Raw genomic sequence first — 72,089 nt, forward strand, 5'->3', positions numbered from 1 at the left:
CACCAACAATAATCCTACAGTGTGTATTCATTTCAAGCCAAACTTTGTGATGAAATATTTATAATCAAATGACAGAAAGAACACAATAACAGAATGAAGTCATTTAAAGACTAAGCTATGAGTGTGTATGATCTGTTCATGAGTTGACTGTTTCTCTACGACTATCCTCAGTACATCATGTCAGAGCCAGAGGAGATCACCACCACATCAGGACAGGAGCTGCAGATGTCAGTGGACTAGAGAGGAGAGGGCTGTATTGGTTAGAACATTTCTCCTCTCCCAAAATCAGGGAAAGGATTTTTTTTCTAGAATGCAAATAGGGCAAGCCTATGACCCTCCACATCTCTCAAGACGTCTCCACTTTTAAATAGCACCTGGGCCAGCACAGGTGAAACACCTTCCCACTAACGACTAATAACCTGACATGGCTCCTTGCTGTCCCCAGTCCACCTGGCCGTGCTGCTGCTCCAGTTTCAACTGTTCTGCCTTATTACTATTGGACCATGCTGGTCATTTATGAACATTTGAACATCTTGGCCATGTTCTGTTATAATCTCCACCCGGCACAGCCAGAAGAGGACTGGCCACCCCACATAACCTAGAGAGGAACCAGGCTTCGGCCTTTCTAGGGAGTTTTTCCCCTAGCCACCGTGCTTCTACACCTGCATTGCTTGCTGTTTGGGGTTTTAGGCTGGGTTTCTGTACAGCACTTTGAGATATCAGCTGATGTATGAAGGGCTATATAAATACATTTGATTTGAGGTGTAACACATACTGACTAACGAGGTGACACCAGTTGGTGCGCAAAACATGGTAAAATCCAACCTCAAAACATAAATGGGAAAACCAAAGCCTGTAACACCTTCCCACTTAAGACAAATATCCTATACTGAAAAATATTATTGCAACAATTTCAAAGATTTTACTAAGTCACAGTTGAGAAAATCTGTCAATTAAAATACATTGAGCCATAATCTGTAGATTTCACATGACTAGGAATACAGATGTGCATCTGTTGGTCACAGATGGGCCTCACAATGGACCTCAGGATATCGTCACGGTATTTCTGTGCATTCAAATAGCCAAAATGCAATTGTGTTTGTAGTCCGTAGCTTATGCCTGCCCATACCATAACCCCACCATGGGGCACTCTTTTCACAACAGCAAACCACTCGCCCACACAATGCTATACGTGGTCTGCAGTTGTGAGGCCAGTTGGATGTACTGCCAAAGTCTTTAAAACAATGTTGGACGCTTATGGTACAGAAATGAACATTCAATATTCCAGCGACCACGCTAGTGGACATTCCTGCAGTCAGCATGCCAATTGCACACTCAAAACTTGACATCTGTGGCATTGTTTTGTGTGACAAAACTGCACATTTTAGAGTGGCCTTTTGTCCCCAGCACAAGTCGCACCTGTGCTGGATCATGCTGTTTAATCAGTTTCTTTTTATGCCACACCTGTCAGGTGGATGGATTATTTTGGCAATGGAGAAATGCTCACTAAAGGATGAAAATAATTTGAGAGAAATAAGCTTTTTGTGCATATGGAACATTTCTGGAATCCTTTATTTCAGCTCATGAAACATGGGTCCAACACTCTGCATTCTATATTTGAGTATATTGTTGGACAAGTTTGCGCACCAACAGAAAACTTCCATCTCACAACTTAAATGTATCACCTTCGCCAATGTAAACATGGCATCTACTGGCACTCAATGAAATAAAAAAGACACCCACTTTTTGGTAAATATAGTCACTTTATTTTCTTATAGCTGCTGAAAACTCATAAGTTAATAATGTATGTTTCTAAAACTCATCCCCCTGGAAAGAGCGCAACCACAGCATTGAAAAGTGCTAACATGCTCCAACAGATTTGTTGCCCTGCAACAACCTCTCAGTATTCTCAAAGTACCTTTGACATGATGTCCAAACACAAGATCATTCGGACTAAAATTGAGATATTCCTGAACAACCACCCGCGCTGTAAACAGCACAAGACCCCTTCATCCCAGTCTCTCAAACGCAAAGCAGTAAGCTCTCAACATAGACTTCAAAGTCTGATAAAATCTCAAGAGCACCTTGAAACTCTGGGTGGTAGGCACTAGAGGGGCAGTGGGTAACACCCAACTATTGTAGCACTTGCTGGAAGATTTGCATTTAAATTTAAACCTTGGTCCGACTGCACTACCTGCGGAAGTCAAAACGTTCAAAATAATTTCACCATAGCCTTAATGTTGGAAGCTGTGATTTTCCTCAGGGAAACAAGTGGCAGTGCACATAATGGTCAAGAGATACTAATTATCACTCTGTTTTGGGCAAAGGAACAATACAATCCAGCAGAACACTGCTGAAAGGTTTGTCAAGAGCAGGATTAGGCTGCAACGGTGCAACCGGTACAGCGTGGTTTGGTTTAACCTTCCGCTGGCAAACGCAGCAGGATTTACAGTAAGACATCCTGTTTCAGACCAGAATAAGTTATGCAAGAAACGGTCATACGTCTCGACCCCAAGAAGGACTGCCTATCACATTGTTTAAAATGTTTGGAGACAGCCGCAGGAATACGTAATAGGGGGTTTTAATACTCCACCCAATATATAACATGACATGAAAAGGCACGGGGACGAAGCCCAAAACAAACATGTATACGAAAACACAGGGATGTAACCCAAACAAAAGAGTGAGGTTAAACCGCTAATAAATACAAGGAACCCGTAATAACAATACACAGGACGAGACCCGTAATAACAATTGCACAACAATACACAGGACGAGACCCGTAATAACAATTGCACAACAATACACGGGACGAGACCCGTAATAACAATTGCACAACAATACACGGGACGAGACCCGTAATAACGTGTAAACAATACACGCAAGCCAAAACAACAACGCACAGGTACTCACAAGACCAACAGATATGGGAACAATAACCAACAAAACAATGGTGAACAGAGGGCACATATACAATTACTAATCAGGGGAAAATAGGAACCAGGTGTGCGTAATTAGACAAGCCAGTCCGGGGTTGGTGGAAAATGAACCAGTTCAGTGACACCTAGAATTTGAGATACACTGGGCCAATCGTCTTCCTAAGAAGTGGGGCGAGAACACCATTTCCTCATTAGAACACCATCTCTGTCAAAGTAACCCACACAAATGTATCTCAGCAAAAAGAAGGGGAAGGGAAACGGCTTTACTCTGTTCTGCAATCAGCTGCTTCTTAGACATTGAAGCGTCAGCTGTAAGGACGCTCTCTTCCTTCAGCGGTCCTACAAACTCGCTCACCTTTGGTGAACTCAGGAGGTTTAGGATCACCTATAAACGTCTCAGAAGGATTGACCATGGTGGGATCGCTGACATCCTCAATGCTTGCTCCCGGGGACTTTCTTAGACATAGCACGTGTAACGGCACATGCTGAGAACACACAAGGGTACTTTTCTGATAACCCATCAGGTTCCTCCACTGTGGGTTCCTTACAAAGTACAGGATTTGGCAAGACCTTCCCTCCAGCCAAATCGTTTCCCAAAAGAAATGAGACCACCTTCACCGGTAGACTTTACTCCAACGACAACAGAACCAAAAATAAGATCAGACTCTAGTTCCACATTATACAAAGGAACTTCCATGCAACCCATCTCCACGCCTTGTACTGACACACTGTAACTACAGTGCCTTGCGAAAGTATTCGGCCCCCTTGAACTTTGCGACCTTTTGCCACATTTCAGGCTTCAAACATAAAGATATAAAACTCTATTTTTTTGTGAAGAATCAACAACAAGTGGGACACAATCATGAAGTGGAACGACATTTATTGGATATTTCAAACTTTTTTAACAAATCAAAAACTGAAAAATTGGGCGTGCAAAATTATTCAGCCCCCTTAAGTTAATACTTTGTAGCGCCACCTTTTGCTGCGATTACAGCTGTAAGTCGCTTGGGGTATGTCTCTATCAGTTTTGCACATCGAGAGACTGAACATTTTTCCCATTCCTCCTTGCAAAACAGCTCGAGCTCAGTGAGGTTGGATGGAGAGCATTTGTGAACAGCAGTTTTCAGTTCTTTCCACAGATTCTCGATTGGATTCAGGTCTGGACTTTGACTTGGCCATTCTAACACCTGGATATGTTTATTTTTGAACCATTCCATTGTTGATTTTGCTTTATGTTTTGGATCATTGTCTTGTTGGAAGACAAATCTCCGTCCCAGTCTCAGGTCTTTTGCAGACTCCATCAGGTTTTCTTCCAGAATGGTCCTGTATTTGGCTCCATCCATCTTCCCATCAATTTTAACCATCTTCCCTGTCCCTGCTGAAGAAAAGCAGGCCCAAACCATGATGCTGCCACCACCATGTTTGACAGTGGGGATGGTGTGTTCAGCTGTGTTGCTTTTACGCCAAACATAACGTTTTGCATTGTTGCCAAAAAGTTCAATTTTGGTTTCATCTGACCAGAGCACCTTCTTCCACATGTTTGGTGTGTCTCCCAGGTAGCTTGTGGCAAACTTTAAACGACACTTTTTATGGATATCTTTAAGAAATGGCTTTCTTCTTGCCACTCTTCCATAAAGGCCAGATTTGTGCAATATATGACTGATTGTTGTCCTATGGACAGAGTCTCCCACCTCAGCTGTAGATCTCTGCAGTTCATCCAGAGTGATCATGGGCCTCTTGGCTGCATCTCTGATCAGTCTTCTCCTTGTATGAGCTGAAAGTTTAGAGGGACGGCCAGGTCTTGGTAGATTTGCAGTGGTCTGATACTCCTTCCATTTCAATATTATCGCTTGCACAGTGCTCCTTGGGATGTTTAAAGCTTGGGAAATCCTTTTGTATCCAAATCCGGCTTTAAACTTCTTCACAACAGTATCTCGGACCTGCCTGGTGTGTTCCTTGTTCTTGATGATGCTCTCTGCGCTTTTGACGGACCTCTGAGACTATCACAGTGCAGGTGCATTTATACGGAGACTTGATTACACACAGGTGGATTGTATTTATCATCATTAGTCATTTAGGTCAACATTGGATCATTCAGAGATCCTCACTGAACTTCTGGAGAGAGTTTGCTGCACTGAAAGTAAAGGGGCTGAATAATTTTGCACGCCCGATTTTTCAGTTTTTGATTTGTTAAAAAAGTTTGAAATATCCAATAAATGTCGTTCCACTTCATGATTGTGTCCCACTTGTTGTTGATTCTTCACAAAAAAATAAATGTTATATCTTTATGTTTGAAGCCTGAAATGTGGCAAAAGGTCGCAAAGTTCAAGGGGGCCGAATACTTTCGCAAGGCACTGTAGTTGCTGAAGTGTCAGACAAAGGCGAAACACCCTCCAAAACATTTTTGTCATGTAGGAGCCGCTCTTATCCAGAGCGATTTACAGGAGCCTTGCTCAGGGGCACATCGACACATTTTTCACCTTAACCGCTAGGCTACCTGCACCAGTCTTAATGGGCTCCCACAAGAAGAAACAGACATTTCTCTCATTTTCTGTTTCAACTTAGGACACTCAGAGATAATGTGTCCTTTCCCACGGCAGTAATGACAAACTGTAGGATACGAAAAACCAGTTCTCTGCGGCTCTATATCTTTGGGCGCTGTAGAAATGGACTGAAACCTTGGCAGTAGGAGGTGACTTCTCTGGATAGATTTTTGCGTAGGGATAACTTTCCTGGAGACAGTTCTTAAACTGCTCAGGATGAATGAATGTATTTAAATCATTGACATCTTGAGAACCATACCACCAATCAGAAAGACATGTTTGTGAACTCAACATGGCGTTGTGATTCTGTCTTTTGTAATTTAATGAAACTGTCTGTATGCCTCTGGGACCAACTCGTAAGCCCGAAGGAGAGCAGCTTTAATAGTTTCAAAATCTGAACTCTGGTCAAGAGATAAAGTGGCGTACACTTTCTGAGATTTTCCCACAAGATCACTTTGGAGGAGCAGCAACCACTTATGTTACGGACATTTTAGGGATGTGGGTATCCTCTTAAACAGAGTAAAATATACAGTACCAGTCAAATTTTGGACACAAACCAAATGGGATGGCGATAATGAACTCATCCTCTGGTTTTTGCGACTGCACTTGAAGAAACTTTCAAAGTTCTTAACATTTTCCGGATTGACTGACCTTCATGTCTTAAAATAATGATGGATTGCAGTGCTTATTTGAGCTGTTCTTGCCATAAAATGGACTTCATATTTTAGCCCTACCCACAACACAACTGATTGGCTCAAGAAGGAAGGAAAGATATTCCACACCTGTTAATTGAAATGCATTCCAGGAGACTACCTCATGAAGCTGGTTGAGAGAATACCAAGAGTGTGCAAAGCTGTCATCAAGGCAAAGGGTGGCTACTTTCAATAATCTAAATATAACATATATTTAGATTTGTTTAACACTTTTTTGGTTACTACATGATTCTGTATGTGTTATTTCATAGTTTTGATGTCTTCACTATTACTCGACAATGTAGATAATAGTACAAATAAAGAAAAACCCTTGAATGAGTAGGTGTGTCCACTGGTACTATATATTCACTATAACCCCTGAGGACTACCTGCCTGTGGCATGGTACAAGTGAATCACACATCCAATATGGAGGCTTATGGGGCATTCTTTCATCCAGATCAAAGATGTGTGAGACCATAAAATAATCACAAACAAATTCAGAAATATCAGAGGGAAGTACAATGGAGAAGTACAATGTAAACACGATTAAAGCATAACACGTCAGTGAGATAACGTCGCTAGCAGATCACAATGAAACAAAGAAAATGCCACAGACAATGTTCATTAGTGTCACGGCCTGACCATAGAGAGCCTTTGGTTCTCTATGGTGTAGTAGGTCAGGGCGTGACTAGGGGGTGATCTAGTATATCTATTTCTATGTTGGTGCTAAAAATTAGGTAAGGAAGTTTTGGACTTGGGAGGACATGAGGACACGAGACCCTTCCTTGGCGGGAGTCGCCAAGTAGCATGGAAGGCCAGCGACGACGCCGGGGACCACGGCCACAAAAACCCCAAGATTGGAGCTGGAGGTGGAGCTGGAGGTGGAACAGCGGAGAGTGCCAGAGCCTGTCTGGGAGTTGGAGGAGGAATTTTATGAAAGATTCCGGATAGGGGTGGTAGCGATGAGAATGATTTTGTGCTGAAGAGCGTGACACCAGTCCGGTGCCATCTGCACCAGTCCTACTCCATGGCCGGAGCCTTCTTCTGCGCCGGTGCCCAGTCCAGCCCAACCCAGCTCCATGGCCGGAGCCCTCCTTTGCACCGATGCCCACGGCGTTCAGCCCGGTGCGATGGCCGGATCCGGGGTCTGGGCGGGGACTACGACCTGCACCGGAGCCGCCACCGACACTAATCACCCCCCCCTACCCTCCCCATTTGGTTTCAGGTTTTGCGGCCGGAGTCCGCACCTTTTGGGGGGGGGGGGTACTGTCACGCCCTGACCATAGAGCCCTTGGTTCTCTATGGTGTAATAGATCAGGGCGTAACTAGGGGGTGATCTGATATATCTATTTCTATGTTGGTGCTAATATGGTTCCCAATTAGAGGCAGCTGTTTATCTTTGCCTCTGATTGGGGATCATATTTAGGTAGCTATTTCCCCACCTGTGTTTTGTGGGATATTGATTGTTTGTTAGTGTTTGGGCACTATGTCCTCACGGTCGTTGTACGTTTTGTTATTTTGTTAGTAATTTTCACTTAAATAAATATGTGGAACTATACTCACGCTGCGCCTTGGTCTGCTCATTTCCAAGATCGTGACAATTAGCTTATGCACTGTGTGGGGAAAGATAGAATAGGGTTGTGATCAGAAGACACAAAACAAGAACATAACAAAAACAATGGAGGTTCTTGTCCAATAAGGAATGTTCAGGAGGGGGGTTCCGTAGCAAAAAATGTTGCTACTGTGTGCCCTAATATAGGTTTCCCCAAACTCGGTCCTGGGGCCCCTGCTGACTGCACGTTTTGGTTTTTGTCCTAGCACTTCACAGCTGACTCAAGCTGTGATTATTTGAATCGGCTGTGTAGTGCTAGGACATAAACCAAAACGTGCACCCAGGGGGGCCCCAGGCCCGAATTTGTGAAACCCTGCCCTAATGAACACGACCCAGGGCAGGTCAACTCAGGTTCTCATTAGATCCTATTGTCGTCTTCAATATACCGCACGGGTCGAAGCCATGAGGGTATGGAACCAGAGCATTGTTACCACTGCTACAGTAGTTGAAGTATAGGGAGTGCTCTGTAGTGTTCTTAGCAAATATTCACATCACAACATAATATGGTACAATCTATACAGAACATTCTAGAACTGTTTGTCAATCTTTCATAGATTAAACCATGTTGATTTATAATTTTTGTTCAGAAGAAAATGGCTTTTCATTGCTCAATAGGTTTAATTTTAGCCCTGTGGGTACTTTCAACTGAATTCCCATTTTCAACTGAAGCTGCTCTCCAACTCCATATAATATGTTATATAACTGTCAGCCCACATATTCTGTCCTACAAGTCCTGCTTGTTCTACTTTGCGGTCTGCCCTTCAGTGCTGACTGAGTGAGCATCATCTCCCACTCTGTCCTCTCCTCCTCCTCTAGTCTCTCTTACTCCCTTTTTCTCATTTGTGTTAGGAGCCCTCTATCTATCTCCCTCCCTCCTCAACTCCCCTTTCCTCTCTCTCTCTCCCTCACTCTCTCCCCTCCCTCCCTCTCTCCTTTCCACTTCCCCTTCCTCCTTTCCTCTCACTCTCTTCCGTCCCTCCCTCACTCCCCTTTCCTCTAACCCTCTCTCCTTTCCTTTCCTCTCCTCCACCCTCTCTCCTTTCCTCTCCTCCGCCCTCTCTCCCTTCCTCTCCTCCGCCCTCTCTCCTCCGCCCTCTCCCCCTTCCACTCTCCCATCCTCTCTCTCTCCCTCCTTTCCTCTCACTCACTCTCTCCCGTCCCTTCTTCCCCCCTCTCTCTCTGTCTCCATCTCTCTCAGCACTCTGTCTCCTTGCTGTTGATGCAGGCCTGTCTCTGTAGTCTGAAGGGTAGGGCTTTGTCGCTGTGTCGGACTGAGGTCCCGTGCTCCGTCAGGTCCTCAAAGGATTGTGGATCTGAACTCCCATGGGAAAGTCCCCATCCAGGGCCTCCTCATCAAAGATGTAGTCCTCCGGATAGTGGCCATGCGTGGGCTCTCCAAGGGGGGCAGGGGGCTCTGGCTGGGAATGGGGGTGGAGGTTGGGACTGAGGCCTCAGGGGTTGGGGCTGGAGCTGCGGCTTGGATCCGGGGAGTACTGGTCTGCTGGGGGCCAGTGTCCTGGAAGTGCAAGACTGAGACTGCTCATAAACTCTGCATTCTGGATAAACACACAGGGTCAAAGTCAAGGGTGAGCTAACCAAAATAACTACAGTGCCTTCGGAAAGTATTCAGACCCCTTGACTTTTTCAACATTTTGTTAAGTTACAGCCTTATTATAAAATGCATTCAATATATAAAAATCCTCAGCAATCTACACACAATACCCCATAATGACAAAGCGAAAACAGGTTTTCAGAATTGTTTGCAAAAGTATTCAAAATAAAAAACTGAAATACCTTATTTACATAAGTATTCAGACCCTTTGCTATGACACTAGAAATTGAGCTCAGGTGCAGCCTGTTTCCATTGATCATCCTTGAGATGTTGCTACAACTTGATTGGAGTCCACTTGTGGTAAATTAAATTGATTGGACATTATTTGAAAAGGCACACACCTGTCTATATAAGGTCCCACAGTTGACAGTGCATGTCAGAGCAAAAACCAAGCCATGAGACCGAAGGAATTGTCCGTAGCGTTCTGAGACAGGATTGTGTCGAAGCACAGATCTGGGGAAGGTGCCAAAAAATTTCTGCAGCATTAAAGGTCCTCAAGAACACAGTGGCCTCCATCATTCTTAAATGGAAGAAGTTTGGAAGCACCAAGACTCTTCCTAGAGCTGGCCACCCGGCCAAACTGAGCAACTGGGGGACAAGGGCCTTGGTCAGGAAGGTGACCAAGAACCCGATGGTCCCTCTGACAGAGCTCCAGAGTTCCTCTGTGGAGATGGGAGAACCTTCCAGAAGGACAACCATCTCTGCAGCACTCCACCAATCAGGCCTTTATGGTAGAGTGGCCAGACAGAGGACAGTCCTGGGTAAAAGGCACATTGCCAGAAGGCACCTAAAGACTCTCAGACCATGAGAAACAAGATTCTCTGGTCTGATGAAACCAAAATGCAACTATTTGGCCTGAATGCCAAGTGTCACGTCTGGAGCAAACCTGGCACCATCCCTACGGTGAAGCATTGTGATGGCAGCATCATGCTGTCAGGATGTTTTTCAGCAGCAGGGACAGGGAGACTAGTCAGAATCGAGGCAAAGATGAATGGAGCAAAGTACAGAGAGATCCTTGATGAAGTCCTGAGCGCATTGGAGCAGGTTCTCTGACTGGGGTGAAGGTTCACCTTCCAACTGGACAATGACCCTAAGCACACAACCAAGACAATGCAGGAGTGGCTTCGGAACAAGTCTCTGAATGTCCATGAGTGGCCAAGCCAGAGCCTGGACTTGAACCCAATTGAACATCTCTGGAGAGGCCTGAAAATAGCTGTGCAGCGACGCTCCCCATCCAACCTGACAGAGCTCGAGAGGATCTGCACAGAAGAATGGGAGAAACTCCCCAAATACAGGTGTGCCAAGCTTGTAGCGTCATACCCAAGAAGACTCGAGGCTGTAATCTCTGTCAAAGGTGCTTCAACAAAGTACTGAGTAAAGGGTCTGAATAGTTATGTAAATGTGATATTTAAGCATTTTACTGTAAGGTCATTTTACCTGTTGCATTCTGTGACAAATACAATTTGATTTGATCATTTACGTTTTTATTTTTGATAAATTAGTAAAAATAAATTAAACAACTGTTTTTGCTTTGTCATTATGGGGTATTGTGTGTATTTTTTTTTATTTCACATTTATTTAACCAGGTAGGCCAGTTGAGAACTGCGCCCTGGCCAGGATAAAGCATAGCAGTGGGACAAAAACAACAGATTGATGCGGGAGAAAGATTGATGCAGGGGAAAAAAACAGAATAAGGCTGTAAGGTAACAAAATGTGGAAAAAGTCAAGGGGTCTGAATACTTTCTGAATATTTTTTTTATTTAACTTTTATTTAACTAGGCAAGTCAGTTAAGAACAAATTCTTATTTACAATTACGGCCTACACCGACCAAACCCGGACGACGCTGGGCTAATTGCGCGCCGCCCTTTGGGACTCCCAATCACGGCCGGTTGTGATACAGCCTGGATTCAAACCAGGCTGTATCAGTGAAGCCTCTAACACTGAGATGCAGTGCCTAGACCGCTGCGCCACTCAGGAGCCCGAATGCACTGTATATACAAAAATATATGGACTCCCCTTCAAATGAGTGGTTTTGGCTATTTCAGCCAAACCCATTGCTGACAGGTATATAAATCACACAGCAATACAATCTCCATAGACAAACATTGGCAGTAGAATGTGATTACTTAAGAGCTCAGTGACTTTCAACGTGGCACCGCCTTGGGATGCCACCTTTACAAAAAGTAACTTAGTCAAATTTCTTCCTGCTAGAGCTGCCCCTGTCAACTGTAAGTGCTGTTATTGTGAAGTGGAAACATCTAGGAGCAACAACGGCACAGCCGCGAATCAGTAGGGCACACAAGCTCACAGAACGGGACCGCCGAGTGCTTAAGAGCGTAGAAAACGTCTGTCTTTGGTTGCAACACTCACTACCGAGTTCCAAACTGCCCCTGGAAACAACGTCAGCACAATAACTGTTGGGAGCTTCATGAAATGGGTTTCCATGGCTGAGCAATCGCACACAAGCCTAAGATCACTATGTGCAATGCCAAGTGTTGGCTGGAGTGGCGTAAAGCTCGCAGCCATTGGACTCTGGAGCAGTGGAAATGCGTTCTCTGGAGTGATGAATCACGGATTCACCATCTGACAGTCTGACGGACTAATCTGGGTTTGGAGGATGCCAGGAAACGCTACCTGCCTGAATGCATAGTGCCAACTGTTAAGTTTGGTGGAGGAGGACTAATGGTCTGGGGCTGTTTTTCATGGTTCGGGCTAAGCCCCTTAGTTCCAGTGAAAATAAATCTTAACGCTACAGCATTCTCCACCAAATACAGACGATTCTGTGCTTCCAACTTTGTGGCAACAGTTTTGGGAAGGCCATTTCCTGTTTCAGCATGACAATTCCCCCTTCCATACAGAAAAGTTTTGTCGAGATTGGTGTGGAAGAACTTGACTGGCCTGCACAGAGCCCTGACCCATCGAACACCTTTGGAATGAATTTTAGCCGTGACTGTGAGCCTGGCCAATTGCCCAACATCAGTGCCTGACCTCACTAATGCTCTTGTGACTGAATGGAAGTCCCTGCAGCAATGTTCCAACGTCTAGTGGATGTTAGTGGATGTAGCCTTCCCAGAAGAGTAAAGGTTGTTATAGCAGCAAAGGGGGGACCAACTCCATATTTTGGAATGAGATGTTCGACGAGTAGGTGTCCACATACTTTTGGTCATGTAGTGTATAATAGGGGGGAGATTATGTGTGTATTGTTTTGTATTGCTAGATATTACTGCATTGTTGCAGCTAGAAACATAAACATTTTGCTGCACCTGCGATAACATCTGCAAATCTGTGTACACGACCAATAAACTTTGATTTGATTAATCTACATTACAAACGGTCAAATTAAGTGAAAATACGGAAGGAGAACAAGATTCCATTTTCCTTAAGAAAAAAGGGGGAAAAGACAATGATCATCGGAGAGGTTATAGTGGAACATCTCCTGGTTCATCAGCCTGTTGCAGCTAGCTTCCTGTTGGATCTGAACATATCCTGGTTCATCGGCTTGTTGCAGCTAGCTCCCGTTGGATCTAAACACTGTATCCTTTATAGTCCCACCACGTCATCCTATAGATGTCAATCAGGTCAATCTGCCTGACCAATCACATCAGGGAGAATGTAAACTGTGTTTTTCACAAGCAACCATCAAGCCAAAGACTACTCCACACGGCATCGTCTGCATCACAAATGGCACCCTATTCCCTATAGTGCAGTTATTTTGATCAGAGCCATGTGGGCCCTGGTCAAAGTAGTGCAGCCACATGGGCCCTGGTCAAAAGTAGTGCACTACATAGCGAATAGGGTGCCATTTACAATGACAGCCTACCCTGGCCAAACCCTAACAACGCTAGGACAATTGTGCGCGGCCCTATGAGACTCACAATCACGTCTGGTTGTGATTGGAGCGGCAGGTAGCCTAGTGGTTAGAGTGTTTGGTCAGTAACCGAAAGGTTGCTAGATCAAATCCCTGAGTTGACAAAGTAAAAATCTGTAGTTCTGCCCCTGAACAAGGCAGTTAACCCACTATTCCTAGGCCGTCATTGTAAATACAGTGCCTTGCGAAAGTATTCGGCCCCCTTGAACTTTGCGACCTTTTGCCACATTTCAGGCTTCAAACATAAAGATATAAAACTGTATTTTTTTGTGAAGAATCAACAACAAGTGGGACACAATCATGAAGTGGAACGACATTTATTGGATATTTTTGCACGCCCAATTTTTCAGTTTTTGATTTGTTAAAAAAGTTTGAAATATCCAATAAATGTCGTTCCACTTCATGATTGTGTCCCACTTGTTGTTGATTCTTCACAAAAAAATACAGTTTTATATCTTTATGTTTGAAGCCTGAAATGTGGCAAAAGGTCGCAAAGTTCAAGGGGGCCGAATCCTTTCGCAAGGCACTGTAACTTGCCTAGTTAAATAAAAATAAAATGATACAGCCTGGAATCAAACCAGGGTCTGTAATGATGCCTCTAGCACTGAGATGCAGTGCCTTAGACTGCTGCGCCACTCGGGAGTCAAATGTAGTCTACATGTGGTTTGGAATGAAGAGTTATGAGGGACAGGATTCATTTGGGAAAGAACAGGGGAGGTTGGTTTGAGGTCAGTTTCCTCCTCCCTAACTCACCCTCTTCCTGCAGTCTAGCTGACCTCACACTCTCAGGCAGTAGGTCATTATAGTCAGTTTTCACGTAGCCACAGACTTTGGGCGAGACCAGTCGGCTGATGTCCTCAGAGCGGTATACCAACAGATGGCCATCGGGGGGCGCCGCCGTAAACCTCCATAGGGGCTGAGGAGGGAAAGAGATTTGATTTAATTTGATTTGTTAGGTTTGATAAGGATAACGAGTGTGTGTGTCTCAAATGATACACTATTCACTATGCACTACTTTTAACCAGGGCCCATAGGACTAAAAGTAGTGCATTATATAGGGGAAAGTGTACTACTTTTGACCAGTGCCTCGTGGGCAATTTGGAAGGTAACCTATAAACTCCAGTTGTTTATGTGCAGTATGTCCACAACAGGCATTTCAGATGATTGTCATATTGGTTTCGTATCATAATCTGTCGTTGAAATAGTACAATATGATACCTCTATGTTGTACTCTGCTTTGTCAGTGAGGATGTGTGCCGAGAAGTTGTTGTCATCGATGTGCGCCTGTACTCTGGAGTTCTCCTCTCCTTCAAATGGACAACACTGAGTAAACAATGTTGCTGAGAAAGAGCACAAAATATAAACATGGGACAAAGCCAAAGCAAATTCATGAGGCTCTAAAAGATGTTAAAGTGATAGTTCACTCCAAAATTAGATGTTCGCCAGATGTTTTCAGACCTCAAAAGTAGTGTAAAGTTGATGAGTCCATTTCTCAGGCTACCTGTAGATTCAGCTATATGCCGCACTCTCAAATGAATGCACTTAAAGGCCCCTTGACAATGTATGTGACCTAAGTCTGATGGTTTCTGTGTCCAACCAGTGGTGTCTGTCTTACCAATGACATGGCCGTTGAAAAAGTTCTGTCTGTTGACCTCGTAGCTGTCCTCCTGTCCATCCTCATCCATGAACACGGCCCTGAAGTCTTCTGTGAACAGCTCTGTGTTGGTCCTCAGGTACAGCCTGAAATGCCTAGCACAAGTGAGAAACGGGGAATCACAATGCTCATGATGATTAAGACAAGCGACAAGTGCAACTGAGGCATTGACATTTGATGTACATCCCAAATGGCACCCTATTCCCTATATATTGCACTATTTTAGACCAGGCCCATAGGATAGGCACAGCCTTGAAGTTCCTACCTCTATAAGGCAGTGAAGCTGAGATGTCGTTCAACATGGGTCTGTGTCTGGACATCCCGCCGCCGAACTGAGTGAGTCTGGAGATTGGCATGGGGTAGCACCTCGAAGTCTGGGAGAAAGGCAGAGGAATAACAGAACAGAAAAGTACAGAACACATTTTTCCTCACTAAATTGCACTGACACAAAGAATGTTCATATACCAACCTATTCTATCATATTCAACCTCAAACTATTCAGTTTCATTCTATTCTATGTCAGAGCAGTTTTCTCATAACTCTCAGTGCCAGCTAACCCAGTGTTTAGAGAAACAGCTCTCTGCCAAATAATAAGGATGGTTAACCCACTGTTATTGGTTCTACTATCATCATTATGCTCCCATGCCATGCTGCCATGCCCATAATTGCTACATTGACCCATACTGCGCCAGTGTGTGGGATGTTTGTGACCATTCCCATCTCAGGAATCATCATAAATAACTCATGACATTTGTTTAACGGAAAATCAAGTTAGGCCACTCTCCATTCACCATATTACGGATCTACAACCTCCGCCGCTGGTTTTGTTGCACCATCCGTTAAAAATAGGGACATTTTAAATAAATAGAATATCTGCATATCAGCATGTATCGCTTAAACAATATGTAAAAAGGAAAAAAAAATCCATACACCGGTTAAAAAACAGCTTCGGCAGAATTTGTCCTATCGGGATATGATCTTCCCAAAAGCGCACTTTTTTCGCATACTCAAGGAAGGTAACGATGTGATTTAATTAGTACAGTGACAATATAACCAAACCAGGGCCGCATACTTGGAAGTATTGTGAGAGACAATTATTCCCATTAATGATGGGGGGGATATACAGTCGCCTATAGTTCACTCGAGTTAATATTATAGCTCAATGACAGTAACAGGACGCGGTACTCGAATATTTCTTTCGCAGTAAATCTACCTGCTATCATAGACTGCTTTTACTTATGAAAATAAGATTTTTTTTTTGTTCATCTGTTGATCTGAGTTCGGAAGATATTGCAGAAAATTGTAGTTTAGGTTACTTCAGCACTCTTACATCAGGATAATAAAGCTTCAGCAGCAGGTGAGTGATTTCAAACCCGAGCGACATCTGGGCCGATAATTTTTTTTAATGCTTGGTCATCCCATTTTAACTTCAAACATTTGCGTTTAAAATCTGAACCAATATTTGACTGGGTTGTCGTGTTTGTATAGACCCATAATGTGAAATTGCTGTTATTTTTACAGTCAAATATAACTTTCTTTTTGCCATTTACTGACAAGACAATGAAATAACCTAAATGATTATACATCATTTGTTTGACATCTATTCCTGCACAAACGGACATTACGTAATAATCAGTGTCAAATTAAGTACAGTATGACGTACATTAAATTGGCGAACACTATTCTTGAAGTGATGTGAGATGGGCTCAAAAGCCAGCTATTTTCATTCTGAAGTCCCTAGTCTATTAATATGTCTGGGATTTAATGAGGCTACTGGGACATAGTATTCCCACTCTGTATGAGGATACTGTATGAATCTCATGTAGTCCGTTTTACCAGACACGTACTGTATTATCTTTGTCCCAAATGGCACCCTATTCCCTATTCAGCGCAGAACTATTGACTAGGGCCCTGATCAAAAGTAATGCTGTATAGGGGAGGGTTTCCCAAACTTGGTTCTGGGGCCCACCATGGGTGAGTCTTGGTTTTTTGACCTAGCTGACTAAGTGAATATGTTTAGTCCAGTGTAACCGACGTGAAATGGCTAGCTAGTTAGCGGGGTGCGCGCTAATAGCGTTTCAGTCGGCGACATCACTCGCTCAGACCTTGAAGTAGTTGTTCCACTTGCTCTGCAAGAGCTGCGGATTTTGTGGAGCGATGGGTGATGTGTGCAGAGGGTCCTTGGTTCGAGGTGAGGGATGGAAGCTATACTGTTACACACAACTAAGTAAAACCTGCTGTATAGCAGGGATCCACTAGATTCATCGAGCTGATTTTTTTTTCTCTTGGGCTTATGGTTGTGGTGCCAGAGCATAATTATAAATTGGCCGCAAGAAACCAATAGATTTGACAAAAACTATCATTTCGAATATATTTGTATATGATCACACCTCTATTATGTGTGAGAACTTTGGAACAGATTTCCAAAATATAAAACGACGTGGAACTGATTGTCTGGTGTTTTTAGTCATGTCCAACGAAACAAATTGGACACCAAATAAAACCACAACATGACTGGTTCATAAACAATGTCTGCTCACAAATTATGGTTTACAAAATGTCATTTTTATTCATGTTACATAGGTGTTACATAACATCAGGGCATTAAACATTCTCACAAAGGTTTGGGGGCTACAATCAATGATTAGCAAAAACACTAGTGGTCTCAATCTCTAATGACAATCACTGGACAAACCAAACACCCTCTGACATGTGCACAAACCTGCAAAGAAAAGTACTGAACAAAAACGGGACTCTGTATGCAATATTGATTCCCCATTCCAGTGTACAGTGAAAAAAATTAAAGGGGCATGCATGCACTTATTCTATTGCCATTCCACATTCTTTTTTTTGTCTTAAAGTACCAACTTTTTATTGTCAGACATGCTACAAAGTAACACATTGAGGTGAATAATATAACTAGGAAGGAGTGTTTTGTAACCGTGGAGGGAGAGACCTTGTTACAAGAGCCCATGGATAGGACTTGCTCTGTTGACAGTTAACATCTCAAATAGCACCCTATTCCTTCAATAGTGCACTACTTTACTTTAGTCCACAGCCCTAGGGGCCCTGGTCAAAAGTAGTGCACTATAAAGGTGATAGGGATGCAACCACTGGTTGGATAGCCCCCACAGATTCATAAAATACAGGTTTCAGGAGTGTTCAAGTTACCAGACAATTTGTATCCCAAATAGCACCCCATTACCTTTCATAGTGCATTAGGTTTGACGAGGGCTCTGGTCAATACTAGTGCATTATAAAAAGGAATAGGGTGCCATTTGGGATAAACCAAATATGTCAGGTTGGCTTTCATGGGCCAGCAGGTGTTGACAGATGCAACTACCTAGCAACCTTTTTGGAAGACCAACACACAGGGGGACAGTGGAGGCAGCCAGAATTCCTGTCAAATTTGGGTCAGCTTGACATACCTTTCCCTCCCCACCATATGCCCAGGCGGCATGATACTTGCCGTTTGCAAATGGCCTTTCAAAATTCAGAAAACCGATCTTTCTGGACACACACACATCCTATATTGTCATGTTGAACAGACAGTTAAAGTGAAGCTAATATTTTTTTAAAGCAGAAACTGCACATTAGGAAGGCGGGGACAAGCAAACTGAGGCATGGCGATAATATTATTTACTTAATTGAGCTTTTCTTCATACCAAAAAGCAGAGTCGTGGTGAAAACTAAAATGATTCATGTCACACACACACACTGCAGCTCCATTGTACGACTGGCATTCATTACTAGAATCATTTCAAGTGGAACAATAAGGAATGAAGGTGTAAAAATGATTGTTTTCCTCATTTTTTTTTGTTGTATTTCTTGGCGAGGGTTGACAGGGAGTATCTCAGTTCTCTCCATCTCCAGCCTCTGGCTCATCTGCTGCATTGTCAGACGTCCATAGCTGAAACACACAAGACAAAATACCATTAAACTGACAATAAGCAGCTCAGATATCCAAAAGACCCTGCTGGAGTGAAGTCAGACAAAATGTACTGACTACCGTAAATCACTTTGGAATCAAGTGTCTAAATGGTAAACAGTGCATTCAAAAAGTATTCAGACCCCTTCACTTTTTCCCAATTGTTGTTACAGCCATATCTAAAATTGATAAAAAGGTTGTTTTTCTCCACCACAATACCCCATAATGATAAAGCAAAAATAGGTTTAGAATCTCTCCAATTTATTAAAAATAAATATGACATGTACATAAGTATTCAGACCCTTTACATTGTTGAAGCACCTTTGTCATTGATTACAGCCGCAAGTCTTCTTGGGTTTGACTCTACAAGCTTGACACCTGTATTTGGGGAGTTTCTCCCATTCTTCTCTGCAGATCCTCTCAAGCTTCTTCAGGTTGGATGGTGAGCATCCCTGCACAGCTATTTTCAGGCCTCTCCAGAGGCTGTATGATCAGGTCTAGACCATTCAAGGACATTCAGAGACTTGTCCCGAAGCCACTCCTGCGTGGTCTTGGCTGTGTGCTTAGGGTCGTTGTCCTGTTGCAAGGTGAACCTTCACCCCAGTCTGAGGTCCTGAGTGCTCTGGAGCAGGTCTTCATCCAGGATCCCGCTGTACTTGACTTCATTCATCTTTTGCTCGATCCTGACGAGTATCTGTCTCGACAGCAAAAAAAAAAAAAAACATCCCCACAGCATGATGCTGCCACCACCATGATTCACAGTAGGGACGGTGCCAGGTTTCCTCCAGACGTGACACTTGGCATTCAGGCCAAAGAGTGCAATCTCGGTTTCATCAGACCAGAGAATTTTGTTTCTCATGGTCCGAGAGTCCTTTAGGTGGCTTTTGGCAAACTCCAAGCGGGCTGTCATGTGCCTTTTTACTGAGGAGTGGCTTCCGTCTGGCCACTACCATAAAGGCCTGATTTGGTGGAGTACTGCAGAGATAGTTGTCCTTCTGGAAGGTTCTCCCATCTCCACAGAGGAACTCTGACAGAGCTCTAGAGTGACCATCGAGATCTTGGTCACCTCCCTGACTAAGGCCCTTCTTCCTCCGATTGTCAAGTTTAGGAAGAGTCTTGGTGGCTCGAAACTTCTATTTAAGAATGGAGGCCTCTGTGTTCTTGGGGACCTTCAATGCTGCAGAAATGTTTTGGTACCCTTCCCCAGATCTGTGCCTCAACACAATCCTGTCTCAGAGTTCAACAGACAATTCCTTCGACCTCGCAGCTTGGTTTTTGCCCTGACCTGCACTGTCAACTGTGGGACCTTACATAGACATGTGTGCGCTTTTCCAAATCATGTCCAACCAGTTTAATTAATCACAGGTGGACTCCAAGTTGTAGAAATATCAAGAATGATCAATGGAAACAGACTGCACCCTGAGCTAAATTTCAAGTCTCATAGCAAAGGGCCTGAAAAATACATTTTCGCTTTGCGTGTAAATTGAGGGGAAAAATGTCATCCATTTTAGAATAAGGCTGTAACGTAACAAAATGTGGAAAATGTGAAGGGGTCTGAAAACTTTCCGAATGCACTGTGTAATGTGTAATATATATATATATATATATAAAATACCTATGCTCCACTTGGTTCAAATCCTTAGATCATAGCTTGTCACTCAACTGGCTCCTGCTTGCCATTAAAATACTGAAATGAGATGCACATTCACTAGACTGGGTTGCAGTCACAGTGTCTGTGGGTGTATGGTGTGTGTGTGGGATGTGTTGATGAAGCAACCAATCCCGTGGCTCGGTGGGGGGAGGTCAGAGGATACTTACTGTGAGGTTGTCTCTAAGCAACTGCATGATGAGGGTACTGTCTTTGTACGAGTCTTCGCTCAGCGTGTCGAGCTCGGCAATGGCATCGTCGAAGGCCTGCAAACACACAAATAACAATGGTTGATATGCATATGAACAGGGAGATGAGGCAAAGATGGAGATGGACAGGAGAGAGATGGCACATAATGCAGCTGTGTGTGTGTGTGTACACTGAGTAAACAAAACATTAAGAACACCTTTCTTATATTGAGTTGCAGCCCCCCTCCCCATTTGCCCTCGGAACAGCTGCAATTCGTCGGCGGATGGACTCTACAAAGGTGTCGAAAGCGTTCCACAGGGATGCCGGCCCATGTTGACTCCACAGTTGTGTCAAGTTGGTTGGATGTATTTTAGGTGCTAGACCATGCTTGATACACACAGGAAACTGTTGAGCGTGAAAAACCCAGCAGTGTTGCAGTTCTAGACACATTCAAACCATAACCAGTTCAAAAGGCACTTTTTTTTACGCGTTTGTCTTGACAATTCACCCTCTGAATGGCACACATACAAGCCATGTTGTAATTGTCTCAAGGGTTACATTTTTTTTTACCCAGCCTCCTCAGCTTCATCTACACTGATTGAAGTGGCTTTAACTAGTGACATCAATAAGAGTCATAGCTTTTACCTGGTCAGTATATATAATGGAAGGTAATGGTTTGTACACTCAGTGTATATAGTACACCCCATAATCTCACCCTATATAGAGCACTACTTTTGACCAAAGCCCCATAGGCCCGGTGTCAAAAGAAAGCACTATATAGGGGATCTGGTGCTGTTTGTGTGGGCTGCTGTGTTGTCTCATCATCCCTACCTGTTTGGCCAGTGAGCAGGCCTTCTCTGGAGAGTTTAGGATCTCGTAGAAGAAGACAGAGAAGTTGAGGGCCAGGCCCAGGCGGATGGGATGTGTGGGCTGCATCTCCTTCTTGCTGATATCAAACGCCTCCTGGTAGGAGTCTTGAGAGTTGGATATCGTCTCTGTGGAAAGGGGAGGAACCATTGAGATAGCTCCAACTCTAAAACATTGTCTACGTCCCAAATGGCACCCTATTCCTTATATAGTACACTACTCTTCAAGGCCCATAGAGTCAAAAGAAGTGCTCTATTAAAGGGAATAGGGTGCCATTTGGGACAGAACCAGTCTTTCATTACAAACTTTGTAAATTTGAAATATTACTCCTCTAGGTAGGCCTATCCATCATTGCTGCAAATGGGGTCACTTTCCTTTCCCTGGTCTGGCCACTGTAAGCATTCCTGAAAGCTAGGCTACATGAGGTAATGGGCTTATAAATATCCTTTGTTGAGCACCGGAGCTACATTACCGACGACAGGACGGTGGTAGGCCTAATCACCAACGACGAGACAGCCTATATAGGGAGGTCAGAGACCTGGCAGTGTGGTGCCAGGACAACAACCTCTCCTTCAACATCAGCAAGACAAAGTCGCGGATCGTGGATTACAGGAAACAGAGGGCTGAGCACACCTCCATTCACATAGACGGAGAAGGTTGAGAGCTTCCTCAGTGTCCACATCACTAATGATCTACCATGGTCCACACACACCAACACAGTTGTGAAGAGGGCACGACAACACCCCTTACCCCTCAGTAGGCTGAAAAGATTTGGCATGGGCCCTCAGATCCTCAAAAAGTTATACAGCTGCACTATCGAGAGCACCTTGACTGGCTACATTAACGCTTGGCATGTCAACTGCTTGGCATTCAACCACAAGGCGCCTCAGAGAATAGTGCGTACGGACCAGTACATTACTGGGGCCGAGCTCCCTGCCATCCAGGACTTTTATAACGGGCGCTGTCAAAAGAAAATGTGTCAGACCCCAGCCACCCGTCAGACTGTTCTGTCTATTACCGCACAGCACCAAGTCTGGAACCAACAGGACCCTGAACAGCTTCTACCCGAAAGCCATAAGACTGATAAATAGATAGATAACCAAATACCTACCTGGACTATTTATCTGCATTGACCCTTTTTGCACTAACCACATATGCTGCTGCTACTGAGTATTATCAGTCACTTTATTCCAAGTTATATGTACATATCTACCTCAAATTCTGTTGTACCCCAGCACATCGACTCAGCTATATACACACAGGGTAGCAGTACCAAGTTATTGTTACTCATTGTTTATTATTAATGCGTTTTACTCTATTATTTCTCTATAACAAATGGAAGGGCCTGTAAATTAGGTGTAGACTAAGTGAAATTTGGTTGCTTACCAAGCATGTGACGAATAAAATCTGATTTTGATTTGAATAGTGCTATGGCATTTTCTAAGAACAACAATGTAACAAATAATCCCTGGATATGTTACATGTGGATCAAGTTGCAAAGTCCCTGGCCTGGTTGCCAAAATAAGCCAGCAAGCGTTAGGCTACTAACTAACGAGGCCTACATTTCAACATCCTCCCTCCCTGTTCAAACCTCCTCAGTTGGGGCGGTGCTGTAAGGGGAAAACCATGACAGCAATTCTGTGCAGTCTCGTGTTCAGTGGCTGAGGCTTGCCAGGGAGGAGGCGGCTGGCAGATAGGGCTCTCACTGGGGGGGGGGAGGGCATGGCAGGAGGAAAAGAGAGAGAGGGAGGCAAGGAAGGGAGAGAAGTATGGAGGGAAGGGAAAGAAGTATGGAGGGAGGGAAGGTAATCATGGATGGATGAGATAGGGAGACATGGGAGAGGGACGAGGGAGGGAAAGAACCCCGCAGCGGCAGGGAGGGAACATTCATATACCCATCACCACGTTCACAGACCAAACTCACTCAGCTTGCATTAAACCAACAAGCTTGCATCCCCTGGAGCGAGAGGTCTGGATGGAGCTCCAGACACACACAACATTTGCTAGATGAGCTTGTTTTGAGATCAATGCGAGAGCTGCATGTAACCACTTCTGCACATTTGTTCATATTCTTTGTTAGTGAGTTATTAGCCCAGTTACAGCTCATTTCTCATCAGCATTGGGGGAGGGGTTGCTTCCTACAAGAGCACAAAATGTACATTTCTAGACATCTTTGGAAAGCAAGTCAGGTAAAGAGCTTTTTTTTTTAGGTCTTAAAGGGACAGTGCTGTATTTTGAGACCGGCTTGAATAAAATAAGTAGCCAATAAGAGAAAGGGAGATAACTCGTCAGCTGTACAACAATGCATTCAACAGAAATGTACCTTCCACATTTAACCCAATCCCTCAACAATAGGCAGAGGGTAGCATCATTTGTCTGAGTCACTGAAATAATGGCATGGGAATAATGAATTTTATTTTGTAAAGTGGTCTCTTGAATCAAACATTTTCAGTCAGCTTGTCTGAAGGACCAGTGGGCAAAAAACAAACAGGTTGATGTAAATCCCTACACGTTTTTTTTTTTTTTAAGTCTCATGAATGTAGGCCTACATTGAAAACCACACATTGGCTGAATGATAAACACAGCTTTTTAAAATGTTTTGGGATACACTTTCTCCATTGTTTTTTTTTTTTTTTTTAAATGGTAGGCCACTGATAGGCCTGCATTACGATCAAAAAAGCCACAGTAGTCTACTTGGCCACTGTTCTAACTAACTTAAAAGCAGGTATTGCCTTAGTGGTCACAGTAAACTCGTGGCAGAAGACGGGAGAATTTTCACAGTTCTAAAGTGCGCGCAGCCGGCCCCGAAATTTGCTTTAGTGCCGAAGAATGATAAAACATTGCTTGGTAGCCTACAAAATATTGCTATATAACCACCAAATACTTTGTCTTTATAAAATAATTCCTTCCAGGACTCAAAATTAATGGCATCCTGTCGGTGATGACATATCTAAAATTAATACAACCATTGCACATTAAATAAGAAATATATTAAAAAGCAATGAGGCTGATGCAACCGATCAGACCATTCAGCTTAAAAATGTTGATCAAGTTGTATTTCATATTATAAGATCAACAATATGCACATGGCTGTAGGCTACACAGGAATGTTCCAAACTGCAATTAGCGGGAACACTGTTCTCAAAAGCACACCACGTGCGTGAGCGGTTTCATGTGACAGATGAAACCGTTAGAAATCAAGACCGGAGCTCTAAAGACGTATCAATTAGCATGGGTTACTAACATGACTAGGATTATGCCTTTGGCCGCACAAGAAAAAGTAAATTGGCATATTAAGTGTTTCTAATATAATTCCCTCAACATTTATATGGCTACTTTGAAACAAGGTAAGACATGCTTCATAAAATATAAAAAACATTCAGGCTTTAAACAATTACGTTCATGGTAAACGGTTTCAAAAATGCTGAGCACCTCCACCCACCTTGAATCTGAGTGGTGTGCGGTGCGCAACAGGCACAGTCCTTCACTCTGTCTTGTGACTATTTGATCTGATGAACCGTGCCTCAACTATGTCGACAAAATCAAGCCTCTAAACGTTCATTATTATTTGTCAAAACATGACTGCCGTTTAGTCTAACTTTATGCAACTGGAAGTCTCATTAAAGTTAAGCTACATTTTCTGCCACCTCCCTCATGTCAGCATCGGTTTGGACATGAGGCTGTAGCAAATATGCATATCACCTACACATTGACATGTCGGCTTTTTTATTGATGTATATTAAAAATAGATTAGAATATTATTCCAATGTTGGCCCCTCTGGTCAGAGTAATTGCTAGTGATTTTTTGGGGGCATTGTCCTGTAGAAAAACAAATGATAGTGGGACTAAGCGCAAACCAGATGGGATGGCGTATCACTGTAGAAACAGCATCCCCAGAAAAGCACCCCCCACCTCCATGCTTCACAGTGGGAACCACACATGCAGAGATCTGTTCACGTACTTTGTCTCACAAAGACAGCGGTTGGAACCAAAAACCTCACATTTGGACTCATCACGCATTAAGGACACTTCTATCGGTCTAATGTCCATTGTTCATGTCTCTTGGCACAAGCAAGTCTCTTCTTATTGGTGTCCTTTAGGTAGAGGTTTATTTGCCATGAAGGCCTGATTCACACCTCTGAACAGTTGATGTTGAAATGTGTGTTACTTTAACTCTGAAGCATTTATTTGAGCTGCAATTTCTGAGGCTGGTAACTAATGAACTTATCCTCTGCTGCAGAGGTAACTCTGGGTCTTCCTTTCCTTTGGCGGTCCTCATGAGAGCCAGTTTCCTCATGGCGCTCGATGGTTTTTGCAACTGCACTTGAAGAAACTTTCAAAGTTCTTGAAATTTTCCAGATTGCCTGTCCTTCAAGTCATGGACTGTTGTTTGTCTTTGCTTATTTGAGCTGTTCTTGCCATAATATGGACTTGGTCTTTTACCAAATAGGGCCATCTTCTGTATACCACCCCTACCTTGTCACAACTGAAATGGATCAAACGTATTAAGGAAAGAAATTCCACAAATTAACTATTAACAAGACACACCTGTTAATTGAAATGCATTCCAGGTGACTACCTCATGAAGCTAGTTGAGAGAATGCCAAGAATGTGCAAAGCTGTCATCAAGGCAAAGGGTGGCTACTTTGAAGAATCTCAAATATATATTGATTAGTTTAACACTTTTTGGTTACTACATAATTCCGTATGTGTATCTCATAGTTGATGTCTTCACTAATATTCTACATTGTAGAAAATAGTTTTAAAAAAATAAACACTTGAATGAGTCTGTGTCCAAACATTTGACTGGTACTATATATATATAGTATAGGGAGAGACAGCGAGGCCAGTTGGAGCCAGCAGCCCAATAACTCCTGAGAGAGTAGATTTGAGTCCCAAATGACCCTCTATTCCCAATATAGTGCACTACTTTTGACCAAAACCCATGACTGTAGTGCACCTTATAGGGAATATGGGGCCATTTGGGTCATGGTCCAAAGTAGTGCACTATGTAGGGAACAGGGTGCCATATGGGACGTAGACTGGAGACCCACTTACCCTTCTTGTCGTCTCCAGAGGCCACCTCAGCCAGGTATCTGTAGTAGTCTCCCTTCATCTTCAAATAGAACACTTTGCTCTCTGCATTAGGGGCATTTTCAATCAAATATTTGCTCAGCAGCCCCTGAGGGAGAAAACAGACAGGAGGAGAGTTCATTTAAATTTTACGAATTCCATGGGCACGTCCCAAATGGCACCCTATGCACTACTTTATAGGGGTTCCATATGGGATGCATCCTATCACAAATAGCTATATCTTTTTTGTAACACCCATAAAATTGTGATGACTCCTTCATTTGGCTTCATTCCATCTTATTAAAAACACCCTAATCTGCCTGCCTGGCTGTCTCGCACAAAAACACGATGGAAAATGGGGGTTTTGTGCAACAACAAAACAGGATGTAGTAACTTTACTTTGATGCATCATTCGATTAGTTAACATGAAAATCAGAGCATCTACAGTGGCATGCCTTAACTTCAGTTGCAAAAAGGGGCATCTCACTTTCGATCCCCATCAGTCATCCAAGCTGTACTCGATGGCTTCACCGTTGCCTCAATTTGTTGTGGGTGTAACACAAAAACAGGTTGTGGTGGCATTCACATAACACCGGTACGAAACAATGAGCACTCTACAGCCAGCTTCCTGTGTGAGCCAAACGCCTCTCCACTTCCTTTTAAGGGCAAGCTGCTAACAGCCGAAGACAATAGTCCTGCCTAGAGACCACGTGTGACAGGTAGCCTGGTCCCACAAGTTTGTGTCCTTGTCTCCTCCATTGCCGTCATTGGCACGTCAAACTTGTTTCACGTGGTAATGAGTGACAGAGTTGGCATGGCAGCACAAACGCTGGCTAAGACTACACGTGTGGCATGGTAACAGCTAACCAGTTGCCTGCTCCCTGCGGAGGTCAGGAGTTCCACATGGAGAGGCCACTGTTCAGCCTAAAGGAAGGAGGGAGGAAATACAAAGGAGGTTTAATCTGGGTCCAGAGGGAACACTGGCCTGAACCCAGATAACTCAGTGAAAGATGCTGAGGCATAGATATAACCCAGTGGAAGGCTTGAGTGAAGGTGATACCATCCACAAGCTGCCGTTCATGCTGGCTCTCTAATACCCGATTATCAGCTCGGCATGGGCTGACGACAACCTGAGTGAGAGGCACTTACAGGCAACTATACTCTGCCCTACCAACTGTTCAGTGAGATGACATAATACTGCTATAGATATGGACAGCCAGAGGGGAGAGTACAGCTTAACTGCTGCTTGTTCTGAGAAGTCACTTGCTTAAACACACGTTTCAGCCAAGCAGCCAACCCAGGAACAGGGTTGGACCAGCCACCATTTCCTCTGCGTGGCATCAGCACCAACATGGAGAAAGGGGCACTCCTGTATCCTCAGCAGCCACAGCAGTTTGTGGGTGTTAGTAGCAGGCTAGCAGGCCAGTGAAGCAGAGGTCCCTCTCCTCACAGGCTCAAGGCATGATTTAGTACCGCTGACCATTTTACCAGGAAAAATAAAAACCTCAATCCAGCATGACAGTTATAGTGAAGAGCGTACTTGTAGATCCCTCAAACGAACATGAATGGTCAAGAATTATATAGACCACTTCTCTGCCTTCATCCACATTTGGAACTCACCCATAGACACCCAATTTCCCATTTAGTGCACCACATTTGGTCAGGACCTATAGGACTCCGGTCAAAAGTAGTGCACTATGTAGGGAATAAGTTGCCATTTGGGTCATCTCTAGTGGGAGGATGGGAATCAGGACAGAAGATCCCTTTTCTCCACCTGTCGTCAGCAGCAACCTTGTCGCCTCAACATGTGCTCAGACATTCAGCATGTGTATCAAATGGTACCCTATATAGTGCACTACTTTTAAACAAGGGCCCTATGGGTAGTGCACTATAGGATGCCATTTTAGACATCCATTTAAAAAGACAGATAGGCCCCAGCTCTTTTGCTGTCATGTCCCTAACTCTAGGCTAGCTTTGTCTTTTCCTCTGCACCACAAAAAGTTAGCCACTGGGGCTATTTTACCACACACACACACACTGATGCAGGGACTGGTTTGAGTTTACTTTACCTTCTATAAATGTGATACGCAACTCTGGCGTGTATGTCGGTTATAGTTTACTTCGTTTCCTACATGAGTCATCGCTCGCCCTCATCCTTTTTGCCGCTAACCACACAAAGCCCTGCCCCGTCACTCAAGGAGAGAGCAGTTTCTCAACGACAGTCACAAGCATTTTGTTGACGTTCACTTTGCATGGTCAGATGGGCACAATGTTGGTGACAGAATGCTTATGGAAAGCAGCATAACTACACTATTAGTGTGTGGTGTCTTACTATATACAAACTACTGTTTGCTAGTTTATTTTCTTAGCAGGGAGTTTCTAAATAAAAAATTAAGGAGCAACAATAAAATAACAGTAGCGAGGCTATATACAGGGGGTACCGGTACAGAGTCAATGTGCGGGGTTAGTCAAGGTAATTAAGGTAATATGTACATGTAGGTAGAGTCATTAAAAAAAGTGACGATGCATAGATAAACAGAGTAGCAGCAGGGTAAAAAAGGGGGAGGTGGGGGGGGGGGCAATGCAAATAGTTTGGGTAGCTATTTCATTAGATGTTCAGGAGTCTGGCCTTCTAGACAGAGTTGCAAAGAAAAAGCCATCTCAAACTGGCAAATAAAAATAAAAGATTAAGAAGGGCAAAAGAACAGACACTGGACAGAGGAACTCTGCCTGGAAGGCTAGCATCCTAGAGTTGCCTCTTTACTGTTGATGTTGAGACTGGTGTTTTGCGGGTACTATTTAATGAAGCTACCAGTTGGGGACTTGTGAGGCATCCGTTTCTCAAACTTGACACCAATGTGCTTGTCCTCTTGCTCAGTTGTGCACCGGGGTCTCCCACTCCTCTTTCTATTCTGGTTAGAGCCAATTTGCGCTGTTCTGTGAAGGGAGTAGTACACAGCGCGATATGAGATACTCAGTTTCTCACATGGAATAGCCTACATTTCTCAGAAGAATAGACTGATGAGTTTCAGAAGAAAAAGGTCTGTTTCTGGCCATTTTGAGCCTGTAATCAAACCCACAAATGCTGATGCTCCTGATACTCAACTAGTCTAAAGGCCGCCAGTTTTATTGCTTCTTTAATCAGAACAGTTTTCAGCTGTGCTAATATAATAGCAAAAGGGTTTTCTAATGATCAATTCATCTTTTAAAATTATGAACTTGGATTAGCTAACATGCCATTTGAACACAGGAGTGATGGTTGCTGATAAATGGGCCTCTGTATGCCTATGTAGATAATCCATTAAAAATCTGCCGTTTACAGCTACAATAGTCATTTAAAACAATGTATTCTTTCAAAAACAAGAACATTTCTAAGTGACCCCAAACTTTTTAACGTTGAGTTAAAGTGACTATGCATAGATAAATTGAGTAGCAGCAGCGGGAACGAGGGGGTGCATTGCAAATAATCTGGGTAGCCATTTGATTAGATGTTCAGCGGTCTTATAGCTTGGGGGTAGAAGCTGTTTAGAAGCCTCTTGGACCTAGACTTGGCGCTCCGGTACCACTTGCCGTGCTGTAGCAGAGAGAACAGTCTACAGTGCCTTGCGAAAGTATTCGGCCCCCTTGAACTTTGCGACCTTTTGCCACATTTCAGGCTTCAAACATAAAGATATAAAACTGTATTTGTTTGTGAAGAATCAACAACAAGTGGGACACTCATGAAGTGGAACGACATTTATTGGATATTTCAAACTTTTAACAAATCAAACTGAAAAATTGGGCGTGCAAAATTACTCCTTTGTTTTGATCACGCTGAGGGAGAAGTTGTTGTCCTGGCACCACACGGCCAGGTCTCTGACCACCTCCCTATAGGCTGCCTCGTCGGTGAGCAGGCCCACAACTGTTGTGTCATCTGAAAACTTGGTGTTGGAGTCGTGCCTGGCCATGCAGTCATGAGTGAACAGGGAGTACAGGAGGGGACTGAGCATGCACCCCTGAGGGGCCCCTGTGTTGAGAATCAGCATGGCGGATGTGTGTTGTTACCTACCCTTATCCTGGAAGTCCAGGATACAGTTGCAGAGGGAGGTGTTTAGTCCCAGGATCCTTAGCTTAGTGATGAGCTTTGAGGGCACTATGGTGATGAACGCTGAGCTGTAATCAATGAATAGCATTCTCACATAGATGTTCCTTTTGTCCAGGTGGGAAAGGGCAGTGTGGAGTGCAATAGAACCTGCATCATTTGTGAATCTGTTGGGGCGGTATGCAAATTGGAGTGGGTCTAGGGTTTCTGGGATAATGGTGTTAATGTTAGGCATGACCAGCCTTTCAAAGCACTTCATGATGGGAGTGCTACGGGTCAGTAGTCATTTAGGCAGGTTACCTTAGTGTTCTTGGGTACAGGGACTATGGTGGTCTGCTTGAAACATGTTGGTATTACGGACTCGGACAGGGGTTGAAACCGTCAGTGAAGACACTTGCCAGTTGATCAACGCATGCTCGGAGTACACGTCCTGGTAATCCGTCTGGCCCTGCGACCTTGAATGTTGACCTATTTAAAAGGTCTTAAATTGGCTGCGGCGAGCGTGATCACAGTAGTACGGAACAGCTGGGGCTCTTATGAATGCTTCAGTGTTGCTTGCCTTGTAGGTTTGTGTCACTGGACAGCACGCGGCTGTGATTCCTTTTGTAGTCTTATAGTTTGCAAGCCCTGCCACATCCGACGAGCGTCGGAGCCGGAGTAGTACGATTCAATCTTAGTTCTGTATTGACACTTTACCTGTTTGAGGGTTCGGAGGACATAGTGGGATTTCTTATAAGTTAGCTTGCTACTCGAAGTAAGAAACATTAATTAGGGTCACCTGGAAACAGTGAACAGCACTTTGGCTCCAACCTTATCAATAATTCCTCACTGGCTTGTCACGTAGATTAGGCCAGAAGGCTAAACTGAAAAACCTAACCTCTATCAAATAAAAAGATGGTGGTGCCGCAAAAGTACTTCTGTGCAAGGGTGTTTATTTACATAGTGAATCCGGAAGAAAAACAACAGTACTGCCATCCAAACTACACATTAAGGGTGACAGCTTAAAAAAACAATGCTGCCCCATCAACAGCTCAAACCAAAATGGTTCCCCCCTTGAACTGAAAGAGAGACTCCTTTTGTAGGGGAAGCCCCTCCCATCAGAACTTACCCAGCACTAATTAATTAAGCAATTACCTTCATCAAATCCTACATTTTCCACTCAGCTAAACATAATGAATTATATACATTGCAACACATTTCTCAAAATACAATAAACCAATAACACATTAACAAAATCCCATCCCTGCTGACATGGAATCTTCCAATATGCTCATTCACATGAACGAGCTTTATGAGGGTGTGTTTGACAGCATGAGTTAAGGTTGCGGAATAGGATGCCGATTCTAGATTTAATTTTGGATTGGAGATGCTTAATGTGAGACTACAGTCTAACCAGACACCTAGGTATTTGTAGATAGAATAAAGTGTGAAATGTCTGTACTAAGATAGTGAAGTTAACAATGTTGGTCAACAACCAAGATAACGTAGCTGATAACGGAGCAGGGAGGCGGATGAGTCAACAGGTTCCGCACATTTTTATATAGCTCTTGTATCTCTGCAGCAGATATATAGTAAGCAATATGTTTGTAAAATCAATCGCATTATTGAATCGCAGTGAGATCAAATTGTGAGGTCCCCGGCAAATCCCAGCCCTACTATCCATGGTGGTCAGATCAAACGAACAGCATGCACGATGATCACAAGAGGAGTAGGCCTATGGTAAAGAAGGTTATCGGTACCATACACAATAATACTGAGACTCCAGTATATCAGCAGCTGTAATCATTCTGCATAGTTATCCATCACCCGAGTGGCACAGCAGTCTAAGGCACTGCTTCTCAGTGTTAGAGGCTTTCACTACAGACCCTGGTTCGATTCGTTCCGGCGCCGACAGAGATGGCCGCCTCTCTTCGCGTTCCTAGGAAACTATGCAGTTTTTTGTTTTTTTACGTGTTATTTCTTACATTAGTACCCCAGGTCATCTTAGGTTTCATTACATACAGTCGAGAAGAACTACTGAATATAAGATCAGCATCAACTCACCATCAGTACTACCAAGAATATGTTTTTCGCGACGCGGATCCTGTGTTCTGCCTTACAAACAGGACAACGGAGTGGATTCCATGCAGCGACCCCAAAAAAAAAACAACTCCGAAAAAGAGGGAAACGAGGCGGTCTTCTGGTCAGACTCCGGAGACGGGCACACCGTGCACCACTCCCTAGCATTCTTCTTGCCAATGTCCAGTCTCTTGACAACAAGGTTGATGAAATCCGAGCAAGGGTAGCATTCCAGAGGGACATCAGAGACTAACGTTATTTGCTTCACGGAAACGTGGCTCACTGGAGAGACTATCCGAAGCGGTGCAGCCAACGGGTTTCTCCACGCATCGCGCAGACAGAAACAAACATCTTTCTGGTAAGAAGAGGGGCGGGGGCGTATGCCTTATGACTAACGCGACATGGTGTGATGAAAGAAACATACAGGAACTCAAATCCTTCTGTTCACCTGATTTAGAATTCCTCACAATCAAATGTAGACCGCATTATCTACCAAGAGAATTCTCTTCGATTATAATCACAGCCGTATATATCCCCCCCCCAAGCAGACACATCGATGGCTCTGAACGAACTTTATTTAACTCTTTGCAAACTGGAAACCATTCATCCGGAGGCTGCATTCATTGTAGCTGGGGATTTTAACAAAGCTAATCTGAAAACAAGACTCCCTAAATGTTATCAGCATATCGATTGCGCAACCAGGGGTGGAAAGACCTTGGATCATTGTTACTCTAACTTCCGCGACGCATATAAGGCCCTGCCCCGCCCCCCTTTCGGAAAAGCTGACCACGACTCCATTTTGTTGATCCCTGCCTACAGACAGAAACTAAAACAAGAGGCTCCCACGCTGAGGTCTGTCCAACGCTGGTCCGACCAAGCTGACTCCACACTCCAAGACTGCTTCCATCACGTGGACTGGGACATGTTTCGTATTGCGTCAGACAACAACATTGACGAATACGCTGATTCGGTGTGCGAGTTCATTAGAACGTGCGTTGAAGATGTCGATCCCATAGCAACGATTAAAACATTCCCTAACCAGAAACCGTGGATTGATGGCAGCATTCGCGTGAAACTGAAAGCGCGAACCACTGCTTTTAATCAGGGCAAGGTGTCTGGTAACATGACCGAATACAAACAGTGCAGCTATTCCCTCCGCAAGGCTATCAAACAAGCTAAGCGTCAGTACAGAGACAAAGTAGAATCTCAATTCAACGGCTCAGACACAAGGGGTCTACAGTCAATCACGGACTACAGGAAGAAATCCAGCCCAGTCACGGACCAGGATGTCCTGCTCCCAGGCAGACTAAATATCTTTTTTGCCCGCTTTGAGGACAATACAGTGCCACTGACACGGCCTGCAACGAAAACATGCGGTCTCTCCTTCACTGCAGCCGAGGTGAGTAAGACATTTAAACGTGTTAACCCTCGCAAGGCTGCAGGCCCAGACGGCATCCCCAGCCGCGCCCTCAGAGCATGCGCAGACCAGCTGGCCGGTGTGTTTACGGACATATTCAATCAATCCCTATACCAGTCTGCTGTTCCCACATGCTTCAAGAGGGCCACCATTGTTCCTGTTCCCAAGAAAGCTAAGGTAACTGAGCTAAACGACTACCGCCCCGTAGCACTCACTTCCGTCATCATGAAGTGCTTTGAGAGACTAGTCAAGGACCATATCACCTCCACCCTACCTGACACCCTAGACCCACTCCAATTTGCTTACCGCCCAAATAGGTCCACAGACGATGCAATCTCAACCACACTGCACACCGCCCTAACCCATCTGGACAAGAGGAATACCTATGTGAGAATGCTGTTCATTGACTACAGCTCGGCATTCAATACCATAGTACCCTCCAAGCTCGTCATCAAGCTCGAGACCCTGGGGCTCGACCCCGCCCTGTGCAACTGGGTACTGGTCTTCCTGACGGGCCGCCCCCAGGTGGTGAGGGTAGGCAACAACATCTCCTCCCCGCTGATCCTCAACACTGGGGCCCCACAAGGGTGCGTTCTGAGCCCTCTCCTGTACTCCCTGTTCACCCACGACTGCGTGGCCACGCACGCCTCCAACTCAATCATCAAGTTTGCGGACGACACGACAGTGGTAGGCTTGATTACCAACAACGACGAGACGGCCTACAGGGAGGAGGTGAGGGCCCTCGGAGTGTGGTGTCAGGAAAATAACCTCACACTCAACGTCAACAAAACTAAGGAGATGATTGTGGACTTCAGGAAACAGCAGAGGGAACACCCCCCTATCCACATCGATGGAACAGTAGTGGAGAGGGTAGCAAGTTTTAAGTTCCTCGGCATACACATCACAGACAAACTGAATTGGTCCACTCACACAGACAGCATTGTGAAGAAGGCGCAGCAGCGCCTCTTCAACCTCAGGAGGCTGAAGAAATTCGGCTTGTCACCAAAAGCACTCACAAACTTCTACAGATGCACAATCGAGAGCATCCTGGCGGGCTGTATCACCGCCTGGTACGGCAACTGCTCCGCCCTCAACCGTAAGGCTCTCCAGAGGGTGGTGAGGTCTGCACAACGCATCACCGGGGGCAAACTACCTGCCCTCCAGGACACCTACACCACCCGATGTCACAGGAAGGCCATAAAGATCATCAAGGACATCAACCACCCGAGCCACTGCCTGTTCACCCCGCTATCATACAGAAGGCGAGGTCAGTACAGGTGCATCAAAGCTGGGACCGAGAGACTGGAAAAACAGCTTCTATCTCAAGGCCATCAGACTGTTAAACAGCCACCACTAACATTGAGTGGCTGCTGCCAACACACTGACACTGACTCAACTCCAGCCACTTTAATAATGGGAATTGATGGGAAATGATGTAAATATATCACTAGCCACTTTAAACAATGCTACCTTATATAATGTTACTTACCCTACATTATTCATCTCATATGCATACGTATATACTGTACTCTATATCATCGACTGTATCCTTATGTAATACATGTATCACTAGCCACTTTAACTATGCCACTTTGTTTACATACTCATCTCATATGTATATACTGTACTCGATACCATCTACTGTATCTTGCCTATGTTGCTCTGTACCATCACTCATTCATATATCCTTATGTACATATTCTTTATCCCCTTACACTGTGTACAAGACAGTAGTTTTGGAATTGTTAGTTAGATTACTTGTTGGTTATTACTGCATTGTCGGAACTAGAAGCACAAGCATTTCGCTACACTCGCATTAACATCTGCTAACCATGTGTATGTGACAAATAAAATTTGAAATTTGATTTGATTTGATTTCAGACTATCACAACTGCCATGATTGGGAGTCCCATCGGGTGGCACACAATTTGCCCAGCGTCGTCCGGGTTAGGCTGTCATGGTAAATAGGAATGTTCTTAACTGACTTGCCTAGTAAAATAAAGGTAAAATAAAATAAACTTTGGTTGAGTTTGTAAGAGTTCATAAGCTTACCGTAGGTTATACAAATGACCTACAATAATCAAGACAGAGGGCCACTGGAGAGTGTAGGGCACTAGCCCAGATCGCCCCATGTAGAGGGCACTGGCCCAGAGGGGCCCCGTAAAGCAGGGCGCTTTAACAGATGGCCAGTGCAGAATTAGAGCACCCAGATGTGGCTCAGTGCGCGCGCTAGCTCAGTGCTGAGCCTGCCACACCAGCACACCCTCAATGGACATCCGTCTATCAGGGTCACAGCTTCCTATACAGGAAGTGACAGCAGGATAATGCCATATGTGTAGTTTATTTTTAAAGAAGAGTTCCACTTAACCATACGAGGCTATTGGACAGGCATAGATCTAGAAGGGTGACATTAGATGAAGGGGGAGACTGGGATTGAACCCTGGTCCTCGTGGGGAGGAGTGTACGCATGGCTTGTGCCCTGAGGGTCACCCACTTGATCAAGGCTCTGCACGCCATGTGTGTAGGTTAAGTTCAGGGTCTGTGTGGACGAGAGCTTGGCTTGCGTAGATCAAAGGGTGTTGAGTAGAGGATGGACCCATCTGGAATACTAATGACCGGCTTTAATCCACCACAGTGATTGATCTAAGCCCGATCTACAAGAGACACAATATAAGTGAGATTTTCCTCCATCACCAAACATCTAGCTAATGTACAATAAATGTGTCTGGACAACTGTAAAAGCCACATGTGCTCAGGACTTGTGTGCCTGTCTACCATGCTATATGTTAAATGTTTCAGACAACCTGTTGAATGAAGTCACTGCCACACAAGTCCCCCTTTTGACAGGAAACCACTCTTCCTCGGTGTCAAGGATGTGCATTAGGTTCTGTATCAAACTAGCCTGGCTTTTGGAACCGATCCATCCCCTTTCCTTTGAGGCCCAGGTCTGCATTCCAAACGACATATTCCCCATAGGGCCCTGGTCAAAAGTAGTGAACTATATAGGGGATAGGGTGCCATTAGGGACGCAGACCCTGATGTGGAGGACACCTCCTGTTCGGAGGGATAAACTGAACAATACAGTTAGACGTCGCGCAAACATCTCTTAATCTGCCAACAGCACTAATGTCGCTGCCCTATTTAGAGTAAGGCGGCTACATACATTCTTTAGACACACACGGTTATTGTGCTGGTTGAGTAGTTAACACTAGAGAAGAGAGTACTACATTAAAGCTGAATACAGTGAGCCCACGGGAAGGTCATGAACTACTACCAATGAGAAACTAAATCTTGGTTTTACACATTGGGCAAGTATGTCAAGAACGCCAAATAAACTCTGACAAAAGGTGGCGAGGGCCAATACTTAAAATAAATAAACAAGTGATACTGGCAAGAGCAGAGTGGAATTAAGAGTAAATTAGCCTCGTTTGACATTTAGCCCATAGCCTCTGTATAATTTGGATGTCAAGCAGCAGTATTTGTTAAAGTGGATGAACACTAGGGACTGTGACCTGTAATCTCTCACAGATTACATGTGCTGTCTTTCACCATGGCCACACCTACTCAAACCCTACAGCCAGGTGCAACAATAAACTTTCCCATAGTGGCAGTAGATGGGACATGGAGCAAACAGGTCAGGTAACTTCCAGCTAACACACGTTATGGGGTCTCAAATGGCACCCTATTCCATATTTAGTGCACTACTTTAAACCAGGGCCCTACAGGCTGCCATTTCAGATGCAACCATGGCCTTCTGTTGAACAAAGAACTGAGGGACAGCAAAGGCCACAGGATCCACCAGATAGGGTGGGGGGATATGACCAGCCCATGACAGCCAAACTTAGTTGATCCCCAAAATAGTGTTCCCTACTACATGGGAAGGAAGGTGTGTGCTTAAAATTAGTTCAGTTCCACAGGAAATGCATGAAACAACCATCCTGTACAAAAGCAAAAATAAAATGGCCTTGGATTGAAAAAAAGATGGGGGGCACACATTCTCAAAATGTAGTAGTAACAGAATTATTACAGCGCTGTCAAGTCATTTGCCAATATTATCAGTAGCACAGGTCCAACTCAAAAAAAATAATGTTTTACGCGTCATCATATCTAGATACTGTAACATCTCCACTGGAGGCCCAGTTCACTGGCTGCTGCTCTGCCTTATTGATCTGGCATATCAAACTCAAGCAGAGAATCGAACTAAACCACACAAGTCTGCCAAGTAAAAGTAGAGCCCCTTACGTGAACATTTGCCATGGCCTTTGACTCAATGTCTGACTGTTCTGTTGACAACCCTAATAAACTATTCAGTGAAATTTAAAGAAGGAAAGAAAGAGGTGCTGCCTGCCTTACGACACATTATTGAATGGGAGCAGCAGTGGAAAGGGGAGGTCATGCCACTTCACCACTGTGGCTCAGAATCAATTGGGGCAGACTTTCTGCATAGTTTCAGATAAACGTCACAAATAGAAGCATTGCAATGTCAAAGTCCATGAATGAGGGACTTATGACAGCGCCATTGTGCACTACTAGTAAATAGATTTTCATACAGAGAGGGGGATACCACTACTCAGTCAACCGAATCACCATTTCATTCCCCAAGAAAAGGAATGGATGACAGCTTATTTTGCTTTTCAGTTTCTCAAATCAAGAGCCCATTGGTAATTGTATGAATCCTGTTGTGTTAAGCTACCATCTATCCAAGTTGGTGCCACCCTCAGCCTCACAGAAACATAGTGTGTTGGTGATTCTATCAATCAAGCTTTTTATAACACAAGTGACCCCGTTTGCTGCTTGTGCTGAGCCTACAGGCTGAGATGGTTTATTGCTGTCGTCACTGAATATCTGTCCTCAATTTACAGCAGAGAAGATAAACAAGGTAAATCAAATGTGGCTCTCTCAAAGCCATGCATGCCCATACTGGCTAGAAGAAATACATTAACTCACCAATACATCGTTGCAGATGTCTCGTAACTCTGTCTCCACCTTCTCCCGGTACTCCTTGACCATCTGAAGCTTCTTGTCGCTGCCCTCTGTCTTCTGCTCGATGGCGGAGATCACCCGCCATGCAGACCTCCGGGCCCCGACAACATTCTTGTAGGCGACCGAGAGAAGGTTCCTCTCCTCGCATGACAGCTCTGCACCCTTCTCCGTTACCTCCTTCATGGACGAAGCCATGTCGTCGTAACGCTCCGCCTGTTCGGCCAGCTTGGCTTTCTGAATCAGCTCCGTTTTATCCATGTTTGTGAGTTATCGTATGTTCAAACTGTCGCTTGCAGTTTCAAAGAAAGTCCGAAGATGTGAGAAGGGGACAACGGTGTGGGGACTGATCGTGTATAACGATAGTTATAATCTTTGGGCAGGTGGGTGGAGGTACAGGTATGTTATCCAGACACCTGGGGAAGAAAATTGTTTAGGATGGTCAATGCATGCACACCTTGTAAGGCCGTTTGGTTGGCTAGCTAGTCAACTCAACTCAGTTCACCTGTAACAAAAATAAATCAATTCAATAACTTGTTAAGATAACATTAGCTAGCTGGGATACCGAACTGACTTGCCTAGGAGATGGGAAACGCCATTTAAATTGTACTAATGCCCATTGTGTAAATTGCCAATGAGTCGTCAATGGGCCGCACGGTGCAATCTGGACGATTCTGAGCGCTCATTCAAGGAGTCAATTTCATGAACAAGTACAACAATGCAAATCTTTTCAGAGATGTGAGAATTACCTTGCTCTCTATAATATTGTAGATTTGGAATAACCACATTATGTACTTTCGAGGAAAATGGGAAGGTTTCGCGACTCATATCCTGACTGAGAAGGGATTGCGCAATGGTAAGTTTAGCACCCGCGTTACACACCATGACACAATTGGTCGACAGTCTGCTGGGTGGGGCATTATACGTTTCTTCATACATTTCCCAATGGGATTCTTATCTCCTCCATTCTCTAATATCTCTGATTATACCATAATGAACACGGAGCCAGATGTCTCACCGGATGTATAAATCTGAAGCATCTGGTTGGAATTTCCACTCCACAACAAATATGGTGAGGAGAGGAAGATCAGTGGCCGGCAGTGTTACGAATAGACAGCACTAAGTTATGTTTTTTTCTGGTTTCAAACTATTGTTTACAAGGCGTGCAAGTGCACAAATACACTAAACAGAGCAGGCATTCCCTAAAGGAAATAGGCATACTAGAACGTGCCAAAAGGATTTCACTAACTCCTGCTTGGCTCTGCCCAACTCCTTGCCTGTTCACGCCACTATGCTTAATTTGCTCCCATTGAAAACGACACAGGTGAACCATCTTGGGTTAGTTATAAATATCTTTGGATATACCTTAACTTTTCTGCTAGTTAGCTAAAGTAACATACTCTTCCAATTAGTTGCTAAGGGAAGTTCACGAGGGGCGCAGCAGTCTAAGGCACTGCATCTCAGTAGTAAGGGCTTCACAATCGGCCGTCATCGGGAGTCCCTTTGGGCGGCGCACAATTGGCCCAGCGTCGTCCGGGTTAGGGGGAGGGTTTGGCCGGGGTAGGCCGTCATTGTAAAATAAGAATGCGTTCCTAACTGACTTACCTAGTTAAATACAAAAGGTACAAAAATAAAAACGCATTCACCACTTGACTAGCTAACAGACAGTTAATGGTTGGAGGACTGATATGTTGTAACTCAAAAGACTTGTTCAAGAGTTAACATCCTAGCCGCTACAACTGCTGTTTTCTCGTTAAAAGCAAGTGTGTTGGTTTCGCTATGGTTTGCCCCGTGTTGTTTTGCCCTGACAAGCGAATACTAACTAGCTTGCTTGACTAACCCCGCGCGACACAGAATGAATCGTTTTTATGAAGCACCACTGCACTGGCGACCAAACGACATCGTATACTAACTATCCATAGACAGTTTACATTTCCTTACAAAATTGGAACAATCGAACTTCATGTTAAATGTAATAACCTACACATTAATTTCCAAGATTGAAATAAAAAAATGTTAATATATTTCCCCAACCTTTACCTGGTTCCAATCCGCCACCGAGTAAATACCTTACGAAGATATTCGGGCAGGGAAATAATCTATGCCTTCAACCAAATCAGACCAACGGGCGTGTCTAACAAAACGGTAGCCCAATGAGAACCCGTTTTTGAGACGGATCAACCAACACTGTTAAAAACAAGAATCAATAGGATGATAGCGCGGGGGAAGAGGCGGGCTTTGAGGCCACGGGGTCTCCTCAAATTAAAGCAAGGGAGAAGACGTCATCATTACCATGGATATCTAACACTTTTCCACATCACATATGCCGCGTTCAAAACAACTGGAAACTCGGAAAAATGCGAAGTCAAATCATGACGTCAGTGATTTTCAGGTCGGAAAGTTGAAGCTCTAGAAAGAGGTCCGAGTTCCCGAGTTGGAATTCCGAGGTGGATGACCAGTCAAATCGATTTTTCCAGTTGGAGCTCGTTTTTTCCGAATTCCCAGTTGTTTTGAACGCACTGAAGTCCGAAATCGGAGATTTCCGAGTTCCCAGTTCCGAGTTCCCAGTTGTTTTGAACGCAGCAAAACGCACACACAACAACACACAAACAGTATCAGTAGGCCGCTAGTGGGTGTGGCAGGGGGAAATGATACACACAGTTTTGCAATAAACTTTGCATTTAACATGCAATTGATGGATGTATCAGCCTATTCTGTTTTTCCCAAAAGTGTGACCACCTAGGATTAAATAATAAGCTATTACAAGGTTTATGAATCAGTACACTTGTTTTATTTGCATTGGATAGATTTGCATAGGATAGATTGCCTATAGTCATCATGGGTTAAGGAAATAGTTATTCATAGGGAACTGGTCAAAAGTAGTGGACCATGTAGGGAATAGGGTATGACTTCTCTTTGGCAGCTGGAAATGAACACATTAGGATGATCAGTAGCATTAAATGTAGAATATTTAACAAAAGTAATTGTGAGCGCTTTGATGATATTTCATGGGAAAATGTTTATAATCAAGTCGATGCAGAGTCTGCTTACCAGACTTTTCTCACATCTTTCAATCCTGTATTTCACCACTGCTTTCCCGTAGTTAAACCACAGAGAGCAGTAGGGTTCTGGAAACCTTGGTATACAACCGTTCTCAAAAAATTCTCACTTTAAAATAACTGTCCCCTGAATTCTGCAAATTACAAAAAGTATAAGAACAAATTTACTCACCTACTTTGGATATCCCCAAAATTATATTTTACTAACACATTTCAAGAATCCTTAAAATAATATGAAGTCATCTTGGAAAATCTTCAATCAACTGTTTTAAAAAAAGCATCTACAGTAGAACTATTCCATCTAAATTTACTGTTCGAAATAAGACCTACAGTGACACCGATGTTATTTCATGTGAATTTAATAACTTTTTTGTGAATGTTGGTTACTCTCTGTCAAATACATTTAAGAAAACTGATGGAAATCCCTTGGATTACATTAAGGGACATTTGGTGTATAAGAGAATGTTGGAACATGTAAATCAACACTGTGTTCTATATGAGCACCAATATGGTTTTCGTAGAAACTACTCTACAGATATTGCTTTTTTGCAGAGTTGCAAAGAAAAAGCCATATCTCAGACTGGCCAATGAAAATAAAAGATTAAGATGGGCAAAAGAACACAGACACTGGACAGAGGAACACTGCTAAGAAGGCCAGAATCCCGGAGTCGCCTTTTCACTGTTGATGTTGAGACTGGTGTTTTGCGGGTGCTATTTAATGAAGCTTCCAGTTGAGGACTTGTGAGGCGTCTGTTTCTCAAACTAGACACTCTAATGTACTTGTCCTCTTGCTCAGTTGTGCACCGGGGCCTCCCACTCCTCTTTCTATTCTGGTTAGAGCCAGTTTGCTCTGTTCTGTGAAGGGAGTAATACACAGCGTTGTATGATATCTTCAGTTTCTTGGCAATTTCTCACATGGAATAGCCTTAATTTCTCAGAACAAGAATAGACTGATGGGTTTCAGAAGAAAGTTATTTGTTTTTGGCCATTTTGAGCCTGTAATCGAACCCACAAATGTTGATACTCCAGATACTCAACTAGTCTAAAGAAGGCCAGTTTTATTGCTTCTTTAACCAGAACAACAGTTTTCAGCTGTGCTAATATAATTGCAAAAGGGTTTTCTAATGATCAATTAGTCTTTTAAAATGCTAAACCTGGATTAGCTAACACAACGTGCCATTGGAACACAGGAGTGATGGTTGCTGATAATGGGCCTCTGTACGCCTATGTAGATATTCCATTAACAATCTGCCGTTTCCAGCTACAATAGTCATTTACAACACTACCAATGTCTACACTGTATTTCTGATCAATTTTATGTTATTTTAATGGACAAAATATATGCTTTTCTTTCAAAAACAAGGACATTTCTAAGTGATCCCAAACTTTTGAATGGTAGTGTACAGTACCAGTCAAAAGTTTGGGCACACCTACTCATTCCAGGGGTTTTCTTCATTTTTACTATTTTCTACATTGTAGAATAACAACACATCAAAACTATGAAATAACACATATGGAATCATGTAGCCACCCAACATTTTTTAAACAAATCAAAATATATTTTATATTTGAGATTCTTCAAAGTAGTCACCCTTTGCCTTGATGACAGCTTTGCACATGCTTGGCATTCTCTCAAACACCTTTATGAGGTATGAAATGCATTTCAATTAACAGGTGTGTCTTGTTAAAAGTTAATTTGTGAAATGTCTTTCCATCTTAATGTGTTTGAGTCAATCAGTTTTGTTGTGACAAGGTAGGGGTGGTATACAGAAGATTGCCCTATTTGGTAAAAGACAAAGTCCATATTATGGCAAGAACAGCTCAATAAGCAAAGAGAAATGACAGTCCATCATTACTTCAGGACATGAAGGTCAGTCAATCCAGAAAAGTTCAAGTGCAGCCGTAAATCCCATCAAGCGCTATGAGGAAACTGTCTCTCATGAGGACCGCCACAGGAAAGGAAGACCCGGAGTTACCTCTGCTGCAGAGAACAAGTTCATTAGAGTCAACATCAACTTTTCAGATGAGACTGCGTGAATCAGGCCTTCATGGTCGAATTATTGCAATGAAACCACTACTGAAGGACAACAAGAAGAATAAGAGACTTGCTTGGGCCAAGAAACACGAGCAATGGACATTAGACCGGTGGAAATCTGTCCTTTGGTCTGATGAGTCCAAATTTGAGGGATTTGGTTTCAACCCCTGTGTCTTTCTGAGACGCAGAGTAGGTGAGCGGATGATCTCCGCATGTGTGGTTCCCACGGTGAAGCATGGAGGAGGTGTGATGGTGTGGGGGTGCTTTTCTGGTGACACTGTCTGTGATTTATTTAGAATTCAAGGCACACTTAACCAGTATGGCTACCACAGCATTCTGCAGCGATACTCCATCCGCCATGGTTTGCGCCTCGTGGGACTATCATTTGTTTTTTAGGACAATGACCCAACACACCTCCAGGCTGTCTAAGGGCTATTTGACAATGCAATTATCACAACACATAGGTTGTAATATCGAGGGGACTTGGCTTCCCCAGTGATTTTACCCACGCACCGCCACTGCTTGGAGTTAGAATTCCCTATCCCTCAGAAGACCACAGAAGACACAGACAACCTTTCATCTCCCATTTGTATCTATGACAAAAGACATTGATGCAATGAAACCCCTGTAGGTGTGTCAGCCAGGAAAACACCCCATTCTGCGAATATCACAGGATGATTGAGTTTAAGTGTGAACTCTTCCGAATGTGGCACTTTGAATCGCCTCAGGACATTAGATTCATTGGCACTTTGACTTTACTCATTACATGCACCCAATCAGCCAGTCTATGTCAAAGGTGTGTTTTTTTAAAAGCAAGACATGTATTAGCACAAAACAAATCACATTAAACAAGGAAAGAGGTGTCTTGCGTCTCTTGTTGTGCTGTTTAATTATGGAATTACACAGGCTTTAAGAAGGGCAAGTCTGGGCATATGCATGGTGGGGTAAGGCTGAACAGTGAATAGAGAGGGGAGACGGAGCTGTGTGTCAGTGGAACTGGAAGGAAGCATTATCTGAGCTTTTTACCACTTTGTGTTGGCTACGCCCTCCAGTATTAGGAAAGCTTTGATGAAAACTTTGGAGAGGGTTTATTGGTCTGCAAAATGTTCTATTGCTGATAGTTAGAACAATGATGTGATTCTATCCCTAGCAGAGTTAGTTACCTATGGGCCAGATTCTGGAAGTCTGGAATGTTCTTCTGAGCTGTAATCCCATCCCTATATGCCAGAGGCAGAATGATACAACACATAGACATTTTTCTGTCCTTGCTAAATCTTGTTTCATACTCCCCAGAGAAATGTGTGACACTCACAGACGTCAACATAATCCAGAGAAAGCTATAGGGCTTTGTATCTGAAGCTAATACATTTTTATGTTGTGCTGTTAATGAGTCACTGAGAACAAAAGAAGTACTGTACTGTCAATTGGTCACTATCCTCTCCTCTCATTTACGTATGACCATTGTCAGTCAGCAGCCTCACCCACCTCATTAGACAAACACAGTTCAGTGACACGTTAATGTGTCAGAGACGTGTCATTGGTTCAACGACCGCAGCCCAGGCTTTATCTCTGAGGATTTCTGATATACTGCACCAGCTCTGGAGGGAGAGGAAAGAGAGAGGGATATAGCGAGGACGAGTGAAAAAGAGAGGGAAATAGAGTCACAGGGACAGAGAAAGAAAAAAAGAGACCAGGTGTGGTTAACGGTAACAGCTACAGCCATCTGAGCGTGTGTAGAGGGGGGTTCAACAGAAGGGCGAGGAGGGAGGAGATGTGAAGTACTATGGCTAGAGGTAAGAGTAGCCATTACCCACTCTCTGGATTCCAGCTGGAACATCGACACAGACACGGCTTTGTCAGGACTCTCCCTCTGTGTGTGAGAGTGTGTGTGTGTGTGTGTGTGGGGGGGGGGGGGGGGGCTGACAGATGACAGTAACCTCCACCCCCACACCCCTTCTAACACACACCCATCCTGCTTCTCTTCCCGCCAGCAAAGTGGATCACCCAGGCCGCCGTGTAAGGCCTGAGCCGTCGAGCGGCATTACGTAACAGCCACTCTTTCAGAAAAGAGAAAGAGAGAGAAAAAAAGCCTTTGGGCGTTGTCTGGTCTCCTGAAACCTGCCTGGAAACAGGGCTCACTATCTCAGCCTGAGCAGTGAGTACCAATGCCCACTCCACCTACCCTCCTCAACCCCACACTCCCTGTCTGCTACTGCTGTGCCCTGTAGTGCAGTCAGCATGGCATTGGAACACACAGCCTTACATATGTCCTCCTGACTGTCCCAAAATCACCATATTTAGAGGGTACATTGATTGTGGTGAGCTGTGATTACACAGGCATGGTTTTATCCATGTACTCCCTCCTCCTTTGTCCTCAACAATGCCTCTAAAAAATAGGTATGTCAAACTTTGCACCAAGCTCGAGAGAAATTCCTAAAACCAGTATAATTTTATTGCAGTTTCATCACTCACATTTGCATGCACAACGTCCCTCGAAAGATCTGTGGTATTGCTCTGCTTGTCGGTACTGGAACTAATTCCCCAACACAATTAGTGAGTTTTTCTCCTTTTTTTCTCTACCATGAAATTGAGAAAGAAAACGTTTTTAACAAAGCTTAAGGGACTTTAATGTCATTTTCAGCTCAGTGAATTTCCCACTCTTGACGAGTTAACCTTGAAATGCTGAGTCATCATGATGTTCCAGGGGTAGCTAGCTTTACATGGTGCTTTCTGTCCCCACAGGTAGGCGGACATCACTCAGCCATGTCTAAGGCTTAGTCATACCTTCCAGACCAGATCACCTTCCCACCAGGCAGGTTGGGGCCTGAGTGACATGGAGGATGAAGCTGCCCCTAAGCACTTGATTTGAGATCTGAGAGACTTTAACCTTCTAAAGGACAAGACACACCATAACAAACGTTGGCTGTGCGCAATATCTCACCTGCTGGGCGTGTACTGAGGCGATTCAACAGGTAGAATCGTTGGGAAATTAACAGAAAATGACAGCCGATGTTCTGTGGTCAGAGGTGATAGGACGGCCAACCGCTGCCCACAGATGACATTCGTTATGGTGACCATAGTAGTTTTGACCATAATAGTTATGGTTAGCACCACAAGATGGAGTCTTGTACATCAGCATTGGTAGAGATCAAGTTGAGTGGGGTGGGCTTTTTACACAATGTTCCTTCAGTCAGATACTATAAATAGCTGAGATTTACATATGAAGAGTTTCATTCCAAAACGCTATACATCCATTTTCAAAAATTTTGATAAATTAGTTTGTATTGTTTAAATATCTTGTCAAATTGATGAGTGTGTTTCTTCACCGTCTAATCATGACATGGGGTAGTTCGGTGACAGACATGTTTTTGTTTGAAATGTATCACTTGATGGTTTCATTTCAGAGAGACAATAATCAGGTTTTGTAGCAAAACGCTACATATCTGCCTCACTCTCAGAAAAATAAGTAGTATTGCTAGGTTTAACAGAGTAAAATGTAATACATAACTACATTTTTTAATATAAAGTACTGTGCAAATGATACATTTGTGCCATCAATATTTAATGATCAATACAGTAATATAGTTGACATTTTAGTCATTTATCAGATGTTCTTATCCAGAGCGACTTACAGTTAATGTATTCATCTTAAGATAGCTAGTTGAGACAACCACATATCCAACCAGCTCTCACAGTCTCACGTCAGAATTAGACGTTCATCCATCTTTTTCAAACGTCAAATTTTGAAGTTGTTGCAAACTTCACATTTCGAAGTATTGAAGGTTAAGTTTAGGAATTAATTTAGAAATATTAATGTTAGGCATTAACTCAGAATGGTTAAGGTTTGGGATAGGCTTAAAATAAAAATCTCACAAACAACTTTCTATCGCTGGATTTAAATATGCAACATTTGGAATCAGAGGCAGATGCTTACACCCATCCGCCACAACGCCCTAGCAAATCTGAAACCTAGTTAAAAGTAACAGTGCTCAATTTTGCCCCTAGCGGCCGGTTTCCACTTCATCTTCCGACTTCCCCACGCATGGATGGACATCGAATACTGACTTGTATCATGGGTGACCTGGCTGACAAATCACAGTCAAATGTACAGAATACGAACACAATGAACATACACGGAGCGTACAAAACATTATGAACATTATGAACAGGGCCCATGGGGCTTTGGTCAAAAGTAGTGGAATATATAGGGAATAGAGTGAGATTATGGGGTGCACTATATACACTGAGTGAACAAAACATTAAGAACACTTGCTCTATCCATGAAATTGACTGACCAGGTGAACGCAATGATCCCTTATTGATGTCACTTAAATCCACATCAATCAGTGTCGATGAAGAGGAGGAGAAAGGTTAAAGAAGGATTTTTAAGCCTTGAGACATGGATTGTGTATGTGTGCCATTCAGAAGGTGAATGGGCAAGACCGAAGATTTAAGTGCCTTTGAACAGTGTATGGTAGTAGGGTGCCAGGCGCACCAATTTGTGTCAAGAACTGCAACACTGCTGGCCTTTTCACGCTCATAAGTTTCCCTTGTTTCCCGTTGGGTGGTGGACCACCCAATGGAGGTGATGATGTAATGGAGGTGATGATGTAATGGAAGTGATGGAGGTAATTGGTAACTTCAAGGTATCAGCAGCTGTGTATTCATTGACACTGTACTGGTATATAGCCCCGCTATTGTTATTTACTGCTGCTCTTTAATTATGTGTTATTCTTATCTCTTACTTTTTTTGAATTTTCTTAAAACTTCATTGTTGGTTAAGGGCTTGTGAGTAAGCATTTCACTGTAAGGGGAAATGTTGTATTCGGGCGCATGTGACAAATAAATGTGATATGATTTGATTTGAGCTGAACATTTAACATTTCAATCCACACTGTGTTCTATATGAATACCAATATAGTTTTTGTAAAAACTAATCCACAGATATGACTCTTTTGCAACTTGTGCCCTGAACAACAATGAATACGCTCTTGCCATATTTTCACATTTATCCACTGCACTTGATACGGTTGATCATGAAATGTTACTTTCTAACCTGCATTATTACGGTTTCATGGTTGTACATATAATTGGTTATATCAAATCAAATCAAATTTTATTTGTCACATACACATGGTTAGCAGATGTTAATGCGAGTGTAGCGAAATGCTTGTGCTTCTAGTTCCGACAATGCAGTAATAACCGACGAGTAATCTAACCTAACAATTTCACAACAACTACCTTATGCACACACAAGTGTAAAGGGATGAAGAATATGTACATAAAGATATATGAATGAGTGATGATACAGAACGGCATAGGCGAGATGCAGTAGATGGTATCGAGTACAGTATATACATATGAGATAAGTAATGTAGGGTATGTAAACATATAAAAGTGGCATTGTTTAAAGTGGCTAGTGATACATTTTTTACATACATTTTCCCATTATTAGAGTGGCTGGAGTTGAGTCAGTATGTTGGCAGCAGCCACTCAATGTTAGTGGTGGCTGTTTAACAGTCTGATGGCCTTGAGATAGAAGCTGTTTTTCAGTCTCTCGGTCCCTGCTTTGATGCACCTGTACTGACCTTGCCTTCTGGATGATAGCGGGGGGAACAGGCAGTGGCTCGGGTGGTTGATGTCCTTGATGATCTTTATGGCCTTCCTGTGACATCGGGTGGTGTAGGTGTCCTGGAGTGCATGTAGTTTGCCCCCAGTGATGCGTTGTGAAGACCTCACTACCCTCTGGAGAGCCTTACGGTTGTGGGCGGAGCAGCCGTACCAGGCGGTGATACAGCCTGACAGGATGCTCTCGATTGTGCATCTGTAAAAGTTTGTGAGTGCTTTTGGTGACAAGCCAAATTTGTTCAGCCTCCTGAGGTTGAAGAGGCGCTACTGCGCCTTCTTCACCACGCTGTCTGTGTGGGTGGACCAATTCAGTTTGTCCGTGATGTGTACGCCGAGGAACTTAAAACTTACTACCCTCTCCACTACTGTCCCGTCGATGTGGATACGGGGGTGCTCCCTCTGCTGTTTCCTGAAGTCCACGATCATCTCCTTTGTTTTGTTGACGTTGCGTGTGAGGTTATTTTCCTGACACCACACTCCGAGGGCCCTCACCTCCTCCCTGTAGGCCGTCTCGTCATTGTTGGTAATCAAGCCTACCACTGTAGTGTCGTCTGCAAACTTGATGATTGAGTTGGAGGCGTGCATGGCTATGCAGTCGTGGATGAACAGGGAGTACAGGAGAGGGCTCAGAACGCACCCTTGTGGGGCCCCATTCATGAGGATCAGCGGGGTGTAGATGTTGTTACCTACCCTCACCACCTGGGGGCGGCCCGTCAGGAAGTCCAGTACCCAGTTGCACAGGGCGGGGTCGAGACCAAGGGTCTCGAGCTGATGACGAGTTTGGAGGGAACTATGGTGTTAAATGCTGAGCTGTAGTCGATGAACAGCATTCTCACATAGGTATTCCTCTTGTCCAGATGGGTTAGGGCAGTGTGCAATGTGGTTGCGATTGTGTCATCTGTGGACCTGTTGGGGCGGTAAGCAAATTGGAGTGGGTCTAGGGTGTCAGGTAGGTTGGAGGTGATATGGTCCTTGACTAGTCTCTCAAAGCACTTCATGATGACGGAAGTGAGTGCTACGGGGCGGTAGTCGTTTAGCTCAGTTACCTTAACTTTCTTGGGAACAGGAAAAATGGTGGCCCTCTTGAAGCATGTGGGAACAGCAGACTGGGATAAGGATTGATTGAATATGTCCGTAAACACACCAGTCAGCTGGTCTGCGCATGCTCTGAGGATGCGGCTCGGGATGCCGTCTGGGCCTGCAGCCTTGCGAGGGTTAACTCGTTTAAAATGTTTTACTAACCTCTGCTGCAGTGAAAGAGAGTCCGCAGGTTTTGGTAGCGGGCTGTGTCAGTGGCACTGTATTGTCCTCAAAGTGAGCAAAGAAGTTGTTTAGTCTGTCTGGGAGCAAGACATCCTGGTCCGTGATGGGGCTGGTTTTCTTTTTGTAATCCGTGATTGACTGTAGACTCTGCCACATACCTCTTGTGTCTGAGCCGTTGAATTGCGACTCTACTTTGTCTCTATACTGACACTTAGCTTGTTTGATTGCCTTGCGGAGGGAATAGCTACACTGTTTGTATTCGGTCATGTTTCTGGTCACCTTGTCCTGATTAAAAGCAGTGGTTCGCACTTTCAGACTCGCACGAATGCTGCCATCAATCCACGGTTTCTGGTTTGGGTAGGTTTTAATAGTTGCTGTGGGTACGACATCACCGATGCACTTGCTAATAAACTCACTCACTGAATCGGCGTATTCGTCAATGTTGTTGTTTGACGCAATGCGGAACATATTCCAGTCCACGTGATCGAAGCAATCTTGAAGCGTGGAATCAGATTGGTCGGACCAGTGTTGAACAGACCTGAGCGAGGGAGCTTCCTGTTTTAGTCTCTGTCTATAGGCTGGAAGCAACAAAATGGAGTTGTGGTCAGCTTTTCCGAAAGTAGGGCGGGGGAGGGCCTTATATGCGTCGCGGAAGTTAAAATAACAATGATCCAGGGTTTTACCAGCCCTGGTAGCACAATCGATATGCTGATAGAATTTAGGGAGTCTTGTTTTCAGATTAGCCCTGTTAAAATCCCCAGCTACAACGAATGCAGCCTCAGGATATGTGGTTTCCAGTTTACATAGAGTCAAATAAAGTTTGTTCAGGGCCATCGATGTGTCTGCTTGGGGGGGAATATATGCGGCTGTGATTATAATCGAAGAGAATTCTCTATAGTTATGTTTATGATAGAGAACAATTTGTTTATGCAAACAGCTGAGCATCTACCAGGGCCAAGATATCCTGTGGCATGCCACAGGGTTGGAGAATTGTTATTCCTAATCTATATCAATGACCTTGCTGCTGTGTCTTAAAATCAAATCAAACTTTATTTGCCACATCCCCTGAAAACAACAGGTAGTCCTTACAGTGAAATGCTTACTTACAAGGCTTTAACCAACAATGCAGTCCAAGAAAGAGCAAACAAAATATTTACCAAATAAACTAAAGTAAAAAATAAAAAAAGTAACACAATAAAATAACAATAACGAGGCTATATACAGGGGGTACCTATACCGAGTCAACGTACTCGGTATAGGTACCGATTAGTCGAGGTCATTTGTACATGTAGGTAGGGGTAAAGAGACTATGCATAGATGATAAACAGCAAGTAAAAACAAATTAAGCTAACTTAGGCATGGCCAAATGTTCTGAATTGTTCCAGATAAACAAAGGATCTTTAAATGTAAAAAAAAAATTCAAACATTATTGTATTAACTAATAAGAATAAGAAATATTGTTTAAAAAAAAGAGAGACAGGATCTCGATTGGTGGGAATGAAATTGAACAAGTCACATCCACTTGATTTTAATTGATGAAAAGTTATATTTCAATTATGAAAAGTTATATTAAATTTGTCTGCAGCAAAGTAATGAAATCTGTTGGTCTCATCAGAAAGATTATTGGTTTCGTTCATCAAGCTTGCTTTACACTATAGCTTCCAAACTACTCAGTAATCTCCTCCATATGATAACTCTCACACACTCACATGCACACACGCATTCATATTTTCTTTCTTCGTGATTACTGATCAATTCATTTATACATTTATAATTAGTAGGTTTTGTTATCTGTTTCAGCAAAACTTTTTAATTGTATTATTATTTATTTTATTGTATATTGTTTTGTTGTGAGGTTTTCATATAATAAGCCCTTGGTTTTCCAACCACACCTGCACACTGTAAAAAAAAAGGTGTTTTTATCTGTTCATTTTTTTGGTGCAAATAAATAAATAAATAAAATAAATCACCTCATTGATTATCTGTGCCTCAGTGTACAGAGAGAGATGTGTCATGTTGTTCATCATAAAAACAATCCATAAGACTTTCTCTGTACAACTAAAGGGTGCCTTGGTGTTCCTCAGGGATGTGTCTACAGTCTAATGACTTTCACCGTTTAGTGATCGTTTAGTGTCATCTACATAATGCAAATGGGTTATCGATTTTTTTGTTTGCAACATGAGCTGTGGGGTACAGCGCTAACAATCAAACATGATAAATGTGTATGACAACTGTTTCAGTCGGCTGTATTAATATTATTCAGACGATGTCCTTCCCGTTCTTGTATCAGCGTGGAACTGAAAACAAACTGTCTCAAGAATGAAATCAGACAGAAAGAAATCTGCCATAGTATATGGCGATAGAGAGAATAGAATGAATAGGAAGAGGCCGAGAATAAAATAAAAAAATCACAATTCAATTTGTCTGACAGTGTACAGATGAGACCATGTGGTGATAATCTGATATCTCTGTAATCAGAAGGAGACTGTCTGGGAGCGGGATAATGAGACAGAGGGAGATAAGATGGCAGGGAGGAAATTCAGACGTGTGGGTCCGTGTTAATTCATGGCAGGTCAGGCAGGAATATATCAGTTTTGATCAGATTGGCATTGTAGGATGAATAGTGAGACCCGTTGTCATGCAAACTAATTGCAGTCATGAGTGTTGTGACAATAGATATTAGAGGAAGTGTTTTGTATTCTGTTCTAGACTAATACTGTCTGGAACAAGCACATTTGAAAGTGAAACACATGGACATACGGGCGCGCACACACACACACACACACACACACACACACACACACACACACACACACACAGTGAGTTGAAATGTGCCTGAACTTATGAATCAGATACTGTATATTCCTCTGAATAAGGGAGAGAATGGGGCAGTTGACATGCTGAGATATTTCTCAGTGTCACACTTTAATGCCTCTGTGGAACCACATGATTACATGAATGATAGAAGATAGTGAGCTAAAAGGGAAGAAAACTCAGTCTATGTCCCAAATGACACCGTATTCCCTATATTGCGCACTACTTTTGACCAGGGACCATAGGGGCACTATATGGGGAATAGGGTGCCATTTGTGACGCAAAATTTAGTCACGACGCAGGGGAAGAACAGCCCACAGCACTGTTTCTTAGAAAATGGTGCTTCTGTTCTGTGTCAATTTCCCAGGAGTGCCCTGAGCTGTTAGGTTCCAGTATGTGATAAGGGTCTGTACTGGGGCACATTCCATCCAGGTATTTTGCTCACGTGTGTGTTGATGTATGGCTGGATGCATACTGAGATTGTTGAATCAAATTAATCAAATCTCAGAAGAGGACAGCCTTCCAAATGGCATATAATTCCAGGACCATAGGGTGCCATTTTGAATGCTGCAGAGGACAGCAGAACATATCTATTATCTGAGGGCGGAGGAGTACAAAGTATGGGCACTGTTTGAAGCATTGGCCGTGGTAGCGGTGGTTTAATATACCGTACAGTATAAGGCTGAGTCATGTATAATCGCCCTTCGTTTTTGGGCCTGTTAACAGTGGTGTAAAGTATTTAACTATCTGTACTTTCCTATTTATATTTTTGACTACTTTTACTTCACTACATTCCTCGAGAAAATTATGTACCTTTTACTCCATAAATTTTCCCTGACACCCAAAAGTATTAGTTACATTTTGAATGCTTAGCAGCACAGGAAATGGTCCAAGTCGCACACTTATCAAGAGAACATCCCTGGTCATCCCTACTGCCTCTTGTGGACTCACTAAACACAAATGCTTTGTTTGTAAATTATGTCTGAGTGTTGGAGTGTGACCCTGGCTATCCGTTAATAAAAAATAAAATAAAAATTGTGCCGTCTGGTTTGCCTGATATAAGGAATTTTAAATGATTCATGCTTTTACTTTAAAACCACATACTTTTAGTAGCCTTTTTTACTGGGTGACTTTCACTTTTACTTGAGTCATTTTCCATTAAGATATCTTTACTTTTACTCAAGTATGAAAATCGCTGACTTTTTCCACCACTGTCGGTTAATACACTAGTTTGTCACCATGCAGAGCGAGTATAATCTAAATGCTCAGGAGGATAAGTTAGTTCTCTCTCTCTGAAGCCTTATCTGACTGAACCTCGTCATGGTATTTCAACACCTTTCTCATATCTTACTGCACCGCATATTGATTTCCTGTTGATCTATTATGTCAGTCTGGGTGGACCTATTATGTGCCAATACTATAGAGAAAGTAACTCGGTCTGTAATGGAATATTCCACCTTACAACATCTGGAATTGTGATATCCATGCAATCAAAAGGAGTTGCAACCTGCTATATGGAGTGGCACCAGAAATTCTATCTGAATTTGATAATTTTGAATTTGTAGCCTCTTTACTGATCTTGATCACTTTCAGAGTCAATATAAGAGTGGAAGTGGTTCTTCCGGTGCTGTTGTCAGCCAAGAATCCCACCAAGGCATGTAACCCAACCTGTGGACCCTCACACATGCACGCACGCACGCACACACACACACACACACACACACACACACACTTACCCAATGCTGTTCATGAGCAGATGTGTGAATTTGGTCCTTTGGTCCAGTGAGAGGAGAGCTGATTGTCTCCAGGCACAGTGAATTGTGTGCGGTTCAGCAGCCCTTTAGTCCTGAGCGAGTGGGGCCATGTCTTACACCCACAGTACCCTTATGGAAGCCTGCAAAGGCTAAACCAGGCTAAACACAGTGCTTAGTGGTAAACCAGACAAAACACAGTTCTTAGTGCTCACTGTGATTAAATATGAATATATTCAAACCTCTGGAAGAAATGCACTAAGTTTAAAAAGCTCTGGGTTATTTTGGACGGAATCTCTAACATTATTTTCTTCAGATGCTAATGGTGTAGCCTCATCGGACTGTCCTGATCTCAGAGCTTACATTTTGTTAAGCGCAGGGGTTTAGTCAGGATGGTGGATCAGGCTACTGACGGGGATGAGATACCAACATACTGTTCTCTTGGATGAAGCAGCCTGCTGCTGTTGTATAAATGGGTGTACAGTACAACACCTTTTTCTATGTAAGGGCATAGAAAACAACAACAGGGGAAATAGCTCATTAATTAAAAACACTGTCAGACAAGATTCCAGACATAACTGTCTGACTGGGTGATTTGACGAGTTCTTCCTCAGCAGTGCATCGAGTCCAGTGCCTCTTGACGGCGCCAGACATGAAAGTAATTTCTCCTCCAAGTGCTTACATGGCATTAAACGCCAAGGGAGTGCTGCCTGCTGCCGTGTAGATTGACTGACACCGTAGATCCTGGGCTCAGCCGGCCAAGCCGACCGGTCTTGACCAAGCTACTCTATTATTCATGACCAGCTTTTAAACACAGACAGATCATTCAACCTTTCGCATCCCTCAGTGTATGTGTGTGTATATTTGTATGTGTATGTGTGTGTGTGTATGCAGAGAGAGAGAGTGAAATAGAATAGCTCACACTGTACACTGAATATACAGTGAGCAACACTCACAAACTGTTGTCATTACGGTCAGCCAACAAACTGTTGTCATTACGGTCAGCCAACAAACTGTTGTCATTACGGTCAGCCAACAAACTGTTGTCATTACAGTCAGTCAACAAAGTGTTAGCCCATATGACTAAGCTGACCAATAAGAGGTTAAACATCTTGAAGCGTTGTCAGATAATGGACTCCAGTTGTTTTAGCCCAAGCTTACACACACACACACACACACACACACACACACACACACACACACACACACACACACACACACACACACACACACACACACACACACACACACACACACACACACACACACACACACACACACACACACCTGTTGAGCAGTGACAACAGAAGCTATCCAACAGCCCGCTCCTCACTTGAGAATGCATGGCTCTTTGGGGTCCTTCTTGTCATCACTACAGCTCGTCTCATGCTGGTGGAACAGCTCTCAGAGAGCACTGCCCTACTGAGGGGCTCATACAGAGACACTCTCCACACAATTAGCCCACACAATTAGCCCATACATTTGGCCCACACATTTAGCCCACATAATTAACCCTCACAATTAACCCACACAATTAACCCACACAATTAACCCACACAATTAGTTGTAATTGAACTTTTCATATACTAGAGATGGAAATAGTTATCGACTGAATAAGCAAACAGTAGCCTACTACAGTGTAAACTGGTTTGTAGGAGTTTGATTGGGGGACAACTGCATACAATAGAAAATATAATCTACAGATCCACTACACACAAAAAAAGCCCAATTAAACCTCTGCTTTTTTGCCATAGTTATCTTCAATTCCAGCAGGGTGACTGCTTTGTTGTTGTTTGAATCCCATATTGTACCTTTAATACTGAACAAGGCCATGTGGATAGTGTTGTCCACATCCAGTATTTGTCCCACAATATTGGCAGTGGTAGAGTGAGATTTAATAACTCAAGAGCCCCTCTTAAACAAGGCTGTGTGCTTTTAACCCAACACTTAACACCATACAGCTTATTTGACACCTGAAAGGATTCTTCTTTCAAAAGCCACTTGATATGTAGCAGAATACTGTATATTGGCCAATAGTCCTAAATTCTTCAAGTTGATCGATCATCCTGGTAAGCCAACCACACACAATACCACTAATGTTAATCACCTTGATTCTAAAAGTGGCTTTATGTCTTTTGTGTTGTCAACAGCAAATGTCAGCCTTACCTCTGGGCCCTGGTCAAAAGTAGTGCACTATGTAGGGAATGGGTTGCCATTTGGTTGGGACGTACTCCCTGAGTGTTCTGTTTTAGATGATGGGACTGCTCCCTCCCTCCACCAGTCACTTTTAGGACTTGACACGCCTCTGGGGTAGCAGTACATTTACATGTACATTTCAGTCATTTAGCAGGTGCTCTTATCCAGAGCAACTTATAGTTAGGGGGTTAATTAAGATGAATGCCCTAAGGTCTAAGTCCCAGGGCTGGGTTTCTACTTAGCTAACATATGGAATTGTTCAGCTATTTGATTGTGAATTTTAGGGGACACTGTAGCCAACGGGGCATGATATAACCCCATTTTGCCAATGCACAGGACCCACACCACCTGAGGGATATCAACCTACCACCAATGAACTACCCTAAGACAAGGCGTAGAATAGCCCTCAAAGATCTCCCCCAACGCATGAGCCCAAGGGGGCACAAAACCGGACAAGAAGATCACATCAGTGACTAAACCCACTCAAGTCGAGTACAGTGCATTCGGAAAGTATTCAGACCCCTTGACAGTTTCCACATTTTGTTACATTACAGCCTTATCCCCATAATGACAAAGCGAAAATAGGTTTTTTGACATTTTTGCAAAATGTATTAAAAAAACTGAAATACCTTATTTACATTAGTATTCAGACTCTTTGCTATGAGACTTGAAATTGAGCTCATGTGCATCCTGTTTCCGTTGATCATCCTTGAGATGTTTCTACAACTTGATTGGAGTCCACCTGTGGTAAATTCAATTGATAGGACATTTGTAAAGGCAGACACCTGTCTATACACACACACACAATACCCCATAATGACAAAGCAAAAACAGCTTTTTAGAAATATTACATTTACTTAAGTATTCAGACCCTTTACTCAGTACTTTATTGAAGCGCCTTTGACAGCGATTACAGCCTCGTGTCTTCTTGGGTTTGACGCTACAAGATTGGCAAGATCCTCTCAAGCTCTCTCAGTTTGGATGGGGAGTGCACAGCACAGCCACGTTAGATCGGGTTCAAGTCCGGGTTCTGGCTGGGCCACTCAAGGCCAGTCAGAGACTTGTCCCAAAGCCACTCCTCCATTGTCTTGGCTGTGTGCTTAGGGTCGTTGTCCTGTTGCAAGGTGAACCTTCGCCCCCAGTCTGCGGTCCTGAGCGCTCTGGAGAAGGTATTGATCAAGAATATCTCTGTACTTTGTTCCGTTTATCTTTCCCTTGATCCTAACTAGTCTCCCAGTCAGTACCGCTGAAAAAAATCCACACAGCATGATGCTGCCAGCACCATGCTTCACCATAGGGATGGTGCTAGGCTTCCTCCAGACGTGACATCAGACCAGAGAATCTTTCCCCATGGTCTGAGAGTCCTTTAGGTGCCTTCTAGCAAACTCCAAGCGGGCTGTCATGTACCTTTACTGAGGAGTGGCTTCCTTCTGGCCACTCTATCATAAAGGCCTGATTGGTGGAATGCTACAGAGATGGATGTCCTTCAGGAAGGTTCTCCCATCTCCACAGAGGAACTCCAGAGCTCTGTCAGAGTGACCATCAATTCTTGGTCACCTCCCTGACCAAGGCCCTTCCCCCCGATTGCTCAGTTTGGCCAGGTGGCCAGCTCTAGGAAGAGTCTCGGTGGTTCCGAACTTCTTCCATTTAAGAATGATGGAGGCCACTGTGTTCTTGGGGACCTTCAATGCTGCAGACATTTTTGGTACCCTTCCCCAGATCTGTGCATTGACACAATTCTGTCTCTGAGCTCTATGGACAATTCCTTCAACCTCATGGCTTGGTTTTTGCTCTGACATGCACTGTCCACTGTGGGACCTTATATAGACAGGTGTGTGCCTTTCCAAATCATGTCCAATCAATTGAATTTACCACAGGTTGACTCCAATCAAGTTGTAGAAGCATCTCAAGGAAGATCAATGGAAACAGGATGCACCTGAACACAATTTCGAGTCTCATAGCAAAGAATCTGAATACTGAATATTATGTTCATATATTTCTAAAAACTTGTTTTCACTTTGTCATTATTATTATTATTGTGTGTAGATTGTTGAGGAATAAGTCTGTAATGTAATAAAATGTGGAAAAAGTCAAGGGGTCTAAATATTTTCTGAATGCACTGTACATCGAAAAAGGTCTGGCACAACGTGATGCACCCCTCCTAGGGATGGCATTGGAGACCACTAGCAAGCCAGTGACTCAGCCCCTGTAATATGGTCAGAATCAAAGAATCCCAGTGGAGGATGGAAAAAATCTGCTCTTGAAATATTTTTGATATGTTCGTCAAAAGAGAGATCAGGTCCAGAGTAATGCTGAGGTCCTTCAGTTTTATTTGAGATGACTGTACAACCACCAAGATTTATTGTCAGATCAAACAGCCGATCTCTTTGCTTCTTGGGACCCAGAACTCTTTTTTAGCAGTTTAAAAGTTAAACTTTTTCCGCCATCCACTTCCTTATGTCTGAAACACAGGCTTCCAGGGTAGGCAATTTTGGGGCTTCACCATGTTTCATCGGAATGTACAGCTGTGTGTCTGTATTGCAGTGAACGTTGACATTGTGTTTCCGATTGACATCCCCAAAAGGTAGAATTAATAGTGAAAACAATAGTGGTCCTAAAACGGAACCTTGAGGAACACCAAAAATGACCACTGATTTTTCAGAGGATATATTTCCGACAGATCAAATCTAAACCAGGTAAGAACTTGTCTGTGTAGACCAATTAGGGTTTCCAATCTCTCCAAAAGAATGTGGTGATCGATGGTGTCAAAAGCGACATTAAGGTCGAGGATTACGAGGACAGACGCAGAGCCTTGGTCTGCAACCATTAAAATGTAATTTATCACCTTCACAAGTGCGTCCTCAGTACTATGATGTGGTCTAAAACCAGACTGGAACGTTTCGTACAAATGATATGCCTTCAAGAAGGCCCTGAGATGATGAGCAACAGTTTTTTCAACAACAAAAAAAATAGAGGAATGTGATATTTGATATAGGCTGATAGTTTTTACGTTTTCCTGGTCAATGTTTGTTTTTTTCAGGAGAGGCTTTATTACTGACACTTTTAGTGAGTTTGGTACACATCCAGAGGATAGGGAGACGCTTATCATGTTCACCATAGGAGGGCCAAACAAGACTCCCTAAATTTTATCAGCATATCGATTGCGCAACCAGGGGTAGAAAGACCTTGGATCATTGTTACTCTAACTTCCGCGACGCATATAAGGCCCTGCCCCGCCCCCCTTTCGGAAAAGCTGACCACGACTCCATTTTGTTGATCCCTGCCTACAGACAGAAACTAAAACAAGAGGCTCCCACGCTGAGGTCTGTCCAACGCTGGTCCGACCAAGCTGACTCCACACTCCAAGACTGCTTCCATCACGTGGACTGGGACATGTTTCGTATTGCGTCAGACAACAACATTGACGAATACGCTGATTCGGTGTGCGAGTTCATTAGAACGTGCGTTGAAGATGTCGTTCCCATAGCAACGATTAAAACATTCCCTAACCAGAAACCGTGGATTGATGGCAGCATTCGCGTGAAACTGAAAGCGCGAACCACTGCTTTTAATCAGGGCAAGGTGTCTGGTAACATGACCGAATACAAACAGTGCAGCTATTCCCTCCGCAAGGCTATCAAACAAGCTAAGTGTCAGTACAGAGAGAAAGTAGAATCTCAATTCAACGGCTCAGACACAAGAGGCATGTGGCAGGATCTACAGTCAATCACGGACTACAGGAAGAAATCCAGCCCAGTCACGGACCAGGATGTCCTGCTCCCAGGCAGACTAAATATATTTTTTGCCCGCTTTGAGGACAATACAGTGCCACTGACACGGCCTGCAACGAAAACATGCGGTCTCTCCTTCACTGCAGCCGAGGTGAGTAAGACATTTAAACGTGTTAACCCTCGCAAGGCTGCAGGCCCAGACGGCATCCCCAGCCGTGCCCTCAGAGCATGCGCAGACCAGCTGGCCTGTGTGTTTACGGACATATTCAATCAATCCCTATACCAGTCTGCTGTTCCCACATGCTTCAAAAGGGCCACCATTGCGTTCTGAGCCCTCTCCTGTACTCCCTGTTCACCCATGACTGCGTGGCCACGCACGCCTCCAACTCAATCATCAAGTTTGCGGACGACACAACAGTGGTAGGCTTGATTACCAACAACGACGAGACGGCCTACAGGGAGGAGGTGAGGGCCCTCGGAGTGTGGTGTCAGGAAAATAACCTCACACTCAACGTCAACAAAACTAAGGAGATGATTGTGGACTTCAGGAAACAGCAGAGGGAACACCCCCCTATCCACATCGATGGAACCGTAGTGGAGAGGGTAGCAAGTTTTAAGTTCCTCGGCATACACATCACAGACAAACTGAATTGGTCCACTCACACAGACAGCATTGTGAAGAAGGCGCAGCAGCGCCTCTTCAACCTCAGGAGGCTGAAGAAATTCGGCTTGTCACCAAAAGCACTCACAAACTTCTACAGATGCACAATCGAGAGCATCCTGGCGGGCTGTATCACCGCCTGGTACGGCAACTGCTCCGCCCTCAACCGTAAGGCTCTCCAGAGGGTAGTGAGGTCTGCACAACGCATCACCGGGGGCAAACTACCTGCCCTCCAGGACACCTACACCACCCGATGTCACAGGAAGGCCATAAAGATCATCAAGGACATCAACCACCCGAGCCACTGCCTGTTCACCCCGTTATCATCCAGAAGGCGAGGTCAGTACAGGTGCATCAAAGCTGGGACCGAGAGACTGAAAAACAGCTTCTATCTCAAGGCCATCAGACTGTTAAACAGCCACCACTAACATTGAGTGGCTGCTGTCAACACACTGACACTGACTCAACTCCAGCCACTTTAATAATGGGAATTGATGGGAAATGATGTAAATATATCACTAGCCACTTTAAACAATGCTACCTTATATAATGTTACTTACCCTACATTATTCATCTCACATGCATACGTATATACTGTACTCTATACCATCGACTGTATCCTTATGTAATACATGTATCACTAGCCACTTTAACTATGCCACTTTGTTTACATACTCATCTCATATGTATATACTGTACTCGATACCATCTACTGTATCTTGCCTATGCTGCTCTGTACCATCACTCATTCATATATCCTTATGTACATATTCTTTATCCCCTTACACTGTGTACAAGACAGTAGCTTTGGAATTGTTAGTTAGATTACTTGTTGGTTATTACTACATTGTCGGAACTAGAAGCACAAGCATTTCGCTACACTCGCATTAACATCTGCTAACCATGTGTATGTGACAAATAAAATTTGATTTGATTTGATTTGATTTAGGAAGTAACTCTTTCAGTAGCTTAGTTGGAATAGGTCCAGTATGCAGCTGGAAGGTTTGGAGGCATGACTATTTTCGTGAATGTGTCGAGAGATTCATGATTTTTTTTAAATGGAGTGTCTCCATTAATCCGAGGTCCTGGCAGTTCTGTGCGGACTCAGGACAAGTAAGTCTTGGAGAAATACACATATTCAAAGAGGAGTTCGTAATTTGCTTCCTAATGATCATGATCTTTTCGTCAAAGAAGTTAATTAATTTATCGCTGTGGAAGTGAAGGCCATTCTGATTTGGGGAATGCCACTTTTTAGTTAGCTTTGCGACAGTTTCAAAAATAAATGTTGGATTGTTTTTATTCTCCTCAATCAGATTGGAAAAGTAGGCTGATCGAGCAGCAGTGAGGGCTTTTCGATATTGCACGGTACTGTCTTTCCAAGCTAGTCAAAATACTTCCAATTTGGTGGAGCACCATTTCCGTTCCAATTTTCTGAAAGCTTGCTTCAGGGCTCGGGTATTTTCTGTATACAAATGTTTTTTTGCGGTGTGACTACATTTAGGGTATTACGCAATGTTTAGTATAGATCCTCGGTTGGGTGGTTAAAGGATTTTTGTACTCCGGTGTCTTGGGTACAGTGCATTCAGAAAAGTATTCAGGTTTTTTAGCAAATGTATTAAACATTTAAAACAGAAATACCTTATTTACTGCCAAATGTGCTTCAACAAAGTCAAAGGTCTGAATACTTATATGTGATATTTCCATTTTTTATTTTTAATACATTTGAAAACATTTCTAAAAACATGTTTTTGCTTTGTCATTATGGGGTATTGTATGTACATGTATGAGGGAAAACAACGATTTAATACATTTTAGAATAAGGCTGTAACGTAACAAAATGTGGAAAAAGACAAGGGGCCTAAATACTTTCAAATCAAATCAAATTTTATTAGTTATATGCGACGAATACAACATGTGTAGACCTTACAGTCAAATGCTTTCTTACGAGCCCTTAACCAACAATGCAGGTTAAAAAAAATACAGATAAGAATAAGAAATAAAAGTAACAAGTAATTAAAGAGCAGCAGTAAAATAACAATAGCGAGACTATATAAAAGCGTTTGGTACCAGTACAGAGTTAATGTACGGTGGCACTGGTTGGTTGAGGTAATATGTACATGTAGGTAGAGATATTAAAGTGACTATGGATAGATGATAACAACAGAGAGTAGCAGCAGTGTAAAGGGGGGGGGGGAGCAATGCAAATAGTCTGGGTATGTTACGGTGCGTGAATGAGGACCCAAAAGCGAATCAACTTAAACAGAGCTTCTTTAATTACCAAACATAGGTAGGCTCAGATGGACCGGCAGATTCCGACAGGACAGGACAAGGTTACAGCAAACATGACGACAGTCTGGTTCAGGCATGAATGACACAAACAAACAAGAATCCGACAAGGACAGGAGCAGAAACAGAGAGAGATATAGGGACCTAATCAGAGGGAAAAAAGGGAACAGGTGGGGAACGGGGTGAATGGGTAGTTAGAGGAGACAAGGGACAGCTGGGGGAAAGCGGGGGAGAAAAGGTAACCTAACACGACCAGCAGAGGGAGACAGGGTGAAGGGAAAGGACAGAGACAAGACAACATGACAGTACCCCCCCACTCACCGAGCGCCTCCTGGCGCACTCGAGGAGGAAACCTGGCGGCAACGGAGGAAATCATCAATCAGCGCACGGTCCAGCACGTCCCGAGAGGGAACCCAACTCCTCTCCTCAGGACCGTACCCCTCCCAGTCAACTAGGTACTGATGACCACGGCCCCGAGGACGCATGTCCAAGATCTTACGGACCCTGTAGATAGGTGCGCCCTCGACAAGGATGGGGGGGGGGGGGGGAAGACGAGCGGGGGCGCGAAGAACGGGCTTAACACAGGAGACATGGAAGACCGGGTGGACGCGACGAAGATATCGCGGAAGAAGAAGTCGCACTGCGACAGGATTAATGACCTGAGAGATACGGAATGGACCAATGAACCGCGGGGTCAACTTGCGAGAAGCCGTCTTAAGGGGAAGGTTCTGAGTGGAGAGCCAAACTCTCTGACCGCGACAATACCTAGGGCTCTTAGTTCTACGCTTATTAGCAGCTCTCACAGTCTGCGCCCTATAACGGCAAAGTGCAGACCTGACCCTCTTCCAGGTGCGCTCGCAACGTTGGACAAAAGCCTGAGCGGAGGGGACGCTGGACTCGGCGAACTGAGATGAGAACAACGGAGGCTGGTACCCGAGGCTACTCTGAAAAGGAGATAGCCCGGTCGCAGACGAAGGAAGCGAGTTGTGGGCGTATTCTGCCCAGGGGAGCTGTTCTGACCAAGACGCAGGGTTGCGAAAAGAAAGACTGCGTAAGATGCGACCAATAGTCTGATTGGCCCGTTCTGCTTGACCGTTAGACTGGGGGTGAAAGCCGGAAGAGAGACTGACGGAAGCCCCAATCAAACGGCAAAACTCCCTCCAAAATTGAGACGTGAATTGCGGACCTCTGTCCGAAACGACGTCTGACGGAAGGCCCTGAATTCTGAAAACATTCTCGATGATGATTTGTGCCGTCTCTTTAGCAGAAGGAAGCTTAGCAAGGGGAATGAAATGAGCCGCCTTAGAGAACCTATCGACAACCGTAAGAATAACAGTCTTCCCCGCTGACGAAGGCAGTCCGGTGACAAAATCTAAGGCGATGTGAGACCACGGTCGAGAGGGAATAGGAAGCGGCCTGAGACGGCCGGCAGGAGGAGAGTTACCGGACTTAGTCTGCGCGCAGACCGAACAAGCAGCCACGAAACGACGCGTGTCATGCTCCCGGGTGGGCCACCAGAAACGCTGGCGAATGGAAGCAAGCGTACCCCGAACGCCAGGGTGGCCGGCTAACTTGGCAGAGTGAGCCCACTGAAGAACGGCCAGACGAGTAGGAACGGGAACGAAAAGAAGGTTCCTAGGACAAGCGCGCGGCGACGGAGTTTGAGTGAGTGCTTGCTTTACCTGCCTCTCAATTCCCCAGACAGTCAACCCGACAACACGCCCCTCAGGGAGAATCCCCTCGGGGTCAGTGGAGGCTACTGAAGAACTGAAGAGACGAGACAAAGCATCAGGCTTGGTGTTCTTAGAGCCCGGACGATAAGAAATCACGAACTCGAAACGAGCGAAAAACAGCGCCCAACGCGCCTGACGCGCATTAAGTCGTTTGGCAGAACGGATGTACTCAAGGTTCCTATGGTCAGTCCAAACGACAAAAGGAACGGTCGCCCCCTCCAACCACTGTCGCCATTCGCCTAGGGCTAACCGGATGGCGAGCAGTTCGCGGTTACCCACATCATAGTTACGTTCCGACGGCGACAGGCGATGAGAAAAATACGCGCATGGGTGGACCTTGTCGTCAGAGAGGGAGCGCTGAGAAAGGATGGCTCCCACTCCCACCTCTGACGCGTCAACCTCGACAACGAACTGTCTAGAGACGTCAGGTGTAACAAGGATAGGAGCGGATGTAAAACGATTCTTGAGGAGATCAAAAGCTCCCTGGGCGGAAACGGACCACTTAAAGCACGTCTTGACAGAAGTAAGGGCTGTGAGAGGAGCTGCCACCTGACCGAAATTACGGATGAAACGACGATAGAAGTTCGCGAAGCCGAGAAAGCGCTGCAGCTCGACGCGTGACTTAGGGACGGGCCAATCAATGACAGCTTGGACCTTAGCGGGATCCATCTTAATGCCTTCAGCGGAAATAACAGAACCGAGAAATGTGACGGAGGAGGCATGAAAAGTGCACTTCTCAGCCTTCACAAAAAGACAATTCTCTAAAAGGCGCTGGAGGACACGTCGAACGTGCTGAACATGAATCTGGAGTGACGGTGAAAAAATCAGGATATCGTCAAGGTAAACGAAAACAAAGATGTTCAGCATGTCTCTCAGGACATCATTGACTAATGCCTGAAAGACAGCTGGAGCGTTAGCGAGGCCGAAAGGAAGAACCCGGTATTCAAAGTGCCCTAACGGAGTGTTAAACGCCGTCTTCCACTCGTCCCCCTCCCTGATGCGCACGAGATGGTAAGCGTTACGAAGGTCCAACTTAGTGAAAAACCTGGCTCCCTGCAGGATCTCGAAGGCTGAAGACATAAGAGGAAGCGGATAACGATTCTTCACTGTTATGTCATTCAGCCCTCGATAATCTATGCAGGGGCGCAGAGACCCGTCCTTCTTCTTGACAAAAAAAAACCCCGCTCCGGCGGGAGAGGAGGAGGGGACTATGGTACCGGCGTCAAGAGCTACAGACAAATAATCTTCGAGAGCCTTACGTTCGGGAGCCGACAGAGAGTATAGTCTACCCCGGGGGGGGGGTGGTTCCCGGAAGGAGATCAATACTACAATCATACGACCGGTGTGGAGGAAGAGAGGTGGCCCTGGACCGACTGAACACCGTGCGCAGATCGTGATATTCCTCCGGCACCCCTGTCAAATCACCAGGCTCCTCCTGTGAAGAAGAGACAGAGGAAACAGGAGGGATAGCAGACATTAAACATTTCACATGACAAGAGACGTTCCAGGAGAGGATAGAATTACTAGACCAATTAATGGAAGGATTATGACAAACTAGCCAGGGATGGCCCAAAACAACAGGTGTAAAAGGTGAACGAAAAATTAAAAAAGAAATGGTTTCACTATGATTACCAGAAACAGTGAGGGTTAAAGGTAGCGTCTCACGCTGAATCCTGGGGAGAGGACTACCATCCAGGGCGAACAAGGCCGTGGGCTCCTTTAACTGTCTGAGAGGAATGTCATGTTCCCGAGCCCAGGTCTCGTCCATAAAACAGCCCTCCGCCCCAGAGTCTATTAAGGCACTGCAGGAAGCTGACGAACCGGTCCAGCGTAGATGGACCGACAAGGTAGTGCAGGATCTTGAAGGAGAGACAGGAGTAGTAGCGCTCACCAGTAGCCCTCCGCTTACTGACGAGCTCTGGCCTTTTACTGGACATGAAGTGACAAAATGACCAGCGGAACCGCAATAGAGACAGAGGCGGTTGGTGATTCTCCGTTCCCTCTCCTCAGTCGAGATGCGGATACCTCCCAGCTGCATGGGCTCAGCACCCGAGCCGGCAGAGGAAGATGGTAGTGATGCGGAGAGGGAGGCGACGGAGAGCGCGAGCTCCTTTCCACGAGCTCGGTGACGAAGATCAACCCGTCGCTCAATGCGAATAGCGAGTTCAATCAAGGAATCCACGCTGGAAGGAACCTCCCGGGAGAGAATCTCATCCTTTACCTCTGCGCGGAAACCCTCCAGAAGACGAGCGAGCAAGGCCGGCTCATTCCAGCCACTGGAGACAGCAAGAGTGCGAAACTCAATAGAGTAGTCTGTTATGGATCGATTGCCTTGACATAGGGAAGACAGGGCCCTGGAAGCCTCCTCCCCAAAAACAGATCGATCAAAAACCCGTATCATCTCCTCCTTAAAGTCTTGATACTGGTTAGTACACTCAGCCCTTGCCTCCCAGATTGCCGTGCCCCACTCACGAGCCCGTCCAATAAGGAGAGATATGACGTAGGCGACACGAGCAGTGCTCCTGGAGTAAGTGTTGGGCTGGAGAGAAAACACAATATCACACTGGGTGAGGAACGAGCGGCATTCAGTGGGCTCCCCAGAGTAACACGGCGGGTTATTGATTCTGGGCTCCGGAGATTCGAAAGCCCTGGAAGTGGCCGGTGGATCGAGGCGGAGATGGTGAACCTGTTCTGTGAGGTTGGAGACTTGGGTGGCCAGGGTCTCAACGGCATGTCGAGCAGCAGACAATTCCTGCTTGTGTCTGCCTAGCATCGCTCCCTGGATCTCGACGGCTGAGTGGAGAGGATCCGAAGTCGCTGGGTCCATTCTTGGTCGGATTCTTCTGTTACGGTGCGTGAATGAGGACCCAAAAGCGAATCAACTTAAACAGAGCTTCTTTAATTACCAAACATAGGTAGGCTCAGATGGACCGGCAGATTCCGACAGGACAGGACAAGGTTACAGCAAACATGACGACAGTCTGGTTCAGGCATGAATGACACAAACAAACAAGAATCCGACAAGGACAGGAGCAGAAACAGAGAGAGATATAGGGACCTAATCAGAGGGAAAAAAGGGAACAGGTGGGGAACGGGGTGAATGGGTAGTTAGAGGAGACAAGGGACAGCTGGGGGAAAGCGGGGGAGAAAAGGTAACCTAACACGACCAGCAGAGGGAGACAGGGTGAAGGGAAAGGACAGAGACAAGACAACATGACAGGGTAGCCATTTGATTAGGTGTTCTTGAGTCTTATGGCTTGGGGGTAGAAGCTGTTTAGCAGCCTATTGGACCTAGATTTGGCGCTTCGGTACTGCTTGCCGTGTGGTAGCAGAGAGAACAGTCTATGACTAGGGTGGCTGGAGTCTTTTTAGGGCCGTCCTGGTATAGAGGCGATGTACTGGCCATCTTGGATGGCAGGAAGCTTGGCCCCAGCGATGTACTGGGCCGTTCGGACTACCCTCTGTAGTGCCTTGCGGTCGGAGGCCGAGCAGTTGCCATACCAGGCAGTGATGCAACCAGTCAGGATACTCTCGATGGTGCAACTGTAGAACCTTTTGAGTATCTGAAGACCCATGCCAAATATTTTCAGTCTCCTGAGGGGGAATAGGTTTTGTCGTGCCCTCTTCACGACTGTCTTGGTGTGCTTGAACAATGTTAGTTTGTTGGTGATGTGGACACCTAGAAACTTGAAGCTCTCAACCTGCTCCACTGCAGCCCCGTCGATGAGAATGGGGGCGTGCTCGGTGAGCTGTAGTCAATGAATAGCATTCTCACATAGGTGTTCCTTATGTCCAGGAGGGAAAGGGCAGTGTGGAGTGCAATAGAAATTGCATCATCTGTGGATCTGTTGGGGCGGTATGCAAATTGGAGTGGGTCTAGAGTTTCTGGGATAATGGTGTTGATGTGAGCCATGATCAGACTTTCAAAGCACTTCATGGCTACAGACGTGAGTTCTACACGTCTGTAGTTGTTTAGGCAGGTTACCTTAGTGTTCTTGGGCACAGGCACTATGGTGGTCTGCTTAAAACATGTTGGTATTACAGACTCAGACAGTGAGAGGTTGAAAATGTCAGTGAAGACACTTGCCAGTTGATCAGCGCATGCTCGCAGTACACGTCCTGGTAATCCGTCTGGCCCTGCGGCCTTGTGAATGTTGACCTGTTTAAAGCTCTTACTGACATTGGCTGCGGAGAGCGTGATCACACAGTCTTCTGGAACAGCTGGTGCTCTCACGCATGTTTCAGTGTTATTTGCCTCGAAGCGAGCACAGAATTAATTTAGCTTGTCTGGTAGGCTCATGCTTCCCTTTGTAGTCTATAATGGTTTGCAAGCCCTGCCACATCCGACGAGCGTCAGAGCCCGTGTTGTACGATTCAATCTTAATCCTGTATTGACTCTTTGTCTGTTTGATGGTTCGCAGGAGAGCATAGCTGGATTTCTTTTAAGCTTCCGTGTTAGAGTCCCACTCCTTGAAAGTGGCAGCTCTAGCCTTTAGCTCAGTGTGATGTTGCCTGTAATCCATGGCTTCTGGTTAGGGTATGTACGTACGGTCACTGTGGGGTGACATCATCGATGCACTTATTGATGAAGCCAATGACTGATGTGGTGTACTCCAATGCCATCGGAGGAATCCCGGAACATATTCCAGTCTGTGCTAGCAAAACAGTCCTGTAGCTTAGCATCTGCTTCATCTGACCACTTTTTTATTGAACTCGTCACTGGTGCTTCCTGCTTGAATTTTTGCTCGTAAGCAGGAATCAGGAGGATAGAATTATGGTCAGATTTTCCAAATGCAAGGCGAGGGAGAGCTTTGTATGCGTCCCTGTGTGTGGAGTAAAGGTGGACCAGAGTTTTTTTCCCTCTGGTTGCACATTTAACATGCTGATAGAAATTTGGTAAAACGGATTTAAGTTTCCCTGCATTAAAGTCCCCGGCTACTAGGCGAGCAATAGCTTGAGACTCCCTTAGATATCGTGCACCAGCTTATATTTACAGAATACATAGTCCGCCTCCCCTTATCTTACCAGACGCCGCTGTTCTATCCTGCCAGTACAGCGTATAACCAGCCAGCTGTATGTTGATAGTGTCGTCGTTCAGCCACGACTCCATGAAGCATAAGATATTACAGTTTTGAATGAATGGTTGGTAGTTTAATCTTCCGTGTAGGTCATCGATTTTATTGTCCAAAGATTGCACTTTGCTAGCAGAATGGAAGGAAGTGGATTCGATCGCCTACAAATTCTCAGAAGGCAGCCCGCCCTCCGGACCCTTTTTCTCCATCTCTTCACACAAATCACGGGGATCTGAGCCTGTTCCCGAGAGCCTGCTTTCCCAAGAAAGCAGTATATAGTTCTCGTCAGCCTCATCAGACTTGTTAAAGGAAAAAAAGGATTCTGCCAGTCCGTGGTGAGTAATCGCAGTCCTGATGTCCAGAAGTTATTTTCGGTCATAAGAGATGGTAGCGGCAACATTATGTTCAAAATAAGTACAAAAATAAGTTACAAACAACGTTAATAAACAAACAAAACAATTGGTTCGGGGCTGGTAAAACGTCTGAATGCACTTTAGATGGAGGTAGTCTGGAAGGGCATTTAGGAATCTTTGGGTTGTCTGAGAATTTATAATGCAGCGTTTGATCATCCTTGGTTGGGGTCTGAGCAAATGAGTCCACAATTATGAAGAAAAACATTAAGATCCACAATATCTATTCAACGGGACAATTCGAGATCCAGGGTATGATTGTGGAAATGCGTAGGTCCCAAGACATG

The 72,089-nt window shown here is 44.3% G+C and overlaps 1 protein-coding gene across 2 annotated transcripts; it reads right to left on the reverse strand.

Annotated features, from left to right (window-relative positions):
* Positions 1 to 17,465: 17,465 nt before the first annotated feature.
* Positions 17,466 to 41,369, reverse strand: LOC110529446 (14-3-3 protein zeta). Of its 2 annotated transcripts, none has more exons than XM_021611616.2 (6): positions 41,204 to 41,369; positions 39,131 to 39,579; positions 26,613 to 26,736; positions 21,519 to 21,682; positions 20,669 to 20,764; positions 17,466 to 18,832 (listed from the first exon to the last, which is right to left on the reverse strand). In XM_021611616.2, exons 2-6 carry the CDS (start codon positions 39,422 to 39,424, stop codon positions 18,776 to 18,778), a joined length of 735 nt encoding a protein of 244 aa, XP_021467291.1. In that variant the 5' UTR covers positions 39,425 to 39,579; positions 41,204 to 41,369; the 3' UTR covers positions 17,466 to 18,775. The 2 variants fall into 2 exon arrangements, with proteins under 2 accessions (XP_021467291.1, XP_021467292.1); XM_021611617.2 differs by having other exon boundaries at positions 41,198 to 41,342.
* Between the last annotated feature and the right edge of the window lie 30,720 nt (positions 41,370 to 72,089).

Source organism: Oncorhynchus mykiss, chromosome 8 (genome assembly GCF_013265735.2).
Source record: "Oncorhynchus mykiss isolate Arlee chromosome 8, USDA_OmykA_1.1, whole genome shotgun sequence".
NCBI classification, from domain to species: Eukaryota; Metazoa; Chordata; class Actinopteri; order Salmoniformes; family Salmonidae; genus Oncorhynchus; species Oncorhynchus mykiss.

Coding starts and splice junctions, on each gene's coding strand:
- LOC110529446 (XM_021611616.2), bottom strand. CDS start 39,424: ATGGATAAAACGGAGCTGATTCAGAAAGCCAAGCTGGCCGAACAGGCG. Junction 26,737..39,130: donor ACATCTGCAACGATGTATTG/GTGAGTTAATGT, acceptor TTTCTCCCTCAG/GGGCTGCTGAGCAAATATTT. Junction 20,765..21,518: donor CCTGCTCACTGGCCAAACAG/GTAGGGATGATG, acceptor GTGTGTTTGCAG/GCCTTCGACGATGCCATTGC.